Here is a 67,378-nt window from a genome sequence, read left to right as displayed (position 1 = left end):
CCCTCATATACCATCACATGGCTGATATCTACTTCCATAGGCTCTCTAATGAGAGCAACCCTTCAGAGCTTTTTTCTATTCTATGTACTTGTCGTCAACACATGAACTTACCTTAGTGATCCAAGTGTAAGACATCATATGCATAAACTTTACTTAAAATGAAAGAGTAAAAAGCCCAAATTGAAAAAACAAATTTAACAACTGAAAGTATAGGCATCAAAGGCCAGAATATAAACAGGAAAATCAATTATTTTAGGCAAAAAAACTTAAAATCTAATCAGTGCTGACATTTTTTTGTTAGGTATGTAAAAAACAAATTTATTGTTCATGGTCCAATCAGTGAAGTGGATTTTTCAATTACATATCCAACCTAATTTATTGTCCTAAAAGAAATAGAAAGCCTAACCCAAATTATCAAAACCTATTAATCCCAAACAATAGTTAAATATATATACAGGGTCAGATAACTATGAATACAGCTGGGCAAATGTTCAAAATATCACAATGTATCAGTGAACCCCTCTCAACGTAACTGTCAGTACATACTGAACTGAACAAACTGAAAGGAAAAATAAATAAAAAATAAAAAATAAAAATAAAACATTTCCCTTTGGAAACTCCCATTTTTCATATCGTTAAAATCATTAGCTCACATCCCTTCCCAGCGTAGGTATGTAAACTGCAACATGTTCTTTGGAGAAAGTTCATGCAAACCATTGGTCTTGAGGCCACTGTCTTATTTATTTTATTAGAACAAAAAAGGGCAAATTGTCACAAATGACTTCAAAATTCCTATCTGATTAATGAATCAGTCCATAAATCTGCTGAATCCCGTTAGTATTGACATCTATTACATGCTATAATCCTCAACAGTGATGCCCAGCCCAGATGAAAAATCCACTTCGACCTACTTAGCTCTCTGAACACTCTTAGCTTGTTAGCAATGTGAACTTGATGCGGATAATTTTCTTTAAACCTCGAGGATAAGGATGAACGCCTCTTTTGATTAAACACAAAGTGCCACGTAAAGGATAGATAAGATTAGCAATTTGCCTTCTAAAGTGATCAAAACATATACTAAAGTGAAATTTATGGTTTGTTCCTGTTGTAAGGCTTAATTGTACTTTATAGCTGTTGTTAATAGGATAATTTCAACTACTAGCCCTTTTTTCTTTCTTTTCTTATTGTTCTTAATCTAGGATATGCTGTCAGGGGCATACTTGTAATTTTATCTCTTTTATAAAGATTAATATAAATAGAAAATTGGCGGCAGCCAGTACTAAAGGGGTAAAAAATCCATCACATTGATGCCCAAAGATTACGGAATAAGGGGGCGAATTTCAAAAAATTTTCTCTCCCTTCAACTGAGAATCGAAATCCCCACTTAGAAAATCATATTTTCAAGGATCATTCTTGAACCATAAACTGAACCAGATCTGAATCAAAAGGAGTAGGGAGAGATAATACCTGATACAGAGAAGTAGTATCTCCCAATGGAGATGTTCACGCCCAAAGAGGGATCCAAAATCTGCTCCCACTGAAGATGACGCAGTGCAAGGTGGAACAGAATCAGCAGTGTTCTTCTAAAAGAACTTGATCCTTCTAAAAAATCACCTGGACGGCTTGTGAATACAACTCCCACCAATCTTTTCTCCAAAAGATTGGAATCAAGATCCAATCTTGATTTCTCCCAAGAACGGGAGATCGAAGAACTAATGTAGGCGGCGGCTGCAGGAAGGAGGCGGCAAGAGAGTATTTGCAGGGTGCAGAATTCTTTCTTCTTGTAATCTCAGCTCTGAAGACAAGACTATGTATTGCTTGCTTGTGATGTTTAAAAGCTGCCACCCCCTCTTCCTTTTATAGACTTAAAGGGATCAGCTCCTAATCCCATTAGGAGTTGCTAACCCAAATCATATCTAGATTAGAAGTCCCTTTAAGATAAGGGATAACCCTTATCTTATCTGCAGATTAGATCAGCCATCTCCTAATCTAATTAAGAAGTTTCTAGATCTAAATCTTATTTAGATCTTGGACTCTCTAAGTGGATAGGGTCTGGGCCCAATCCTATCAGCTGATCCATCCCAGAATTCGCCCCTTAAGTGACTAATCAAATTAGCCTAGTTCAAAATGGGCTTAAGGCCCATTTAAGGTTATGTATTCATTTAGCCTTCCAAACTGCTGCTCAATTGGGCTTCCTTGTATGGCATGGGACCCAAACATTGATCTACACAACAGCCACATGGGTTTAGCCCAGCCTTTGTTACAAAGCCTGGCCGAATACACTATTATGGACAGTGCATCCCCTGAAACCCATCTCATGAGTTCTATGGGCCCAACACTTACCCTAAGTGGTCCCTAGGCCAAGCCACCTTGTAACACCCAGGGACTGTGGGCAGATGCAAGATTAGCCCATCAGGTATTATCCTCAATGGTCTTACACTTAACCTCTCAGCCCATAATGATCATACACTGCCCGACAAGAGAGGACCTCTCCTTCGGCTGCAAGGAACAGTGTTGCACTCTCTGCTTATATGGATCCCAGGAATTAAAACATTTTGCAAATCATTTCGAAACCATAATTTATATACTTTTATATCTCATATAAAATATATTTTGCAAAACAAATCTCAACGATTGAAATCGGCTGCCGGCAGTCTTGGTTTCCATTAGTGAGAGCGCATCCCCGATCATTACATTTGTCCGACAAAGGGGCTGATCTTGTCACTATGATCACCCACTCAGATGAATTCTCAGACTGTCCCAACATACCCAGGTTTTGACCCCCGCTAAGGATCTCACTGATTGGTACATCAAAGATAGCCTTATCCGACACCTAGTGCAATATCACAATCGAGTCTAGGGGTCGGGTGTAACTTTCCAGTTTTGCCCATTAGTCTCCAAGGTCCAGGGCAATACTGGAAATCTGGTCCAGTTCAAAGATTCAATTAATCCTACACTTTATGTGCCTAGGGTCTCACCCCGGTAGCTGAGACAAGCCACCCCAACTGACTTGGTGGCGCCACAGTGTCAGCCTTGTCAGGATAGGTCTCCCCAGACCGACCCACTGGCTGTGAACATTCTAAACTAACACGAGTCTCATTAAGTGTCCAGTTTAAGGGTATTACACAGAAACATACCAATGGAACATGAATCAAATATGCACTTTTATTCATTTACAATAAACTCATAAAGTACATCATTTTTATTGAAGCTAAGGGCATACAAAACTGTCTAACAACTCCCACTTGCACTTAGGTCCAATCAGGTACTAGCCGAAGTCTCATGCTTTCCACGTGTTTCTCAAACACTTTCTGTGACAGTGGCTTAGTCCATGGGTCTGCCACATTCTCCGCTGCTGCTACCTCTGATCATCAACCTCCTGTTGCCACACAATAGTGGAAAGAGTGATGTGCTGAATTCCAAATTCAGGAATGAACACCTTCATTCATAAGGCAGCCTCACTTGCGGCAATGTGTTCGGCTTCGGTTGTGGAATTTTAATTTGCTACTTAGGACCCCTGTTTGTTGACACTCAGGAAACAGCAAACGATCCTATCGTGAAAACATATCCAGATGTAGACTTTCTATCATCTGGATCCGACTGGGAATCGACATCAGTATACCCTTGGATCTGTAGTGAATTACCATTGTATACTAGACAAAACTCTGTTGTCCTTCGAAAGTACTTACGTATGTTTTTCACAACAGTCCAGTGCTCCTGCCCTGGGTTGGCCTTAAATCTGCTTACTACACTCAGTGCCTGAGCAATGTCAGGACGAGTGCATAGCATGGCATACATGATGCTCCCTACGGTAGAGGCATAGGGAACGTCTTTCATGCCATCAATCTCCTCAGAAGTCTTGGGAGACGTATTCTTGGAGAGAGTGACTCCGTGCTTGAAAGGAACACTTCCTTTCTTGGAGTTTTCCATGTTGTATCTTTTGACTATTTTGTCAATGTAGGCAGATTGGGATAATCCTATTATCTGCTTCAATCTATCTCTATAGAGTCGAAGACCCAGTATATAGGAGGTTTCTCCAAGATCTTTCATGGAGAATTGCATGAAAGCCATACTTTCACCGTAGTCAGCATTCCTACATCATTCCCAATGAGTAGAATGGCGTCTACATACAGAACCAAGAAGGTAACCTTATCTCCATTGTACTTCCTGTAAACATAGGGTTCATCCAGATTTTGCTCAAAGTCAAACGATTTGACAGCAGAGTCAAAACGGATATTCCAACTTCTAGAAACTTGCTTAAGTCCATAAATGGATCTATTGAGTTTACATACCATGTTTTCCTGACCCGCAACTATGAAGCCTTGCGGCTGCTGCATATAGATATCTTCAGTAAGATCTCCATTCAGGAATGCAGTTTTGACATCCATTTGCCAAATCTCATAATGGATTTAAGCAGGATCCTAATGGATTTAAGCATGGCCACAGGCGAAAAGGTTTCCTCATAATCGATGCCCTCTTTCTGAGTGTACCCTTTCGCCACCAGACAAACTTTGAAGGTCTCAACCCTACCATCGGGGCCCTTCTTCCTCTTGTAAATCCATTTGCAACCGATTGCTTTTACCCCGAAGGGTGAATCTACTAGAGTCTAGACTCCATTGGTCTCCATTGAGTCCATCTCTGCTCTCATGGCCTCCACCCACTTCTGGGAATCTATGTCCAACATAGCTTCGGCGTAAGTCACGGGATCCTCCTCACTAGTCAAGGTTTCCACCAGGTAACTATTCTGGTCATAACCATAATGGACTGGTGGCCTGGATACCCGAGTGGGTCTTCTAGGTTGGTCACTACCTGGAACTTGTGGGACATCTCCCACTGCTCCTGAACTCTCCTCATCAAGAACAATTTCCTGACGATGGGTGTCCGGGATGTAATCGGTCTCCAAGAATTGGGCATTTCGACTGCAGAACACTTTCTACTCACTTGGGTCATAGAATAGGTAACCTACAGAGCCTTTTGGGTAGCCTACAAATAGGCAACGGTTGGTCTTGGATTCCAACTTGTCTGCACTCGTTCTCTTAACGTGTGCTGGACAACCCCAAATCTTCAAGTGTTTGACACTTGGTTTCTTTCCGGTCCAAAGTTCATATGGGGCATTCGGAACCGATTTGGTTGGAACCCGATTCAGCACGTAAATCGCAGCCTCTAATGCGTAACCCCAAAAGGATGTGGGCAACTCTGAGTGTATGAGAAGTGACCGGACCATATCCAATAAGGTCCTATTCCTCCTCTCTGAAACACCGTTAAGTTGTGGTGTAGCAGGAGGAGCTAATTGTGATACTATCCCATTATCCTTTAAGTAGTCCCTGAATTCGTCAGAGAGATACTCGCCACCTTGATCAAATCGAAGGGCTTTAATTTCTCCCCAACTGTTTCTCGACCTCTTGTCTAAACTCTTTGAACTTTTCAAAGGATTCAGACTTGTGTCTCATTAGGTACACGTAACCATATCGTGAGAAATCATCTGTGAAGGTGATGAAATACACGTGTTGATTTTGTGTCCTAACACTCAGGGGACCACATACATTAGTATGTATTAGGTCAAGTGTGCCTGTACATCTTTCAGGCTTACCGTTAAATGGTCGTTTCGTCATCTTGCCTTGTAGGCAAAGCTCACAGGTGGGAAGATCTTCTACAGTTAGAAAATCCAAAGGACCATCCTTTACCAACCTTGTGATTCGGTCAACACCGATGTGGCCAAGTTGGTAATGCCATAGACACGTGGGATTAACTGTATCACGGGCTCTCTTCTTGGGGATTTCTGTCGACGTAGTTTCGGTTATGTTAGTTTCTAGAGAAGGATGTAGAACATAGAGACCGTTCTCCAGTTCCCCGTATGCGATGAATCTGTTATTTCTTTTAATAGTAATCGTATTACTAAAGAAGACAGAATAACCATCTGCACACAGTTTTGAAACAGAAATCAAATTTCTTCTTAAAATTTGTACATAAAGACAATCTTTTAGTACAAATTTTCCTTTTCTAAAAATTAACTCCACGGTTCCTATGGTCGCGGCTGCAACAGTTGCAATAGTCCCCAAGTAGAGAGTGACTTCTCCTTCACTCAGCCTTCTGCTTACCTTGAACCCCTGTAGTGAGTTACATGCATGAGTTAAAGCCCCGGAGTCAATACACCAGGACGCAGAAGCTACCAATAAATTGGTTTCTATAACACAAGATTTGAAATTGCCTTTCTTGGATTCCAGGTAGGCAGGACAGTTCCTTTTCCAGTGGCCGGTCTTCTTGTAGAAGTGACAGGCATTCGATGCTTTGTCTTTCTTCTGCTTCTTACCCTTAGTGGCTTTCTTCTAAGGCTTCTTTGCCTTGTTCTTTCTCTTGCCCGTCTTGCCAGCTTCAACAAGCATAGCTACAGACTCATCCTTTCTAATCAGTTCTTCGGCTCTTTGCAACATATTGTTGATCTCTTGCAAGCTGACATTCAGCTTGTTCAAGTTATAGTTCATGATGAGCGGATTAAAGGAAGGAGGCAAAGAATTATGGATAGCATCTATCTGGGTTGCAAGGTCCTGCCCGGATCTAAGAGCCTCCAATTCGTTGATGTATCCCATCATTCGAAGACAATGGTCGTGAACTTATTGGCCCTTGGACATTTGAGTGGTCATGAACTGTTTCAAGACCTTTTGTCGAGTAGAACGATTCTGCTCTTCATACATCGTCCTGAGACTATCCAATATGTCCTTGGCAAGTTTGATCTGATTAAACTGCCTCTGTATTGGGTTGTCCAAGGAGGCAATGATGTAACACCGGGCAAGGGAGTTTTTTTCCTCCCATTCCTGATAGTCTCTCCTTCGGGCCTTAGAAGCCCTGTCACCCGGACACTCCGGGACAGGATTCTTTGCCACTTTGTCCAGCTTTTCAGAAGCTAGGACCAGCATTAGGTTCCTGTACCAGTCGGCATAGTTTGGGCCCTTAATCTTGTTGTCATCAAGAAGTTTTGCAAAAGATCCATTTGCCATTTTCTGATAAAAGAGCAAACAACAGTCCACAACCTAATTTGATTTATGTTCATTTCATAGATATAGATTTTAATCTACGATCCATTTCCATTTATACATCTCCGAGATTTCCCTCCTTTCTCAGTGACGGAGACTACGGGTTGTCTCTGGAAATGTGGGAAATCACATAGGGTGCATGGAGCCAACTGTTTTAGCTGCATAACCCCACCACCTTTCTGTGAATGATCATATCCACTCATCACATGAGTTTTCCCTTTGGCCTCTGTCAGACAAGGTTCAAAGCCGTTTTCAGGTAAACATTTCTATCCAGTGAGTGCTCACCCATCATGTTCGTAAACGCCAAAGTACCGTGAGAGAGTTCCCATTTTCTGGTGAAACCCCTCCCACATCGGTCTATGATGCCCCTATCATCTTATGAAACACTTAGACAAGCCCAACAGCAAATGGATAGCCCACTTTCTGGTGCGTTTCCTCATTACTGAATGACCCATCCTCATGCTAATGATGGAAGGCCTTTAGAGAGTTCATCATATGAATCTCCCTATCACTTGCACTCATATTAGCTGGAGGGAACAATTAATTACACCCTAGTTTGATTTAGGTCAAACCAAAGTAGTTCCCACTGACTTTCATAAAGTCAGATTTCGGTGGGCCTTAAATCGGCTAGGGTTCCGCACGTAACCTCTTGATGAGGTGTGGGGCCCACCACTGAGGGAGGTCATCCAATGACCAAAAGGGACATCATGGCAATGATGTGCATTCAGCCATGGTGTGCGCAAAAGCCACTGTCAAATGAGCATGGGCCAAGTACTTATGGACCATGTACGCAGCACATCACACATCCAAACATCTCATGCAGGGATAAATTGATCCAATCAATTAATTATCTGTAAGGCCCATTGGAAGCCCGTTAAAAAAATCCATAATATTAACAATTAATATTATCTAGGTATATGGGCTGAATTAGGGTTACCCAATTTGGCCCATATAGCTTTATCCTTTGAAGTGGGATTTTAGCAGTTTTAACTATTTAAAATTGGGCCTTTACAGGTTGGGTCGAATTAACCATTTAATTAAATATCAATCATCATGCCCATTAGTGGAAAAATTAGGGCTGACTTTCAGCCTTGATTAAACCCTAGATTTGGTCCAAACAGTTTGAACCAATCTTGGTTCGAATGGGTCTAGGGTTTGATCTTTAATTAAATCTTTAATTCAATAAAATAATCTAAAATTAAATAACTGATAAAAGAAAATCAAGAATCAGCTAATCAGGGCTGTTCGCAGACTCCATCCTGCAAAACAGAGGTTAGATCACAGATTGCAGTTTCACAAACTACAAATCACAGATAGCGAATGTCCCATCTGTGAAATCTCCTTCTCTGTGAAATCTCCCTTTCTGCGCCGCCATCTTCGATCCAAAATAAAATTAAATAGAAATCCTATTTCTATTAATAATTACATCAGATCGAATGCCTATACATTGCGTCTAAAAATAAAAATAAAAAATATTTACAGACCAGATGTAATAAATAAATTCAAGAAACTGCAAATCTTGCAGTTCTCCCTACGCAAACCAAGAATTCGATCTCCTCTTGTACGAACAGCCCATAAATCAAGAAAATCATATAGAACTATTCTAAATAATAATCAAATTTATATAAAATTAATTTCAAATTATTTGCCCAGCAATTTTGGGAACAAATTTTTCAAAACCCATATCTACGCAAATTAGGTAGAACGCCTTCTCCGTATTTGCGCAGGTTCAGATCTGAAATAGAATGGTTCAAGATTTGAACCTGGCTCTGATACCACTAAAGGGATAGGAAATCCATCACATGGACGCCCAAAGATTGCGGAATAAGGGGGCGAATTTCAAAAATTTTTCTCTCCCTTCAACTGGGAATCGAATTCTCCATTTAGAAAATCATATTTTCAATGATCATTCTTGAACCATAAACTGAACCAGATCCAAACCAAAAGGAGTAGGGAGAGATAATACCTGATACAGAGAAGTAGTATCTCCCAATGGAGGTGTTCACGCCCAAAAAAGGATCCAAAATCTGCTCCCACTGAAGATGGCGCAGTGCAGGGTGGAGCAGAATCAGCAGTGTTCTTCCAAAAGAACTTGATCATTCTCAAGAGTCACCTAGACGGCTTGTGAATACAACTCCCACCAATCTTTTCTCCAAAAGATTGGAATCAAGATCCAATCTTGATTTCTCCCAAGAACTGGAGATCGAACTGTTGTAGGCGGCGGCTGTACAAAGGAGGCGGCAAGAGAGTATTTGCAAGGCGCAGATTCTATCTTCTGTGATTTCAGCTCTAAAGACAAGACTATGTATTGCTTGTTTGTGATGTCTAAAGGCTGCCACCCCCTCTTCCTTTTATAGACTTAAAGGGATCAGCTCCTAATCCCATTAGGAGTTGCTAATCCAAATCATATCTAGATTAGAAGTCCCTTTAAGATAAGGGATAACCCTTATCTTATCTGCAGATTAGATCAGCCATCTCCTAATCTAATTAGGAAGTTTCTAGATCTAAATCTTATTTAGATCTTGGACTCTCTAAGTGGATAGGGTCTGGGCCCATTCCTATCAGCTGATCCATCTCAGAATTCGCCCCTTAAGTGACTAATCAAATTAGCCCAGTGCGAAATGGGCTTAATGCCCATTTAAGGTTATGTATTCATTTAGCCTTGCAAACTGCTGCCTAATTGGGCTTCTTTGTATGGCATGGGACCCAAACATTGATCTACACATCAGCCACATGGGTTCAGCCCAGCCTTTGTTACAAGGCCTGGCCGAATACACTGTTATGGACAGTGCATCCCCTGAAACCCATCTCATGAGTTCTATGGGCCCAACACTTACCCTAAGTGGTCCCTGGGCCAAGCCACCTTGTAACACACAGGGACTGTGGGCAGATGCAAGATTAGCCCATCAGGTATTATCCTCAATGGTCTTACACTTAACCTCTCAGCCCATAATGATCATACACTGCCCGACAAGAGAGGACCTCTCCCTCGGCTACAAGGAACAGTGTTGCACTCTCTGCTTATATGGATCTCGGGAATTAAAACCTTTTGCAAATCATTTCAAAACCATAATTTATATACTTTTATATCTTATATAAAATATATTTTGCAAAACAAATCTCAACGATTGAAACCTACCGGAAGTCTTGGTTTCCATTAGTGAGAGTGCATCCCTGACCATTACCTTTGTCCAACAAAGGGGCTGATCCTATCACTATGATCACCCACTCAGATGAATTCTCAGACTGTCCCAACATACCCAGGTTTTGACCCCCGCTAAGGATCTCACTAATTGGTACATCAAAGATAGCCCAATCCGACACCTAGTGCAGTATCATAATCGAGTCTAGGGGTCGGGTGTAACTTTTCAATTTTGCCCATCAGTCTCCAAGGTCCAGGGCAATACTAGAAATCTGGTCCAGTTCAAAGATTCAATTAATCCTACACTGTATGTGCCTAGGGTCTCACCCTGGTAGCTGAGACAAGCCACCCCAACCGACCCACTGGCTGTGAACATTCTAAACTAACACGAGTCTCATTAAGTGTCCAGTTTAAGGGTATTACACAGAAACATACCAAGGGAACATGAATCAAATATGCACTTTTATTCATTTACAATAAACTCATAAAGTACATTTTGATTGAAGCTAAGGGCATACAAAATTGTCTAACAAGTACTGATTTTTTCTCCTCTCTCTCTCTCTCTCTCTCTCTCTCTCTCTCTCTCTCTCTCTCTCTCTCTCTCTCTCTCTCTCTCTCTCTCTCACCACAAGTGACCACATGGTATCAGAGCAGGCTTTCTGGGTTGGAGGAGACCTATGATCCTAGCTTCAGCCTTTCTAAAAGTGATTGAAACTGGCTACCTTTACAGAAACCCTAGCGGCGGCTTGTCTCAGTTCTCTCTAGCAGTTGTACCTATAGAAACCCTTGCGGCGGCTTGTTTTTCAGTCCTCTTTGGCGGTTGTATCTACAAAAACCCTAGTAAGTTCTGGCGGCTACTTCTGCTGAAACCCTAGTGGTCCCTAGCAGCATTTTTCTGAGAAACCCTAGCAATTTCTGGCCGTAGGGTGGTGCTGGTGCAATGAAACCCTAATCGAAGAAGGGTGTTGATAGTGAAAAATCCTCGGTTATCCATTGCTGAACAAGTGTGTTTTTGTTTCAGTTTGTCTCAGTTCTCTTTATCCAATGGTGCGTAGGGCTCATGCCTTGATTATATGATTACTAGTTTGGACTTTGGATGGTTAGAGTGGGGGAACCACATTCAGACTGTCAGTAATGTCTGTATTTGTGGTGTTGAACCGATGACCGGACTGTTTACTATTTTGTTTGGACGTTGTATTGACTGAACCCTTATTCTTAGCAGTAGACCCTGTGTTCTCAGCAATTTTTAATAACTTGTTGCTCACATTCTAGGAGCAAACCCTGAGTTACCACATTCTAGTTGTGGCGGTTGTGCTGTTGGGTGGCATTTGGACTGGTTTTTTGTAGTATTCAATGGCAAGTCATGAATTAACCTATTCGGGGAATACACCAACCCGCAACACAAGTATGGTGGGTGAAAACATGGTTTTTCCCATGCCAATTACCCCCTTGAACGGTCTGAACTACCTGGAGTGGGCTAAAAGTGTAAAACTCTATGTAACGGCAAGGGGTAAGGCTAGTTACATCAATGGAATGGTGAAATAACCCAAGGGTGAGACGGCCGAACATGATAGGTGGGACCAAGAAAATAGTACGATGATGTCTTGGCTCCTCGCAGCCATGGAACTTGATGTGAAAAAGAATTTTATGTGGGCAGACACCGCCAGTGAGATCAGGGAACATGCCAGAATTACCTATTCTAAGCAAAGGCATTACGCCAAGGTTTACCAATTGCAAGTTGAGTCCTCAACATGTAAACAGGGAAACCATAGCTTGTCCTCATATTATTCAGCCCCTACCTCCATATGGAAGGAGTTGGACCATTATCAAGCCATAGAGTGGAAGCACGATGATGCTAAGGCCTATAAGAAGCTGGTCTCTCAACAACGAGTGTTTGCTTTCTTGTTAGGGTTGAACCCTGTATATGAACCATTGAGGGTGCAGATCTTAGGAAGCAAAGAATTGCCTACGGTACACGAAGTATACTCCCTTGTCCAATATGAAGAAAGCAGGTGGAGTGTGATGGTTACAACTGAGGGGGAGCAACAAGTTGCCTTGGCTGCAATTAATAACAGCTCAACAGGAAAGAAAGGTGATCCTAAGAAGGCAGATGATAAAGATAAACTATTTTGTACCCACTGTAGACGGTCACAACACACACGTGACACTTGTTGGGACATCCACGAGAAACCCAAGTGCGCAGCAAAGAATCAAGAATAGGGTAAAGGTCAGTTGAAAAGAACAAGCATAACACATGTGGCAACTCAAAACACTCAAGTTGCCGATAGTACCCAGGACCCCCCTAATAAGCTTGACCCAATGAGGATATAATGAATTCATTCAAAGAGCATCTGGAATCTTATGGTAGGGCATTGCGGCAAATGGACAGCTCAGTCACTAGTACTCCCTCTACTTCTTTTGCATCTACTTCAAGTAATGTGGCTTCTACATTCCATGTCACTCCTACAGATTCCCCTTGGATCATTGACTCAGGGGCCTCAAATCACATGACCAGTAAGCCTAACTTATTCCAGTCTTATAGTCTTTTGTCAGGAAGGGATTGAATGAGACTTGCAAATGGTTCTTTTTCTTCCATTGTAGGTCAATGATCAATATCCCTTCCCCATGGCCTCAACCTGAATTGTGTATTACATGTCCCTCAACTTCCCATAAACTTGCTTTCAATTAGTAGCATTACAAACTCCTTGAATTGTAGTGTGACCTTTTTTGCTGACTCATGTGTTCAAGATCTAACTTCTGGGAAGACGATTGGTAGAGGAAGCCTAGTGGATGGTGTCTACATTCTCGCCAACAAAGTCTGTCTCTCCGTGTCATCCTCAGAGTCGCATAGTTAGTCAAATAAGAGTCAAATTTTGTTGTGGCACAGTCGTTTAGGACATGTTTCTTTCGAAATAATAAAATGTTTGTTTCCACTTTTATTTAAGTCGTGTTCAGTGTCAGAGTTCATGTGTCAAACGTGTCAGTTGAGTAAACAATGTAGAACAACCTTTCATTCAAGTAATAAAAGATCAAATGTTCATTTTCATATTATGTATTCTGATGTATGGGAGCCTACAAATATAATCTCTGAGGGCGGATATAAGTACTTTATTACATTGATTGATGATTACTCTCGCTATACATGGGTAATCCCTATGCGTAGCAGAGATGAGGTTCCAAAGATAGTGAAAGACTTTCAGAAGATGGTGTTCACGCAGTTCCCTGTTGAAATATAGATCTTTCAATCCAATAATGCGAAGGAATACTTCCATGGGGAGTTCAATGTGTTCTTCGCTTCTCATGGGTCTATTCATAGAAGCTCATGCGCTAGAACACCACAACAAAATGGTGTTGTAGAAAGGAAAAACAGACACCTCCTTGAGGTAGCCCGCGGGATGATGTTACACATGAATGTCCCAAAAAGGTTTTGGATGGATGCTATAGGTGCAGCTGCGTATGTCATCAACCACATGCCCTCCAGAGTATTGAAATACATGGCCCCTCATCAGTTATTGTACCCTCAGTCTCCTTTATTTTCCATCCCCATGAGAGTCTTTGGTTGTCGGGCCTTTGTCCATTATTTGTCTCCCTCCAAAGGTAAGTTAAACCCTTGGTCCATTCCTTATGTCTTTCTGGGATACCCATCCTCTCAAAAAGGGTATCAGTGTTTTGACTCGGTTAGTCGTAAATTTTTTGTCTATGGATGTGTCCTTCTTTAAGTTCGGGCCATTCTTCCCTCCTCCTCAAGGGGAGAGCCGTAGTGTGGAAGAGGAGAAGCAAGTTCAAGTACCTCTTCCTTCTATTCCGGACCTTGCTCCCTTTCGTGTCTTCCAACATACTCGTCGGAGAGATCAGTAGTGTGACAGAAATGTAGAGCAGCCAAACACTGAGCAACTGACATCATCAAAATCCCAAGAGGTAAGTCCAACCCCTAACCCTACTCCCACTGTAGACGACCTAGACATCTCTATTGCCCAATGAAAGGAAGTCAGGTCCTACACTACCAAACACCCCATTACTCACTTTGTTTCCTATGACCATATTTCTCCCTCGTACCGAGCCTTCCTATCGGTAGTTGACTGCATCTCTGTTCCCAAGAATGTTGCAGAAGCCTTAAAATACCCTGAATGGATAGATGCCATGAAGGAGGAGATTGATACCCTCCACAAAAATGAGACTTGGGAATTGGTGGATCCTCCAAAGGGGAAAGAACCCGTGGGGTGCAACCGTTCACAGTTAAACACAGGGAAGATGGAACAGTTGAAATGTACAAAGTAAGACTAGTAGGAAAAGGGTACACAGGTATATGGAGTTGATTATGATGAGACTTTTGCTCCGGTGGCTAAGATGAACTCGATTAGGGTTCTCCTGACCTTAACTGCTAACTTTGACTGGGATTTGCATCAACTAGACATAAAGAATGTCTTCCTGAATGGTGACTTAGAAGAAGAGGTATACATGGTTCAACCTCCTGGATTTTGTGCTAAGGGAAGTGAAAACAAGGTGTGCAAGCTACAGAAGTCTCTCTACATGGGTAATCCCTATGCGTAGCAGAGATGAGGTCCCAAAGATAGTGAAAGACTTTCAGAAGATGGTGTTCACGCAATTCCATGTTGAAATATAGATCTTTCAATCCGATAATGCGAAGGAATACTTCCATGGGGAGCTCAATGAGTTCTTCGCCTCCCATGGGTCTATTCATAGAAGCTCATGCGCTAGAACACCACAACAAAATGGTGTTGCAGAAAGGAAAAACAGACACCTCCTTGAGGTAGCCCGTGGGATGATGTTACACATGAATGTCCCAAAAAGGTTTTGGGTGGATGCTATAGTTGCAGCTATGTATGTCATCAACCACATGCCCTCCAGAGTATTGAAATACGTGGCCCCTCATCAGTTATTGTACCCTCAGTCTCCTTTATTTTCCATCCCCATGAAAGTTTTTGGTTATCGGGCCTTTGTCCATTATTTGTCTCCCTCCAGAGGTAAGTTAAACCATTGGTCCATTCCTTGTGTCTTTCTGGGATACCCATCCTCTCAAAAAGGGTATCGGTGTTTTGACCCAGTTAGTCGTAAATTTTTTGTCTATGGATGTGTCCTTCTTTAAGTCCAAGCCATTCTTCCCTCCTCCTCCTCAGGGGGAGAGCCGTAGTGTGGAAGAGGAGAAGCAGGTTCAAGTACCTCTTCCTTTTATTCCAGACCTCGCTCCCTTCCGTGTCTTCCAACGTACTCGTCGGAGAGATCAGCAGTGTGATACAAATGTAGAGCAGCCAAACACTGAGCAACTGACATCATCAAAATCCCAAGAGGTAAGTCCAACCCCTAACCTTACTCCCATTGTAGATGACCTAGACATCCCTATTGCCCAATGAAAGGGAGTCAGGTCCTACACTACCAGACACCCCATTACTCACTTTGTTTCCTATGACCACATTTCACCCTTGTACCGAGCCTTCCTATCGGCAGTTGACTACATCCATGTTCCCAAGAATATTGCAAAAGCCTTAAAATACCCAGAATGGATAGATGCCATGAAGGAGGAGATTGATACCCTCCACAAAAATGAGACTTGGGAATTGATGGATCCTCCAAAGGGGAAAGAACCCGTGGAGTGCAAATGGGTGTTCACAGTTAAGCACAAGGAAGATGGAACAGTTGAAATGTACAAAGTAAGACTAGTAGGCAAAGGGTACACACAGGTATATGGAGTTGATTATGATGAGACTTTTGCTTCGGTGGCTAAGATGAACTCGATTAGTGTTCTCCTGTCCTTAGTTGCTAACTTTGACTGGGATTTGCATCAACTAGACATAAAGAATGCATTCCTGAATGGTGACTTAAAAGAAGAGGTATACATGGTTCAACCTCCTAGATTTTGTGCTAAGGGAAGTGAAAACAAGGTGTGCAAGCTACAGAAGTCTCTCTACGGCTTGAAACAGTCTCCCAGAGCCTGGTTCAGTAAGTTTCACATGGCAGTTCAAGAGATGGGGTTCCAACAGTGCTAGTATGATCATACACTCTTTGTGAAGAGATATCAGGAGCAGGTTTCTGTATTGATAGTGTATGTAGACGATATCATCATTACAGGGAGTTGGAGCTCAGAGATACAGAATTTGAAACAATTCCTTGCATCCAAATTTGAAGTGAAAGATCTAGGACTCCTAAAGTATTTCCTTGGGATCGAAGTTACCCGTTCAAAAAGGGGTATCTTTGTCTCTCAAAGGAAATACACCCTTCATCTATTACGGGATACAGGTAAATTAGGTGCAAGGCCGGCAGATACTCCTATGGATGTGGACCACAAGCTAGGTGATTGTATTGGTGAACCTCTGAAAGATGTGAAGCAGTTCCAAAAGTTAGTGGGAAAGTTGATTTATCTATCCATGGTTCGTCTAGATATTGCCTATTCAGTTGGGGTTCTGAGCCAGTTTACGCACTCTCCTAAGAAGCCACACATGGAGGTAACAGAGAGGGTCCTTAGATACTTGAAGAAACATCTAGGAATAGGCTTACTGTTCAGTAAACACAGTCACCTAAAGGTGGAAGTCTTTACAGATGCTGATTGGGCAGGAGCTGTGGATGATAGAAAGTCCACTAGTAGGTATTGCACATATGTGGGAGGGAATCTGGTGACCTGGAAGAGCAAGAAATAAAATGTGGTAGCAAGATCAAGTGTAGAAGCTGAGTATAGAGCTATGACACATGGGGTAGCTGAAGTCCTTTGACTAAAGAACCTTCTAGGTGAGCTTGGAGTTGTTGTTCATAGTCCTATGACCCTTTACTGTGACAACAAGGCTGCAATAAACATCGTCAGCAACCCAGTCCTACATGAGAGGACCAAGCATATTGAGGTGGATAAGCACTTCATAAGGGAGAAACTGGAAAAAAGGGAAATTTGCATCCCTTATGTCAACTCCAAGGAACAACTTGCTAATATCCTTACAAAAGGACTTCCATGTTCGCGGCACAATGAGTTATGTGACATGCTGGGCATGATAGACATCTTCAGCCCAACTTGAGGGGGAGTATTGTAAGGCTTAATTGTTCATTATAGCTGATGGTAGTAGGACAATTTCAACTACTAGCCCTTTTTCCTTTCTTTTCTTATTGTTCTTATTCTAGGATATGTCGCCAAGGGCATACTTATAATTTCATCTCTTTTATAAAGATTAATACAAATAGAAAACTGGCAACAACCAATACTGATTTTTTCTCCTCTCATTCGTACCTCTCTCTCTCTCTCTCTCTCTCTCTTTCTCTCACCACAAGTGACCACAGTTCCTCATAAATTTTTATCGGATTTTTGAATGTATTGTTTCAAACCCTGTCTATACTACAATATCCCTTGTATTGTGAAAGATTCCCCCATTTGTCATTATTCTCAAATCTCAACTATAAAAATTTTGAGGGGAAAAAATTTATAAAACCCCCTATCTTAAAACACATACAGATTAAAAAAAGTAAGTGTTTCTTATGGAAGTTGGAGATATAACCATTCCATGATTCCAAAGTCCAAACTAGTATTTGATAAACGGCAATGCTCATCTGGCATGTGCCATCCATATTCATATGTTGGACAGCAGACAATAAAAAGCTAGTAAACCTTCTGTTAACAATGCCCTATTTCCTCACATTAATGGCGCAATTTCCATATTTGAAGTCTATCACCGTCCAGTCGTCCCGATAGTAGTTGTGAAGATTTTGATCGATGGAAAGGTAAAATGACTTTGGTACTTGAATTCAGGAGCGGCAATCCCTATAAGCTTACGCCTATAGTCTCCTGTTGAAGATTGGGATTACTGCATACTCAATTCACTTTTTTTGGTATTGCACTCAATTAACTTTGTTCAAGGGTTTTTAGGAGCTAAAGTTTCCCTTTTTTAAGGTCCCTACTTTTACCATATAACCTTGTTTGTAAAGAAATAAAATCCAATTGCAATAAAGCAGTTAATAGAAAAAAAAAAAAAAAAAAAAAAGGAAGGTTATGGAGAGAAGTACCGGCTCATTTTGGAAAGATTACAAATACAAATATGTACAGATACAAAATACAACGGTTTTGCACTCTACATATTTGTATCTGTACTCCTTCCAGAATGAGCCATGAGGAAAATGGAAACAAGAATAACATATTTCCTTGTTGTTTATGGCTTGATGACCCTTGACCAAATGAGAAATGGTGAACAATGTGATAGTCATTCACATGTTATTCATTCGATGGATATGGATCTGCTCAAACAAGGTTTTTAACTGCATAAAATTTTGGCATCCACAAACACATCCTTGTGTGATTTTTATCATCTCTTGTTAACCAATCGATGGTGGCTCAGTTGGTAACTGGTTCAGGGGTCAAATTCCATTGTCACAGCAGGGTTCAGGGGTTATGGGGGAAAAAAAAAACACTTGACTTACTGTTCTTTAAATAATGTTCTAACTTCTAAATAAAACTATATACACTTGAGCTTATTTTATGAATTGCGCCCAAAATGCATCAGAATATGAAAATTTCCCCCCGATATTTTAGATTGAAAACATGGTTATTTTGATTTGTTCTCCTAAAGCAAAGTCGGCTTTGTGAAATTTCATGGAACTTCAACAAAATTATGGATGTGTATAAACAAATGGGGCGATAAATCAACAAGGTTTTAAGGATAACGAGTGAAGCTAAAAGAAACTAAGGACAACTTTACTTTCTTTACCTTCACTAATTTACAATCGAATGGCTCCACTATGCATGGTAGGGCAACTTAAAACCTTACATAACTGCACAAGTTAATTCAGACAAAAATGATCCCATTCTCCTTGATAGTATCAAGGATAATTCCAAGCTTACCTTCTATTCTCTCATTTTTCTTGGGTTCATAAGACATTGCAAACACATCAGCCTCCATGGACCGCTCAGCAATTAACCTCCCAACAGTTCTACAGGCACTGTGATCAGTAAGAGACGGTAAAGTATTCCTCAGATCTTTGGCATTTGTGCTAGCAACAGAAATCACTTTGCTTGTTCCTCGGTGGACCACCTTTGCATGGATGAATCTTTTTGAGAAGAAAACATTCAGTAAGAATGGCCTCATATACATATCTGTCCTTTGTTTCCATGATTTCCTGTTGGGTTTCTTTGCAGCTTCACTTCTAGACCTCCGGGTCCAAGCTGCTTCAATAACCCCTCCCTACAAACAATTGTGTCCCAAGAATTAGATATTGCTATGTACTTTCCTAAATCAATCATCGAAACCAAAATTTGCACCAATCCAGACAAAGCATTGAAAAACTACTATGTCCTATAATAGAGATGCAGCCTAGTAAGCATGCCTAGACATTACACAACCATATTAAATCTTTCATATTTATGCATGTGCAGGAAAATGCCAGTCCATGCACCGATTTATGCTCATGGTGTTGTTCATTCTTTTGGATGTTATAATAGAAAATTTTCTAAAGCAGGCTTGGATGTTGACTTGTCAACAATAGATTGATACATGTGCATGGAACTAGAACATCCCATGGAGTAAAGCCTTTTTTTGGTTGACCATTGAGCTTCTTTTATCATGGCCATCATCCAAAAGATTCGTTAAGTAGCTAATTAGGATAATCAAATTGAGGTCAAGTTAAAATTTGGCATAAAGTTCTAGTGCAAAGAACCCATGTGCCCCAAGGATGCAAACATTATGGTTTGTAATAGATGCACCAAAGGTTTCCTCTAATATCTAATACTATTAGTCTATACCAAGTAATTCTGAAAATGGTTCAATAAATTTGAGGGTACAGGATTCCCAATGCAATGTTAAATTACAATGCTGACATTTTAAGAAATGATAAAATATGGTTACAACTCAAAGCAGTGCACAGCTTATGAATGAAGAATTCAATACATGTTTGATTTTAGTGGTAGGTTGAGGTCTTTGGATGCTACCATTACAAAAGTTGGTAACTTTCTTCAAAGTGTAGCTTTCAAGGCACCAAGGTGAAGTTAGGTAACAGAGGGATGGCTTGTTGCCAAGGTGCTAGGCAATGCACGGAATAAGTATAAACCTCATATCAAAACATAGAAAATCAACATATTCATTAGGAAAAAATGAAGAAAGAAAATAAAACATAGAAAACATAGTGGCTGACACCTTGTTTTTGTCCTAGGTAGAAGAAAAGGAGAAACAAAGATTGTACTCAAAAAAGGAAATGAAAGAAAAATATAAGAAGGGGTGGAGCCCCTATTTTTGTCCTATAAGAAAACAAGACATATTTTGCTTGCTCTTGTGTGTTGATTGGGAAAAATCTTCAAGTTCTTCCTTACTTATTGGTTCAGGTTTTGAAGTCTTTGAGGGTTAAAGACAATGTCCATTGGCTCATGCTCGATGAAACCCAAACAAATAAGAAAATAATAAAAAAGAAACAATATAAGTTATAAAAATATTATATATATATATATATATAATAATATATGTATATCCACAAATTGAATAATTTGTGGAAAAATGACCATTGAAATATTATAATATAATAACACAAAAAATACAAAAATATTATATGGCACCTTGTGCAAAAATATAGAAGCACTTGGGAAAGGTGACCCTCCATGGGTGCCTTGTCACTAAATGTCACTAGGTATTGCCTTGACAACTATGCCTTGAAGCTGGTCCAAAGAATTAGCATCCAGAAATGGTCCTCATGTACATAGGGCCATACTTGTATATTTTTTCTCAGTTAATATAAATTTATACTTTAGTTTTTCTCAAAAAAAAAAAAACAAAAGAATTAGCATCCAGAAATAGTGAACGATAAAACCTAATAATCTACAGGTGGTTTCATGGAAATCTGGTAAGATGATCAGAGGATTTGCCACCATTAACACACATGCCAAAAGCTTCCGTACAAGAAAAATGACAGTTTGTTGTAACAATGTCTTCTTACATGTTCTCCCATCATTAATTTTCATTGATAATATTCAGAATGGTGGGTGGAAGCAAATGCCAGGATTAACATACATGACTCAACAGAGATAACAAGTCCAACTGGATGGGCATTCACCTTATAAATTTTCTACTAGAGAATATTGATCCAATGCAATAAGCAAATTGTATCCTCAGAGAATCCTGAGGATGCTAAAACCAAAATTAATAAAACCGCACTCAACAGCCCACACTTGAGAATCATCCATTTCTGCTACCAGCATTAAACTGCACAGCAGTTCTTTGATTCTTGATCAATAATAAACGGGTATCTCTCTTCTTTTTAAAGTCTAATCTAACATTTCCATTAAATGTTTAGATATAATTAACAAAAGCAGCTGTATCACTTCATAAGTTTCTGTACTACCTCTGAACAATAATAATAATAACAATATGCCCATGTTTAATCACACCACCTTTCGTGAACTTCATTCTTGAATAGTTTCATTTTATGAGCCGTTTTTGTGAAAAGGACAGTTTGGAACTACAAAAGATATGTAGGGTTTCTTTGCACACTATTGGATTTATAAACTCAGTAATTAATTAGAATTTTCCCTTGGAAAAGATGATACTGAATAGGATTTGGAACTTCAACTGAAAGTCTGTTTACCATACGACCTAATCGACCAACCAAAATTTTGCACACCAGAATGCACATATTAAGTGTAGCTAAATGCACATTGATTGATAAAACCAAATTCAAAGAACTGGAAGCAAAAGAAGAGAAACGTAGATTAGGGTTCTGGAAATGGGATTTCTTACCTTGTTGGGCATAACAGGAAATGGAGTCCTGATCGAATTGATGGAAATTTTCATCTGGGGAAAAGAAGAAACCCAGGAAAGCGCCGTGAACTTCTCACCTCGACTTCTGCACAGGTCGGAAGAGAGAAGCAACGACGATGGAGCTGGACATATGCACGCCATGTTCTTCGATTGCTTCTGAAGAAATTGAGAGGTAGGGTTTCAGAATGCTGAAATTATCAGTCAGATTTTTTCAGGATAACAAAGCGTTATGGTTTTTTCAGTAGGGAAAAGACGAGGACTCGTTTAGCAAAGTAGCGTCGGGCTCAGAATCAGAAGCCAAAAGACAAGGACTCGTTTAGCAGGAAAAAGTCGGTAAAAATAGATATTTAAAAGGTTCCACCGAGATTTGAACTCGGGTTACTGGATTCAGAGTCCAATGTCCTAACCACTAGACCATGGAACCATTATGACTTAAGTTAAATCAAATAATTATAACTCTTTATAAACACTGTTTCCTTCCCCCTAACCCATCTGCTCCTTACGCATGTACCATGTTGCGAGGTCAATGTGAGAGACTTTGCCCAATTGTCTAAATTTGATTTTGATCCAATTAATGGCGATCCAAGTTCAAACCATGTATAATTGAATCAAATGTGGATCCATCCCTACACCCTATCCGATTGCGATCCAAGTTTGATTCAAATCCAATAAACAAATCCGATGGATACGATCTGCCAAATTCAAATGTAAAAGAGCCAATTTTGGATCTACCTATATTCAATTTGATGCGATCTATTTATAGCCCTATTTCTAGATTAAAAAAGGTCAATAATACAACTAAAATTGAAAAATAAAAATTTTCAATAGAATTAAAAAAAACACAAATGATTTGGATTACAATTAAACAAATAAAATTGAAAATCAAATTTTATAATAATATTACAAATTTTATACAATTAGTGGGCCTTCACATTGCATCTCCTTGATTATCGTTTGCATCTTTTACGATTCCATTGGGTGAGGTATTATGTCATTCTCAATCTTATAATATATCCTCACCCAACCAATCTCTGAAACATGTACATAGTTCCAAAATTAGGGGGTGTTTTGAGAATTTAAGATCTCCAATGTCTAATGTTTAAATACAAAAAATATCCCAAAACTAACTGTTTTTTATTGTTGTTGGGGGGCACTTAAGTCATTTATGCCCCCTAAAAGCTAAAATAGCCATTGGAAAGGGACTAGACCTAGCACGACACTGTAGCCCCTGGGCCATGATTGTGAGTAGGGGTGGATTTGAGCCAAGCTGAATAGTACGAGGCTCGAGCTAAGCTCACCAAGTGAGTACAAGGCTTGAGTTCAAGCTCGGTTCGAGCTAGACCCTTGAGCTTGAGCTTGACTTGAGAAAAAATGTTATATAAAAATAAAAAATTATATATAAAAAAATATTTGATATTTAAAAAATTAAGAATTATAATAATTAGTTATTATTATATATAAAAATAAAAATATTATATATATATTATTATTATTATTATTATTATTATTATTATTATTATTAAGCTCAAACTCGACTCAATTATTGAACAAGCCTGTAAATTGGGCTCAAACTCGACTCAAAGCTCAGTTGAAACAGAGCCGAGCCAAGCTGAGTGAGAGGGTGGGCAGTCCAGTCCGTTTCACACCTATATATAAGATGAAGAGAGACTGGACTCTATATTGCCAAATAATACTCTTTTATTATTTATTTAGGCTCAGTTTGGAAGAGTACAAATACAAATATGTACAGTACAAAAACATGCAAAATAATACAAAATACAAGGTTTTGCACTCTATATATTTGTATTGTACTCCTTCCAAATGGAACCTTATTTGTTCTATAATGCGGCTTTGACAAGGAAAGGTGTTATAAGCCAGGCGTATAGTTAGGGGGTTGATTAGGGAACAAAGGATGGTGAATAAACATCTCAACGAAGGTTATCAACGATAGCGAAGATGCCCTTTGGAGGAATTTGCAAATACAAATTAGCTTTTGAGGTTGCCTATACAAATCAAGTATGAAGCATCATCATATGATACTTTGAACCATTAGATTCTTATTATGATCCATTAGCTTTTGTTGATAAAAATGGAGGAACTTGCATATGACTTTTGGGTTTTGGCATTCGCTATGAAACTTTTAGATCTGGGATTCTTGCAATGACAATATTGGAGAGGCTTTGCTGTTGGAATTTGAAGGAGAAAAGAAGGGGGTTAAAAGTGGAGACTGGAAATAAGCCCTTTGGAGGCAAATTTTGCATTTTGAATTTTCCCTTTCCTCTTTCATCCATTCATTCATTGAATTGTGCCTCACATGCCAGGCAACAAGTAATGTCCAGTGTAAATCAGAAGATTCAGAACTCAGAAGCCAGTAATTTCATTAATGAATACGGTAGGATGACAAAGTGTACATGAGATTGCAGCCATCCAAATCCACTCCATACAAATATATTTTCTCGCAATGAAACTCCTGTCAACCTAAAGAACTGTCAATACAATTTTCAGATATGCAGGGCAAAGGAAAAATAGTCACTTACAGATTGAGAGATCATCTGTGTTTTCTTTTTTTGCAATGAGTGAAGAGGAATAGGGAGCAATGTTCCATATTTCCACCTGTAAACGTACAGGCAAGTGGTAGGCTGGTAGTCTTACAGCAGCTGGAAGACAGATGGAGTGAACTGAGGAAGAGAGAAATAATAAAGTGTTTCCCATAACTGCCACACTAAGCTGGCACTCCGCAGGAGAAATTTGACATAAGCCGAACCTCAAAAAACCACAAAGATGTCGACCAGAGCAAACAAAAAGGCCTCTAGTGAAATTAATTACAATCTGCTCAGATAAAGAATCTCACACGAACGGATTAGTGAATTCATTAATTACAGCATTAAAGGGAAGATGCAGCCAAAGATCAAGAAATGTCAAGTCTGCCCTCCAATGGCACTGGATGGGAAGAATATGGCAGCAGCTACAGTACTACTATCCCCGCTTAAGAACTTCAATAGATGGAAATGATCTCCAACCTTTCTTAACTTTAAAAGACCTTCTACACCATGTTCTATCTCCAAACCTGAAAAGCCACATCATTGTCTTGTTAGAGACTAATGTATATATTAATAGAGTACCATCTCAATAAATGAGCACAGAATCTAGTCACACTTTTTAAAGGACCATAGGTGGTCAAATTAAATGCGCACTTAGGTCATTTCCATTTTCAATGTGGTGTGATAATTCCCCCCCCCCCCCCAATACACTATCTTTAGATGGTGTATTGTGATGTCATGTAAGACCCACTTGAGGAAATATGAAAGTAGACCACAATGAAGAACGTAGATTTGACCATTTTCTTGATGAGATCACAATGAAAACAGCCTCTGCCACTGGGCCTGGTTTCCTTGGAAATGACTCTAGGGAAAACAACCCCATCCCTTGAATTGGGGTTTGATGAATTTTGGTTCTAAACCCCATTTCTAAATTAAAGATTAGTTATGCAAGGACCTTTTCAAGTGTATTTTCCGTCAGCACATGATCTGAGGAATGATTATGAATGGTTAATTGATTTTGAAGCTGATCCTTCTTATGGGCTCATTTTGAAGTTGAACTGGGTTGTATCACCTTTCGCCTTTAGTGCACAAGTGGTGCACTTAAATACCTTTGACACCAATATAGGTTCCTTTTTTGATTTTTGAATCTTCTGACTGTGAGATTATCCTTACTGAGATCCAACAAATCCTTACTCTTCTCATCAATCCTTTCCAATTCTAACATTGTTTTCTTCTTAAAAGTCGGTCTACTTCCAAAGCTTCACCCTTACTATTAATGACTCTTGCAAGTCCATCAGATTTCTGTCCATCGCTAATGTCTTCGGACCTTGAAATATTTTCTTCAGGACCAACATCAGTATCCCTTAGAGGCATTGGGTATACCCCTTCCAACTTTAAATCCCAGAGGTTTCACTTCTATATTTACAACCTTTTTCCAAATCAACATGATTTAGTCCCCCCATGAATTGGAGTATGATCAGAATTCTTAGAATATTGCCTTTTGGGTATGTGAGGGAAATGAAATCTGCACTCATTATCTCATAATCCTCCAAGAAACACAACCTTCCAATCCAATCACACTAGTTACTGGATCCTATATAATGAACCTGCCAAACAAAGGGTGAATTGAGGCAAGAGGATTCAAAAGGCACCTTAGTCTGACCCTGTTGTGCATCCTGCTCCCCAGCCATTAGTGTTCAATCCATATTTGCTCTTGAATCTTGGTAACTGAATGCCAAAGATTCCACTCCTCAATAGAAAATCTCCACAACCATTTTCTCATAAGGTGTTTAGCAATCACCTTTCCAAGACCTAGCTTCCCATCCTCGATTTTAGTGCACACCTTTCTCCCAACTTAGAAAATAATCTTTTTGGTACTACTAGGTCCTTATAAGAAATCCCTCATGATTTTTCAATTCTTTTTACCATCTTTATACCCATCTTCGAAATATTAGGGGCATGCACCAAATAATAGACGTGACTAGGTTTCAAAGGAAAACCTCCTAAATGGTACTATTACAATAACATATAAAGGAAATTTCAGATTCTGACAAAAAATGATCAGGTTATTTTATCCTCTCTCCCACCGATTCATGAAATATATCTTGAACACCACAATTAGCCACCTTAGTCTAACCTTCGACATGTGGGTGATGCATACTTCCCAAGTTTCTTTGACACACTGTACCAAAGAGTATGAAAAAGAAAAAGGAAAAAAAAAACTTAAAACCATAATCTAAAGAAGATGGTGCTGGGAGCCCTGTAATTGGATAATTTTGCAGAAATGAACAAAATTAATTTGTTAATAACAGGAAACTTATTGAAGGTATACAAGATGTATGGTCTTGACTGACAAATGGAAATAAGAATAACCACAATGAAACATGCACAAATAATAGTATAACCATAGCCTGAAAGTTACAAAATTACTAAGGTTCAAAATAATTGCAGAATATGGTTAGTGCCACCTGTAAATTCAAGCAGAGGTTCTATATACTAAATACTAAGCACTAGGCCTTTGCTTCTCAACGGCAGAAAGGATTATGAATGTCAATAGCTCACTTGAATATGGCTCCATTCAACAACCATGTGAGAACAAGTTTAGTCCTAATTTATCCACAGTTAAAATATTAAAAAAAAAAAGACAAAACACTAATCCAAATTTCAGATGTAAAATTGCAGCCACTCAAGTAGCAACTCCATTTTATTCAAAAACACTAGCACAAAAGAAGCATAGAGCACAAAAATAGAACTTCAGAAAACAAGTCTCAAAAGATGTCAACAAAGAATTACCTCAAATCACAATTTCTCATTGGATTTTTTGCCTGTTAGAATACGAGATATCTGAAGTCCCCTACTGAATGCTTCATTGAAGAGGATTCTTGTCTGCATAGACTGGAATCCAGGCATCCATGAAAGAAAAGCCACAGGGGCCATAACAATTACTCCAAAAAGTATGTCGTACATACGAGCAATAGACACCACAATCTCCCACACTACAGTAGACTTTAGAAAGGGCCTGAAAACCTGGGCTATGGATATTAGTCCCCAACCTGTAGGGATAAATCCCAACAAGGATGTGAGAATATCAATGAACTTGAAATGGGTGAATTTCAGCAAGAGAATGATGACAAGTACTGTAGCCACAATAACAAGGAGCTGAACCAGCCGATAATAGATATGTTCTTTTGCTGCATATCTGTCTCGAGCATATGCAATTATCACGTAAATTCCAATGAGCACAACTATACCAATCCATGAAAACAAGTAAACACCAATCCCTGTATGCCCATTGGCAATGCCTAGATTGTATACAACCCCATACTGAAAAAAGAAAAAGCGAAGATCTAAGATTATTTCTAATAGTTTCCCCCAAAGACCTGTGGTTCTTAAATGATCCTGCTCTTCATACCACCATGTTTCCCAGCTCTGATCAGCTTTAGTGCCCACCCCACTACGATACCATATCCAATTCATAAAGTCATCAAAGTCGTATACAGTCTTTAACCAATCAAATCCAGAAGGATTAAACACAAAGGGAGCCATGATCCATGATACTACCAAAAACCAACTTGATATTGTCATGGCTATGTAAACAAAAGTGTCCTTGGCAAGAGAGCTGTATGAGGCATAAATTGTCAGAACCACTCCAAGTTCAATTGCCTTGACAAAATGGCTACGGGCATAAAGTCGATAGTTCTCAGAAAAGCTCTTGTGCTGCACAACAAAACCACGCCCAGTGGCCCGATATTTTGCACCACCATGAAGAATTGTCCGGCCAAAGAAATGTGTACGGGTCCCCATTGAGAATGTGTAAAATACAGATGCAAGCTGGAGTTGCATTGTCAAGAAATCCCAGATTGCATTAAGGAACCCATGTTCAAGAGAATTTTCCACAATCATGGGGAGAGCAGTAAAAAGACCTACCTGGATAATGAATTGCTGATTCAGGATTGTACCAAGTGCTTTATTGTTATTTGAACTTTGAATCATGGACTTCTCTATTCCACTGAGAGCCAGATAAAGGCGGCCCCAAACAAATGCAAAAACAGTCAGGACCACCATCATTGTATTAAAATAGAAGCCCACAGTAGTATAGAAGAATGAGAGCATTCGGAAGAAGTCCAGTCTATGACCCAACCGGTACACATCCCTGCTCAAAACCTGTTCCCCATTGCCACTAGCAACCTTGGCCTCAAACATTGATACTTGATTCAACCCAACATCCCTTCCCTTACCTACCTGGATGTATTCATGGTGTGTAACATTACCACCCCGTAGTGTGCAATTGAAGCCTGCAAATATGTCTTCACTGATGTTTATCACTCTGGAGGCCTTACTGATGCCACCCCGAGTCAAGAACCAGAATCTATCAAACACATCAGGGTGGCCATAGTGCATTCGGACCTTGAGAGGGTTTGCCAGAACACGCTGTCCCAATGTAACAAAGCTTGTCTCTTGAGCAGACATGAACCAAGCAAGTGAGGAGACAGAACCAGTGAAGATGTGTTCACGGACTCCCAAGAGAGTTGGCTTCCGAAGACCATAGTAGCTTCTGTATTCCTCCAATAGATTCCGCATCTTGAGGGCCTCCTCAAAATAGTTGTCTTGGTTCATGTCAATTGTTTGAACTGCATCACCACGAGTGAATATAATAGCATGGTTTTGATTCTCTGGTTTACCCTCTCCAAGCTTCAAGGGACCAGGCAACATGATCCGGTATATTTCCACCTCCTTTTGTAAAACCTGGTCATATTTCACAAGAACTGAATAATAATCCTTTTCATCCCTCCCTGTCTGAACCTCATCAACATAGGCAACTCGAAGGGCTTCATTGTTCTTCATCAAATACAGAATCTCCTCAGCACGTGGATCTTTCTTTGCCTTTTGAGTCCCATAAATTTGGCAGGCAACTACATATGTGTATTTCATCAATGCAGTCCCATATTCATGACCTTTGAATAACAGATTTTCACCACTACTTGCACGGCTCAAATTTCGTGAGGATGGAGCTGAGCCCAGATCATCCACATTGTCATCTCGTTTCATTGGACCAACAGAAGAAAGTTCTTGCGATCCTTCCCGAATGTCCATCTCAGATGCAGAATCAAGAAATGCCAGCATCTTGAGAGCCTTGTAGTAATACATCATTCCCCTTACAGTGCGAGATAGCGTTTGACCTCTGTATGATGCCCAAAGACGGAGGTCTCTCAACCTATCTGTCCAGATCTCTTTCTCATCCTTCACCCCCTCTCTGCGCATTCGTTCTATGAAGTTAGCCCATTCATCATCATAAATCTTCTGCAAATAAAACAGAGTAGAAATTCCATCTTCATTCTCAGTCCTTAGTTGTTCTTTGCTGTATAGGACTTCCTCATTGTAATAAGGAGTTAGAACACTGAATGCCATCATTTTCTCAACTTGAGGAGCATGGGGCATGTTCATAAACAGGGAATTGCTAAAAAAGGCTATGCGTCGTCTCGCCTCAAGATTCTTTGGGATGTTATGCATCGAGTCCCTAGATGTAAGAATAGTCTTCAAACGTCGCACCTGCCGATAGAAAGAGGCATCTTCAGGCAACTCAACAGCATTCTCAAAAAGCAACCCTGTGTGCCTCTCAGGCATCAAGCCATCCTGTCTCAGCAGGTCTATGGTCCTCTTCTCCTTTGGGAAATCTTTAATATATATCTCATAGAGGGCCTGCAATACATTCACTATTTGGGCTACATCTTTCTTAGGCTTGGCTAGGAGATCCAGAAGAGATATCAATTTAGTATGTATCTGTGGCAATACAGTTGTCTTGTAGGTCTTTGTGAACTTCTCCAACTGAAGTGCCTGATCAATCTCAAGGAAAATGCTTCTAAGAATGGAATGCTCTTCAGTGTTATCCTTGACAATGTCTAGGAGCAAGTATTTGGTGCTATCATAAGCTTCCACTACCGCACATCTCCTGTACTCATTCTTGCAAATTTTGTACCAAACCCATTTATTGGGTGCATCCACCAACTCTTTTGCCTGGCTGAGAGCAAGAAGCAGCTCATTGCACAGGAGCAAACATGGCCAGCGTATGACCCTAATATTCCAAGTGTTTGGTGTCAGTTCCAAGAGCTCCAACTCCTGGTCACTTATAATGTCTTCTTCTCTGAAAGTTTCAATTATTTCATTCCATAACAAGGCAAATCTGTACCCCTCAACCTGGTTTGATTCAATCTTCTTGTAGGGCCGGCCCAGCCCATAGCGCAACTTCAATCGATGAATGGCATCAATCAACTTGCTCTTTAGCGTCCCTCTTGCATTCAGCAGCTGCTCCTGTGGCATGAGATTAAATTGCATTGCACCTGCAAAGAACTGGAACCTCAGCCTCAGCTGCTGGATATTCCGAATCTCACCCAGGTGTGAGAACAATCCAACCACTACACCAACAAAGGAGGAAAAGATTGAATACCAAATCTGCAAATCCATCAGGTAAATCAAAACCACTGGAAGCCACAACAACCCCACTGCAAGCCTGTTTGTATCATCAAAAAATTTATGCCAGGTGTAATGCACATTCCTGAGATTCAAAACAGCCTTAGTCGGAGCAACCATGGGCTTGATCTGGAGAAAGTAACTGAAAGTAAACTTCGAAGCAAGAACTACAACCCAGAACAAGGAATACTTTATGTTGTCCACTAGACCTTCCCTAAGGCCACGACCTACAAAGTCCTTGCTCTGAAACCACCAAGTCAAGATATAGAAGATCCTCCAATTTGTGCCCTCAAGGAAATTCCGAACCCATGGGAGAATAAAAAGAGCCAATGACAGCAACTCTGAGATTATAAAAACAAATGAAGCCTCAAGGAAAGTCACCATCCTGCGGTTTGCCTCGGCACACCACCTATGATCAGAATTCCTCTGCGACCAAATCCTTCCATAGAGAATACCAAATACAACAGCCCATACCGTGGCAACAATGCTCTTTAGAACCATCCTCACCCCAAGCCACAACGTCTCTCTTGAGACCAGACTGTACTGGGTACAAGCATCAAGCAGCGACTGAAGGAAACGTAGACCCGCCCAAGTGATGAAGACAGTAAGCACCCGAACCTGAACATCACGGCTCTCCAACGCAGTCCAGGGGTATTCCTTCCCCTCCCATGCGACAATAATGGCAGCCTGAAGGAACAATATGTGCATGATCCACAGTCGATCAAAGCTTCGAAAAATATTCCAGAATGATCTCTGCTCTACAAAACCTGTCTTGCCCACCCCCTTGCTTTTACCCTTAACTACAAAGAAGCTGCTGCCTTCATCAATAGGCCACTTGAGTTTCTGAAAGCAGCGCCGGCTCCAGAAGTACTCATTGATATCATCGTAATTTCTCCAAGCGGAATGAGGGGCAGTGCCGTTACGGCTGCTATCAACCTCAGCCTTAAGTGTGTGGTAAAGAGGAGTAACAACACGGTTCAAGAATGCGTTCTCACCAGAAATCGAAGGCAGCACAGCTCGGCCCGTGCTCTCGTCGATGTAGTCTTCGAGGATCTTATTAAGCTCCCCAGCCATGTGGTGGAAAATATAGCAAATGCATTCGGGGACAAAGCGAAGATTGGCGGCTTCACCCCAGATAAGGACGTAAAGGGATGTGTAGAGGAGCTCACGTCGTTGATCGAAAGGGGATTCACGGCGTTCAGAGATCCATATATTAGATTTGCAGCCGAGGTAAGAGCACCAACGCGTGTAATTCCTGAGGAGCTTGCGACGGAAGCGACGGAGGACGGCGTGGTCGAGGGAGTCGATGTTGTCGGGAGGGGGTTGAAGGCGCATCTGGGCGTTGGCTAGGTGAAGCACAATGTGCTCTCTCTGGTTGCGGACGTTGTCGCGCTGGAAGCCGAAGAAGATCCCAAGCCAATCGAGGAGGTCCATGCCGTCGCGCCATTGGACGTATGGGGGTTTACGGAGGTCGCCGACGGCACGCAGTGCGGCAGCGGCGGCGCGGACTTCGGGGTAGCGGAGAGAGGGGTGATCAGCAAGGAGGTTGTGGACGGGGATGATGTTGAAAGGTTCTTCATAGTCGTTGGCTTGTGGCGGGGTGGAACCGTAGCCGGAGCCAGGGTCCGGACCACCACCGCGAGAGGCGGCCGCAGCTGGGCGCTGTCTGAGGCTCATAGCATCGTCTTACGTTTGTGTCTCTTTCTTCTGCTAATTCCTTGCCTTTCTGTCACAGATACAGAGAAGCGGGGAGATGATGAGTACTGTTCTGTATAGAGGGAAAAATTAAATTAAAAACCTGGTCCCACACTCCCGCTTGGACTTTTGCATTAATTTGGACAATCAACTGTGGCTTCAGTAAAAAAAAATTAATGAAAGCTCACCTGAAACTGTGAAAACTCTTCCGGAGATTAATATATTATACTTCAAGGCTGTCTGACTTCAGAACCCAACAACACTAATCCGCTGCAATAAATTAAAAACCAAATAATTAATCTTCATAAATCCAATTGCAGATGCAATGTAAATCAGAATCAAGTGAAAGAGATATTCATGGGGGCCTGGACTGGGAAGTCGAAACCCTAACCTCGAATAACGGCCGCTGCAGTCTGAATCTGGAAGCCTAGACCCACGGTTCAGCCTTTACTCAGCTTCTATTCATTCCTCCGACGATGTTTGTTCTGTTGCCCGCAGAAGCATGAAAGCATCAAGCCATCAATTTCATTTCTGCGTAGTGGAAGCAATCCAAGCTCTAAAGCTGATTCAGTATATTCTGTTTGGCAATCGAGTAAGGAACTCGAATGATATGAGCCGTCGATCATTGGGATCAATTTGAGCCGTTTTGTCCACTCTCATCGTGCCCCACCTCATTGGGATCAATTTGAGCCGTTTTGTCCACTCTCATCGTGCCCCACCTGGATAAAGGGTAGACTGGGTAGTTCAGTAGTTCACCACCTTCACCTTCTTTTTTCAGTTATCACTTTTAAAGAATTTTGTTGCTAAGAGAAGGCGTGCAAGAAAAGCATATACAGCACCAAAGGCTAGATTGTGGGATTGTAGTTGAGAAAAATCTAACGGTTGGTAGATCTTCATCAAGTAGCAATGTTTGCGCAACGCACCGTAGGAACGTCACTCTGCAGGTGGGAACAAAAAGGACATGAAAAGAGAATTTTCATGGTATTCAATACACTGACTGTGACTGTACGTACTTGCTCACCTGCCTCATTCCATTGCTCCAGTAGTAGACGAGACGGCGTGATATAAATGAGCCATGCAGAACCCACTCGGTCAGATCGACGGTGGAGATCTACAGGGATCTCGAGTTAATGATTGGCGCTAGGGGGGACTGGGGAGGGAGCTAATAAATGCCAGATTGCCTACCATTAAATGTGGGAAAGGATGAAAATGGGATTCCAATCTGACGTGAGAAAAGTGATCATCATGGGAGGACCATAATTGAACTAAACTCCAAAAACGGCCAGACGGATTTATCCTTGGAACATGCTTATGGCAAATTGGCAATTACCAAAAAAAGATATAAAAATAAGACGCAGAATAATGCGGTCAATCCGGGGTGGTCACAAACAATCTTTGACCAAGGGAGGCATTTAATGATTAAAAAAAAAAAGAAGGAAAATGATTCAGATTGTGATTCAACCAATAATTTATTGGGCCTGGGCCGGGCCTTGGCCAATGGACAGGGTTGCTTGGACTGTTAGTGAATTATATACCAGGGGTTTGTCTGACTAAAGCCCATTGGCACAGCTGTAACATCTGGACACCGGGGCACTCATTATATGATGACTGATGGAGTACAGTACATTATTAATATCCAAGTAACCGTAGATTTAAACCGTTTTTTCTTTTGTTTTATGTGTAAAACATTATTTTAAATATTTGCGTCTTTTGATAAAGAATTATAATTTTGTTTGATGCTAGGGGCGGGGGCAGGGGCGGAGTTTTAGGGATACCAGGGGACCTCTCTCTCTCCCCCTTGTCCATGATTGGTCCCATCCATGTTTATTTGTTTGTCGCCCTTTCTTCCCCATGTTTCACTTTTGCTATGACACTTTCTTATGAGAGGATTAAAATAGAAATATGGCATTAGAGGTAGGGGTGTTCATAAAAAGTCTAACCGAATTCAGAAAATCTAATCACAAAATGTAGTTAATCAATCAATCGGTTAGGTATTTTTGAAAAATCAAAGGACTGGTTTGATTTTTGGTTAATCTACAAAAAAAAATGACAGTTAATCGAATCAACTGGTAATATATATATCACATATTTTGTATATATTATATAAATATATACATATATTATGTTTATAATAATATATTTATAAATACATTATATATTATAAAATATTTATAATATATTATATATCATTTATTATTTATAATATAATATTATACATATATTTATATAATATATATTATAAATATAAAAAACCGAAAAATTGAAGAATCGAACTAGTCAAAAACTAAAACCAATAGACTGCTTAATTGGTGGTACCGATTCGGTTTCAATTTGGAAAAATGGAAAAACCGGTGGTACTGATTCTGTTTGCAAAAATTGCCCATGGTTCGGTTACACCCTAATTAGAGGCTCTACTAATAAGTCACTTCATTTTAATTCAAGGTGGCGTCATGGCAACAAATCAAGGGCTTTGATTTAATTGTCTCAGCCTTAGGATAGGATGGAAAAAACTTCGGTTGTTAGGGGCCAACGCCTCTACTGTTGAGAACTTTTTTGGAAATGCCACATTACGATAAAATAGTAGTTGCTCCCTGTTTCTTTTTAACTATAATCATAGATATGGGCGTGAATTGGTGAGCATGTCTAACCTAAAACACTCTCAATAGCATAGGTTGTTGGGGGCCCAACAGCCAAGGTTAACTAGGCTAGGATATTGTAAAAGCAAAAATCTTAGGGCATCTGCATAAGATTGTTGCAATTCACAAAGGGCATTGCATCCAAACCACCAAACAAGGTCAAATCATGTGCCCAAAGTCTAAGTCAGGTGTAAGCTTGTGTTCACACCGTTCTAACAATCTCTTGCAACCTTGCATTTGGAACATCTCTTCATGAAATAAGGCACGTAAACATGGAGATATTCTCAATGCAAGGTTGTAAAGGTTGTTCAAATGGGCTTTGCACTGACCGAAGCTAGGAATGGCAACGGGGTGGGGCAGGGACAGGGAGCCTCTCTCCATCCCTGTCCCCACAGAAATTCCCGTCCCCATTGTTAGACAGTCTTGTATGCCCTTAGCTTCAATCGGATTTGATGTACTTTTGTTATTTAGTGGAAATAAATTAAAGTGCATGTTTGATTCATGTTGTTTGGTGTAATTCTGTATAAGACCCTAAAACTGGACACTTATAGAAACTTGTGTTAGTTTTAAATATTCACAGCCATTGGATAAGTCTGGGGAGATTTATCCTACCAAGGCTGATACTAATGTGCCACCAAGTGTTGGGATGGCTTGTTTCGGCCATCAGGGTAAGACCCAAGGCACATGTAGTATGGGATTGCTTGAACCCTTGAATTGGACCAGATTTCCAGTATTGCCCTAGACCTTGGAGACAGATGGGCAAAACTGAAAAGTTACACCTGACCCCTAGACTCGATTATGACACATCACTAAGTGTCGGATCGGGTTGTCTTTGATGTGTCAATCAGTGAGATCCTTAGTGGGGGTCAAAACCTGGACATGTTGGGGCAGTTTGAGAATTCATCTGAGTGAGTGGTCATAGTGACATGATCAGTCCCTTTGTCGGATAATGGTAATGATCGGGAATGCACTCTCTCTGATGGAAACCAAACTGCCGGCAGTTGATTTCAATCGTTGGAATTTTGTTTTGCAAAAAATAATATATATATGTATATGTACGGTTTCAAAAGATCTGCAAAAGGTTTTAATTCCTGGAATCCATGTGAGTAGAGAGTGTGGCACTGTTCCTTGCAGCCGAGAGAGAGGTCTTCTCTTGTCGAGCAGTGCTTGATCATTTAGGGCTGAGAGGTTAAGTGTAAGACCATTTAGGATAATACATGATGGGCTAATCTTGCACCTGCCCACAGTCCTTAGGTTTTTATAAGATGGCTTGGCCCAAGGACCACTTAATGTAAGTGTTGGGCCCATAGGGTCCATGTGATGGGCTCAAGGGGGTCACTGAGTCTTTTAGTGAATTCGGCTGAGCCTTGTAATAAAGGTTGGGCCGAATCCATGTGGCTGGTGTGTAGATCAATGCTTGGGTCCCACGCCATACAAAGAAGCCCAACTAGGCAACAGGTTGGAAACTGGTTAAACACTAAACACTTAATGGGCCAAAAGCCCATTTCGAACTGGGCTGATATGATCACCAGTTCATGGGGCGAATCTGAGATTAGTGTTAGTAAAAGAATTGGGTCTTTGACCTTATCCACTCTAAGAGATCAAATTCAAATTAGATTTGAATCCGGTAACCTCCTGATAAGATCAGGAGTTAACTAACTTAATCTGCATATAGGATTAAGATTAACCCCTATCCAAATACTGATTTGGATTGGAATAACTCCCAAAATATGGGGAGGTTTCTTAATCAAGAAGAGAGAGGAGAAAACCCTAGCAGAAATATCAGATTTCGAACTAGGGGGGTTTGAGGAAGCAAGAAACACATCCTGCAATCTGAGATTTGATCTCTCACAGACTCCAGAGAGAAGAGACAGTTCTGCTCTCTTCGTCCCTGGACTTCTCCTCCTTCAGCCGCCGCCACTCCCTATTGGAAGATTGGATCTTTGCAGCAACATGAAGTCAAGAAATCAATTCTTGACAATAGTCTTACAAGAAAGACAAAAGGATTCGGTGTTCAAGGTTTCCAGAGGGTTCTTGTGAAGAATCCAGTGTGTAGGACGCACCCTGCTGGTTCCGTTCCATCCACAGCTGTGTCATCTTTAGCAGGAGCAGATCTTGGTTACTTCTTTGGGCGTGAACACCAATTTTGGGAGATATTATTTCTCCGGATCAGGTATAATCCTTCCTGTTTCCTTTTGGTTCAGATCTTGTTTGTTTATGGTTCAAGTAGGATCATTGAATAATGTATTCTAAATTTAGGGAATATGATTCCCAGTTGGAAGAAAGTAGGAATTATTTTTTGAAATTCGCCCTCCATTCCACACCCTTCTTGGCATCCATTAGATGGATCCTACCATTCTTTCACCCGTCCCCGCTAATGGGGACAAGCTTATCCCCATCTCCATCCCCACGGGGATCGCTATCCCTGCAGAGATCCCCATTCCCCGTGATTCTTTATAATGCTAACCATTTTGTTTTTATTTTTTATTTTATTTTAAAAAAATAAAAATAAAATAGTTAACATTTACAATCGTATTAGAAAATATTCAACCATATTTTTAAAAATATTAATATATAGATGTATGTTTACATATTTACATATATAACATATGTATACATATATACATATATATTAGTGGGGATCCCACAAAGCAGGGATCGGGGTCCCCACGGGGTGGGGAGTGCTTTCCCCGTCCCTGCCCTATCCCCATTAACAGGGATGAAAATTTCCCCATCCCCATCCCCGCAGGGGGAAAATCATCCCCATCCTTGCCCCATTCGAGGCAGATCCTCACAGGGATCGGGGAAATGGGAAAAATTGTCATTCCTAACTAAAGCTGAACTCCTAAGTCAGACCTACTCCCAATAGAGTGTTCCCCCTAAATGATAGGGTACAACATAAATGATAATATACAACCACAGGAGATAGTCCCCATATACAACTGCAATGTGTTGTGGGTTTGGTGTGGGGACTAGATTTGAGTCCAGACTAATTTGTTGTTTCTAAGACCCTCCCACCGCTAAGCCATCAAGATCAATTTAGTGGCACCATTACAAAAACATTCTAAATGGATAGAGCTCATACAAGCAAACTCAAATTATTAGGCTCAGTTTAGGAGTTGACTTGCTAATGGGTCAGGCTCGGGCGGGGCTTTCACTCTGTATTAATGGATTTTTTAAGACCCAAGCCCGAGCCCGGCTTGAGCCCGAAGTATATAGCTCATGTCACTACTGAAGCGGCTGAAGAGAGAGAGAGAGATTATAAAGAAAAAAATAAAAAATGTATATATATATATATATTAAATTATTAATGTATATATTATAATAAATATTATATATTTTATATTATATAAATGGGTCAGGCCAAGATTTTTTTACAAATCCCAAGCCCAGCTCGATACAAAAATCGAGCTTGGTGTTTTAGGCCCAAGGTCAGGCCCGCAGGCCTAATTACATGTCCAAGCCTGACCAAGGTGCGGGTCGGGCTTTCGGGTTACCCGACCCATGAACAAAACCATTTAGGAGTACAAATACTAATATGTAGAACATAAAACCTTGCATTTTATATTATTTTGTACGTATTTACACTATAGTATTTGTACTCTTTCCAAACCAAGCCTTAGAAATAGAAATTCTGAACATGAAAACATGTTTGAAAGCCCTTCAATCTTCTACATGATACCTTCTTTTGCAATTTGCACCACTCAACTTTGGTGATGCAATTAATTGGATTGATAACAACATTAGTAGGAGTTGGTTCAGGATATACATCTATTCCACGTTGGAGAAATCTTTTCCCAAGCATAAAAGACAAACATGTAGCTATGTAGAGGTTTTGCCCATATACAAGACATTGATTTTTTGTCCATTGAAGTTGAGAAAAGATTAAAAGATGAAAAAGACTTTTGAGTAATTAAGAAAAGATTTGTTGGTAGTTGGTAGGTTAGGTTAGTTGAGACTTGGGAGAACCACTAATACAAGATAAAGACATGATTGACATAGACATAAAATTAAACATTAGGCCAATCAAGTGGAAGTGGATGATCCCCAATTGGATAGTTTGGGTTCACCATGGGATTACTCCACATGTCATAAATAGGTGGGTCCACATGGTAAAGTTGTGTACTTGATCCGTTTAATAACCCTTGGGAGAATGACGGTTCAATTTAGGGTCAGAATTTTTAGACCCAAAGTACAATTGGGGTAGGTGCTAACTCGGAATTGATGTCAATTCACAGGAAGGCATTGGTGTATAGAGTGGGGGTTTTGACATTTTGAATGTTTATAGGTCTGCTGTGGAATTCAAAAATCTGTATTGGGTTTGTTTGTATTTTTCCGATAACTCTTTACAAGCTGCAGTCTATAGGACTTTATAAATGAACCAATAATCTTACATGTGGCATATAATGTGGGTGTCCAATCTCAACATGTATTGGGAATATATCTCTTACTTGTCATTGGGGCATGTTCTCAGTGTAGATATGATGTGGGGCACATGCGTCAATGCGAACTCACCCAAAACACTTAGAAGGTGCAAATCTAATTTGAAAAAAGTTCCAAACCATCAAGCCTTGGTTCAACCTAGACTTACCCAAAGTTGCATCTCATAAAAAAGGTCCCACTCCCTTGATTTCTATAGGCTTAGTTTGGAAGGAGTATAAATACAAATATGTATAGTGCAAATACATATAAAATAATATAAAATACAAGGTTTTGTACTCTACAAATTTATATTTTTAGAACAAAAAATGAGCTAAATAAAAATTTTAGCCACGAAAAAGCAAAAAAAAAAAATCTAGTTACATATCTAAGGGTCTGTTTGATTTGCATGAATAGGGTCTGAAATTGGAATTAGAATAGTTGAACCATTTGGTTGGATGGAACAAGATCCAATTCCCATCCCAGATGGAATGGCATTCCCTATTGGAGTGAATGACCATTCCCTCCCCCCTCCCTTGGGAATGAGAATCCATTCTAGCTGATTATGATTCTTGTTTAAACTAAACAAGTAGGGGAATAGACCATTTCAAGGAATTTTAATTCCGATTCTGATTGTGAATCGAGCAGGTCCTGTAGTATAAAAACAAACACTTTTTTGGTAGAATAAAAATAAAGCTTTATGTGGACAAATTTTAAACAAAAATTATTGATGTGGGAAATATAGATAGAGATTTTTTTTCTTTCTTTTTTTGGTGGTGGGGGATTCACGAATCTTTGAAATTTCTAACCAAAACTTTGACCCCCTCCATTTCCCACTAGCGAAAAGACCCAACCAAGCAGGCACAAGTGGCCACATATGAAGTATATCTCTACATTTCCAGAACTACAAAGAATGTTTCCTTCCTTATGACATTCTCAAAGGAAAGTTGCATGAGGGAAACCAGTAGGGTGTAAGCATTTGATGCACTAATGGTGCAAAGGAATCCAATTACTATTAGGATGGCTGATAAGGTGAGGAGGACTACAGAGTTGATGAACAATATTGTTAGCTTTTGAGAGTTAATGAAGGGCAGAGTTGCACTGAAAGCCAATTCAAACCAAAAAATGAGGGCATAAGTAGAGACTATAAGGTAAAGAAGGCCATAAGAATACATCATGTTGTCACTAGCTAGAAGTAGGCCAAGTAACAAGTACACAACGGTGAGGAGGCAGAGTTGGTGGTGGTGGTGGAAGGGGCACAAAAAGATTGAGAAAGGAGAGGGAGGAGGAATGGGAAATATGCAGTTTGAACAAGGGTTATCATCCATTTATTGTTTCCACCTTGATCATAGTAGTATTCCCCGTAGCTGAAAGACCCACAACAACTAAGCATAGTTTTCAAAATCGGACCGGACCAGACGGTCAGACCAGAAAAACCGGGAACCAAGCAGGTGACCGGTTCTGGTTTTTCTCAAAGCTCGATTTTCCATAAAAAACCGTTGACTTTGGTCAGCAAACCGCTGATCCGGGTGGTTAACCGTTCGAATAGTTTTGACCACTTTTCATTTTTTTTGTCAAACAGGCCGACCGTTCGACCTGGTAATCAGACCCCTAAAGTTCGGCCTCCGAGTCGGTTTTAAAAACCATGCAACTAAGAGAATGCTGAATGCCACCAGGAGCCACCATTGCCAACGTTTTACCCCACAGAATGGTAGTTAATAAATGATTGTTGCATCTTTTGCCAAGTTTGGTTCTCGGCCTTCTTTTGGAAACAATGCACCACAAGAAAAGAAACAAAATAGTCTTTCTAACTTCACGGGTTAAGAAATTCATTGACATAAAACATTGATCAACTAATCAAGGGTGTGGTACTCTTCGCTAATTCCAAATGTAAAACAAACATCATTTTAGAGTACTAATATGCTTGATTAACAATTGACTTTCTAGTTGAAAGAATGCCTTTGGTTCTTTCAAAAAAAAAGTGAAGTGCCCAAAATCACTTTGGCTCAGTTTGGAAAGAATACAAATGCAAATATGTACAACATAAATATATACAAAATAATACAAAATATAAGGTTTTGCACTCCACATATTTGCATTTATACTCCTTCCAAACTCAGCCATTCTAACAAAAGAATGGTGGAAAAATCGGTATTCATACAAAAGTCCTCAATTTGTTTGTGGAAAAAGGATTAAGCCAACAAAAAATAGTAGCTTCTACCAAGAAAATAAATAAATAGACTAATTGTTTGTAGGGCCTTGATGGGAGCTTGGCTAAGCCAAGCTTTTCCTACTTGACCTTAAGTTAGGTTCAAGTTGTTCTTAAGCTAAACATGAGTCTCGGGTGATGAATTCAAGCTTAGCCCACTGAAGTTTTCCTTCTAGGCCCAGATGCAGTCCATTCAATATCCAATTTTAGTCTAAGGTCTATATAAAAGCCCAAGATTATGAAACCCACGAAATCAATAATGAAGTTTATAGACATTAACATAGACCATGCAAATACACTGCAAATTAAAACCATTTTGTCCATTATGATTAAAAAGAAGGAAAACGACTATGTATGCGTAAGACTATATATTGATTTTTGCTCAATTAAAGGAGTTGATGTTGAACAGAAGTCTAATGAAAACTAACCAACCCAGTAAACTGAAAAACAAACAGCTAATTATAGAAATTGAATATGTATTCATTAAGGAAAGAACAGATTTAGATATCATGGGTTTGAAGCATTGAGTTATTGGCATGTCAAATTGTAGTATTGAAACCCCGCCCATCTCTTGGCTCACCCAAACATGCCTAAAGTCCATCGATTATATGGGGTGGAGACCAGAGAGAGAGCTCTCTAGCTATTTTGCAAGAGTCAAATTAAAACTATTTGAGAAAGTCCAATAAAATTTACACTGCTTCAGCTTCGTCTTTAGCCTGTAAGTCAGTCCCATTCAATTTTTGTGGAAATCCCAACTTGAGCCCACCTTGTACACCTAAATGGCAACCAAAAATCAGTCAAGGAATCTGCTCCATCCAAATGGTGTATCAAAATTCCATCTAATAGAATTGCATTTGAATGATGTACCAAGGTTTCATCTAATTTACCCCATCGGCATGATGTAATAAATCAATCAAAACATTTAGGTCATCAAAGTGGTCTTTATGATCATTGAATTAATCTCAACTAAAAAATCTATGCCATATCTTTATATTAGTTGAAACCTTTACACATCACTTGGATTTTCAAGTATGTTTCATTTCAATGATATAGGTCTTTGGCTAAAATGTTCTGATTGCAAATACTTTTTTTTTCTCTTTTGGACAATATGTATGGAATAGGGTAATATCATTCTACAAATAAAAAAAATTATGGCATTTTGGAATTTTAAAAACAATACTAGTTTAGGGAGTTAAATGACCAACCATTTTTTTCTACATGGGGCTATGGGTAGCCCATCCCCAAACCCATACCACCCCAACCCTAATGTAGGCAGGATTCGACCCCAAGCCTCCATTACAAGTAGCAGAAGGCCTTACTTTGACACCTTGTAAGTGACAAACCCCAAAATTATGAGGGCTATGTGGAGTTTAATATACAGTTGCAAAATGGTATCTATTTGTCCAAATTCAAATTTGGTTTGTTTATAAATGGATCAAATATGAATCTATTCACACTCCAATCTTATATTAGTATATTCAAAACTGAATTAGACTGTATGGTTGGACCAAAAAACCTAGGAATCAGCAATTCAATTTCACCCTAAAATGACTTTTTGGCAAAAAATCATTGATTTGGTCAACGACTTGTTGACTTGAGCCAGTTAAACTATTGAACTGTTGACCTAGACAACAGCTTTGGCCTGTCTGGTCCAATTTTAAACTAATAATTTTATTAATAAGTTACAGTTTTTAAATTTATAATTTATTTTGTCCGTGATACATAATTATTTTAAATTATTTTATTAGTGATTTATAATATTTTGATAATTCTAATGTTAATGTTAGGGAAAATTCTTGATAGGTACCCTGTACTTTAGGCCGAGTGCCAATTTAATATTCGTACTTTAAAACGTGACAATCTACCATCCAAACCAAATTTTCATTTTACCACAATTTAGTACCAAGTATTAATTCACCGTCAGTTAGAAGACAAAAATAACCACCTACTTCCCCTACATGTATATGCTCCGACTTGTGGCAGTGGTGGTCTGGGCGACCTCCGACTGTATGTGCTCCGTACATGTATGAGTACATACAGTTTCTGAGGATGATATTCATGGACGATAATCCGAATAGAACTTTTATATGGTCCAACGATTAAAACTTTAACACAAAACCACCACACCAATGTGAAACAATGAATGTCGTAGGAACATATGGAAACTGAAATAGAAATTCATACTTTTCCTATTATTTAAAGGTCAATCAGGTTGATCAAACAGAATCACCTATTCAGAAAACTAGGAGATGGACATCAAAAAACAGAGGAGAAAAAAGACTTCAATAAAAATTTTGCACCATAGGCAACATTAAACAATCATCGAACGATCAAAAAAAGAGAGAAAGAGAGAGAGATTAAACACACTAGAATTGGTGATCGTCGTAAACAAAAACAATCGACTCTGAGAACATTTTGCAGAATAATCAAACTAAGGCTCCTCCGATCATATTAAGAGAAAGGAAACACCTATAAAGAAAGTAACTGGGTTCTCAATACCCCAAATTCTCAATCCTCCATTGCCGGGTCTTTTAGGTAGATTTGGTTACTGGGTTTTGTTTTATTTTTTTAGATTATTCTTTGAAACGAAGAAAAAGAAACAAAAAGGAGAGAGCTTTTTGCCGTTGGTTGTTTGAGCTCCTATGTTTTATCTTTGTAGGAGTGGTTTGATCTTTGATGGAGGTTAATGGTATGGCGGGAGGAATGATCTCCGGTCTGTCTCCTGGGATGCTTGGGCTAGAGATGCCTCTACACCAAGCGCAATAGCAACACCATCCTCACCAACACCAACATCACCAGCAGCACCCCCAAATGGTGTCATTTGCAAGTCAAGACGCCAATCATCACTTGCAGTCTGCAACATGGATGCCCTCCTTATGCCACCAAAGCGAAGTCGCAGCAACTGGCAATGAGCGATGAGGAGGAGCAGGGATTCGCGAGGGAAGACGGTGGAGTAGACGGGAGAAAGAGGATATCTCCGTTGCAGAGAATGTGCGCCTACCACAACAGACGGGAGAAAGAGGATGTCCGGAAGCTTCTCAATTCTAAGCATCTCTTCTTCAGGGAGATGTGCGCCTACCACAATAGATGTGGTGGTGGTGGTCTGGGAGGTGGAGCTGGCGGTGGCCACCATCCATCGGAGGTGTCGGCGGAATCAACAAATCATCAGCAACAACAACATTGCTTCCATTCGTCCGAGGGTCCTTTTGTTATTAGCAACCCGAAAGGATTAAGCAGGGGGGACCGAGGGATTAAAGATGAGGACTGGAAGAGGTCATGAAGAGGAGGAGGATTGCGATGACGAAGGCGACGACGATGACAATGAGGAATCTATGGAAAATGGTGGAAGGGGCCATAGTAGTAAGCATGGAGGAGCAGAAGGAGGGAGTGGATGTGAGGAAGAGGAAGACAACGAGAAGTTGGGTTCGAGAAAAAGGAAGAGGAGAGGAATGTTGTTGATGCCGCCATTGATACAACAGTTGAACAGTGAGATGAGAGGAAGAGGAAGACAACGTGCTTCAGGATGGGTAAAATGGTCTGTATATTTTTGTAAGGATAGTTTTGGTATTTTAAAAATATTGAACCCACATCTGATACCACGTGATTCTTCGAACCCTAGATTATCGCGTTCGGATACTAAATTGTCACTCGTACCGGGGAATTTGGATGGTGCCAAAAGACATGATATGATCGGCTGCAAAGACTTTTCCTAAATCCTAATGTTAATCCATATTACAATCCAAATTCGATTTGGAATCAGGTTTGAATCCGATTGATAAGGTTGGTTTCGAATCCGAAGACAAACGAATCAAATTTGGATGAACTGTATCCGATCCGATCCGACCCGTTTCCAACTCTAGTTTACCCTAGAAGAAGAAAGAAAATCGAGGGCGACACGGGAACATGTCACCGAAACGAAAACAAGCAAAGAGCCTCACTGCCTCAGTTCTGTAACAGTATCGCGCTGGAAGTCGGCTGAAGAGTCGAAACATATAGATTGCAGAGTCTCTATTTGGATGGTAAGGAGTCTGCTTCACCCAAAAAAAGTACTCAATTCCAGTAATCTCAGTTGTTTTCTGCTTTGTTTTATTAAAACAATCTCTTTAGGGTATCGTTTTTTATTTGAACAGTTCACTCCAGTCTTACTGAATAATGACATGAACTCGTAAACCCTTCCCCACCCGATGCATCAAGGCCTGGCTGTGTTCGGTCGAAGGTTCTTCATTAAATCCATTGGTTTCATAACCAGCAGAACCTCCTTGTCGAGACCCACGAATCCCCTAAACCCTAGTACTAATGGCGTTGCGTGTTTTAGATTTCTATCGGTTGTGGCTATGCAGCGGCAACTGGCCGACCCAGATGACCCGTCCACCTTAATGAAAGAGGATGGGGTTGCAGTCTGCTCAGAGATGTGGATAGAGAGTTTCCGGGAACCTGGTAAGACTGTAACCAATCTCACGTCCTACCTTCGGCGGTTTGAATTGTGGGTTTTGGCTTACCAGAAAGTCTGTGCTGATGATATGGGTTCCTACATGCCCCGAAGTGCAATACAGAAATCCGCATTGGAAGACCTGTTAGCACTTAGGAATGCCGTTCTAGATGCCAGGTTTAAATGGGGAGCCAGGTTGGATTTCTTCATTCGATCTCCAAAGGATAAAACTGATCTTGAATCTCTATCAAAGCGGAAAATCAGGGCCATTCTAACTACCACTCAGCCAACCCCTTTTCAAGATAAAATTGTGCAAGAAGTTCTGTTGATGATATTGGAGCCCATTTATGAGTCTCGATTCTCGCAAAAGTCATTTGCATTCAGGCCAGGCAGGAATGCCCACACTGTTTTACGTGTTATCAGGCGAAGTTTTGCAGGTTATCTCTGGTACATCAAAGGAGACTTGAGCACACTATTGGATGGTCTAAAAGTGGGGATGGTAATTAGTGCTCTTATGAGAGATGTTAGAGACAAGAAGGTGATTGATTTAATTAAGTCAGCGCTTGTTACACCAGTGATAACAAGTCGAGTTGATGAAGGTGAAAAGAAGAAGAAGAAGAAGAGAAAGTATCAGAAGAAGAAGGTGTTGGCAGAAGATGAGCCAAAGCCTGATCCTTACTGGTTAGAGACCTTCTTTGGTTTTGCTCCAGAGGAGGCAGAGAAGTTGCCCTCTTGGGGACACTGTGGAATTCTTAGTCCCCTTTTGGCAAATGTCTGTTTGGATGAATTAGACCATTGGATGGAGGGTAAAATCAAGGAGTTCTATCGTCCATCAAAGAATGATGTGATATGGAATAGTCAAGATGGGGAAGTGGAACAAGGTAATACATCCTGGCCTGAGTTTGTCCCTACAAGTGGGCCTGATAAGACCAGGAAGGTGGATTACATCCGTTATGGGGGACACATTTTGATTGGGGTGCGAGGCCCAAGGGCAGATGCAGCGACTTTGAGGAAGCAATTGATTGAGTTTTGTGACCAGAAGTATCTCTTAAAGCTTGACAATGAGAGCCTACCTATTGAACACATAACTAAGGGTATTATGTTTCTTGACCATGTTTTGTGCAGGCGTGTTGTGTATCCAACACTTCGATACACTGCCACCGGTGGAAAGATAATCAGTGAGAAGGGTGTGGGGACCCTTCTCTCAGTAACAGCAAGCTTGAAGCAATGCATTAAACAATTTAGAAAGTTGGGATATCTCAAGGGGGATAGGGATCCTGACCCACAACCTTGTTTCAGAATGTTTCATGCCACACAAGCTCACACAAATGCACAGATGAACAAGCTCCTTTCAACAATGGTGGAATGGTATAGATATGCAGACAACCGTAAGAAGGTTGTGAACTTCTGTTCTTACATCATAAGGGGGTCATTGGCAAAGCTATATGCTGCAAAATATAAATTGCGCTCACGAGCAAAGGTGTACAAGATTGCATCACGAAATCTCAGCCGCCCATTGAAGGAGAAAAAGGGTCAGTCCCCAGAATACCATAATCTGCTAAGGATGGGTCTCGTGGACTCCATTGATGGCCTTCAGTACACTCGTATGTCTCTTGTGCCTGAGACCGACTACACCCCTTTTCCAAGTGGTTGGAGGCCCGAGCATGAGAAAGTTTTGCTTGAGTATATAAGACTTGAGGAACCAGTGACTCTGGAGGAGCTAAGGGGTTGCCTTAGAGATCAGGGTCTTATTTCACCGCAGGATTACATATCGATGCTTGTATGGAACTACAAAAGGAACGCTATCATGGTAGAGCCACTTCCTGTGGCTGAAAGTGGTGACAACAATATTCAGAGATCTGAAGAGGCATTGTTGGCCTCGAATGAGAGCTCAAGTGGCAGGACAAGAGAAGAGGACAGTGAAGAAAGATATCAGGCTGCTCATATGTAGGAAGTCAGATTTGTATTTTGTGCTTGAAACGATCAGCAATTTTTTGTAGATGGATCTGCACTGGTCAACAAAAGAATGAGGCACATAGTTTCTGCAATGAAAGTATTGCATCACTCTTGAATCTATCCAACAGGTATAAAGCGATGGCTTGTAAAATTTTAAGATATATCATTCAAGTTTTAGAATCATGATGGGCTCCATTATATTTGTTTCAAATGTTAGTTGTTTATAAGCTTCTTACCATGTATTTCTAATGAAGTTTTCACTTGTTCTATTTAGTGCTTCTTTTTTTGAGAAGTTTAGTGAGAACCTTTGTTCTTGTGAATTTAGGGAGCTCTTCTATTCTTTCAAAATTTTCTTTTGTTGGGTTTCTACCTGCATATATTCAGGTTTACCTTTATCTTGCAATGCTTTCTTGCAAGTTGCAATTTATGCTTTGAGAACTTGGTAAATTAATTCTTTCTAGCCCAACAATATTTTCCTAGTTTAGCAATTCAAGTATTTTACATGTATATTAGGTGAATTGAGTGTTCTTGGAATTTAAGCTGAGTTTATCCGCTTTCTCAAATCTAGAAGTCTACTCTTATCAGATCCATAAATTGTTATTAGTATTCATGCCTTTATGGTGCCCAGAAAGTTTGTGGATGTTGGAACCTTTGGTTCCTCTATTCACTTGCAGTAATGTATGGTTCCTGTATTTACTTGTAGCAATATATTTGTTTGGTAGCCTTCAAAAAAAATGTTTGGTCTGAACCTATAAAAGAGGGAGGAGAAATAAAAGAAAGGGGACTTTGATAGAAGAATCATGCCTTACTGACCAGGGCCTGTATATGTTTGTGTTATCAATATAATGAAATGCATTCTCACTCATTTAGTTTTGACTGGTTCCAATGGATTTTGTTTTGACATGTAGATCTTTGTCTAACCATACTTCTAACAATGCCATTCAATATATTTTTGTTCTCATCAGTGCTTCAATAGCAGAGAATCATTGTACAAAATTGATGTAGCACAATCTAGTCACTCCTAGCTGGCGCTCGCGTGACTCTTGAGATGTACATGAAACGAGAGGAAAGAGGAAGAACTGTCGGGTGATTTCCCGGCAGGAACACTCCGATGCTTAAGTTAGTATCGCGTGCAAGAAGTTGAAAGAGAATGAACACTAAGAGTGCAGGTTGCGCTAGTCATTCAAGATACCATGTTCCTTGAGGATAAGCTCCTTATAACTGAATTCTGTTGCTCCAGGCCCCCTGACTTTTGACAGGGCAGGTATAACCGCCAATGTCAGCCTACCACAGCCGTTACAGGTAGGGCTGAGGTGGCATGCGCGGAGCCGTCGTGCAGGGTACGTGTCTGTCACGTGTGGGGCTCCTTTCTAAAGGTGGCAGGCGCGGCGGGGGGACATGCCTGCTGTTCGCAGGTTTGTCGGGTACGGCGGTCGGGCAGGAAACCCTCCTATGGTATACCGAGCTGTTCTTCTGCGAATTGCCTTGAGCTGGGCTGCCCTTTGAGTGACGGGCTGTTTGCAGCCGGTTATGCCGAGCTAGCCGTGCCGAGGTCTTTGTGCCTCGGGGCGTCCGAAGAAGAATCGGTGCGTTCTTGCTTGGGAGTGGCCCAAAGTCCATTGGGAGGAGCTCGGGTCTCAAAAGGGGTCAGGGTGCCTCGAACTCGGGACCCCCCGAAGTGCCTTAGCCCCAGGGAGGAGGTGCGGGCGAGGCGGCTTTCGGCGAGTAGTTTACCTGCCGAGTTGTCGTGCTGAACTCGGTGGGACTTCCCCACCGAGTTGTGCTCACGTCCGTTGTGCTGTTATGTTGAGTCACTGTTTGAGCAAGGTCATGCCCACGTGTACCTGAGCTACGAGGTCGGGCCAAATCACCCTCCATCAATTGCCCCCCACTCCCTGCACTGGCGGCGGTGACCCAGCGCGGGGAGGTCATGATGCGCTGGGCGGATTTGGCGTCAGTGTTTGTGCTGCGTTGTTGTGCGTTCTGTCCAGCTATATCGGTCTAGCGCCTGGCTCAACCAAAAAGAGATTCGAGTCGCATCCGGATTACACGCGGACTTCACGCAACTTGGACTTCGTGGACGTCATGCGGCTATAAATAGGGGGTCCCTTGGCCATTTTCTTCGCCACAAAGCTTTCATCGTTAGCGTTTGAGCTCGCGCCAGGGGTTTCTTAGCCTAGGTCCTCCAGTTTGTTTTGTTCTTCCAGTCCGGTTGCGTTTCTTTGGTGAGTCCTCCCGAGCTTCCTTTTCCCTTCTAGTTCGTTTCTTTTTGTTAGTTCGGTATGTCGTCTAGTGTAGATAGTCTCATCGACGAGCCTGAGGTAGGTACCTCGGCTCGGGATGTTCCCTCTGCTACCCAACCGTCTGAAGCACGGGTGGCTTCGGGTCATCTGGCGTCCACCTCCCACCGAGGTCGGGAACCAGATTAGTTCGGGCCTTCCATAATGACCTCGGAGAGGCTTCAGGACCTCATACAGAGGTTCCGCCTCCCTAGCGAGTACTCATATAGTCTTCCCACTGGCAACTTCCCATGGGAGCATGGTCCCAACGAGATCGTGATCTTCAGGGAGCAACTGGTAGCCGGGCTCAGACTTCCACTTCACCCTTTGATTGTTGAGGTGTTGGTACACTTTAACATTACCCCGGACCAACTCCACCCGAACTCCATACGGAATGTGGTGGGGTCCATTTCTCTTTGTTTTGACCGTTCCCTTTCCATAGATTTAGATGTTCTTAGCACGATTTTGGCTATAAAGAAGAGCGCTTCGGGTGCTCACCCTGGGCATAGGCGGTCTTACTACCTGTCCCCCCCGCTCGGGTTTTAAACTCATGCACAAGCTCCCGAGCAAAGTCCCAGCTTGGAAGCGGGACTACTTCGTAGTCCGGAGCAGCATGGGGTGGCCCTTTCCCACCGATTGGAGGATAGCCGTTCAAGACCCTGGTGTCATCCTAGACGGGAAGACCAAGAAGGAGCTCCAGTCACTGGCTCAGCTCGGGTTGCATTATAAGGACTTCACTTCTGAGGAGAAGCTAGTCCGAGCGGGCTTGAGTCCGGGTAGGTTTTCCCCACTTCGACTTTTCCGCTTATACATTTGCTTCAGGTTACTGATGTCGTATTTTACCGCAGGTCCCATGGAGGCAGAAAAGATAGAGAACCAGAAGCTTTTCCACCAGATAAAGAGGAAGAGGCGCATGGCAAAGAAGGCGCGCGTTGGGTCCCCGCAAGCTTCAGTCGAGCCTCGACTTCTGCAGACTTCTGCCTCGGGGCCCGAGGTGATGGTGGAACCTGCCGTTAAGCCCACCGAGCCCGTTGCCAAGCCCACCCGACTTGCCAGAGAAAGCGTTGCCGAGACTAATGCCGCTGTTGCCGGGGCTCATCCTGTCGATGCCGCTGGGGCTCATCCTGCCGATGCTGCCGGGGCTCATCCTGCCGATGCTATCGCCGAGACCTCCGAGTGTTCCACTCACGATGTGGAGATGACGGCTTCTAGCTCGGAGGGTCAAGGGAGCCAAACCGTCCTGAACCCCGAATGCAGCCTGAAGAAGAGTAAGCTGGCTGCATACTCGGGGGAGGTCAGCGAGTGGGCCGAACTCACTCTTGGTCAGCTCGGCGCCCGAGCTGCCACTCATACTATGGTGGTGAGTCCCCCTTCTTTTTTTTTCTTTTTCTTTCCTCTCTTCTCTCCCTTTTTTTTTTGCTCTCCCTCTTACCCGGTTCTCTTTTTTGCTGGTGAACTCCGCCATTCGCGCCTTGACCCTCCAATCAGATCGACATCTGAGGTGGGCTCTGGAGGCTGAGGAATCATCTCGCGCAGCCCATACTTAGTTGAGGGCAGCTCGTTGTCAGGTTCACCGCTTGGAGAGCGATGCCTCGGCTCAAAAGAGTTTCATCGAGGTGTTAATGCCAGAGAAGGGAGAGCTGGCTCAAGATAAAGATAAGTTGAGGGCTGAAGTGAACGGTCTCAAGGTCAGTCAGGAGGCCTTAGGGCTCGAGGTGAGCAGCCTCAAGGTTGAGCAGGATGCTCTGAGGCTCGAGGTACAAGGCCTCAAGGAAGTGAAGGGGAAACTGGAGCACGAAGTGGGGTACCTCCAGGAGGACATAAGGGAGAAGACTGCAATCTTCGAAGGTGCTCTTGAGGAGGCCAAGACCCAGGCCGTCATTGACTATGTCAACTCTTCGAGATTCGACGATTTGATGACGGAGGCCTACCGTAAGGGTTTCAAGCTCAGTCGGTGGCTGATCAGGCACCTCTACCCCGATCTGGACATGAGCACCATTACTACGCGAATTATTGACGACATCGTGCGTCAGTCAAAAGACGACCCCGATTCTGAGGATGAAGGTCCCGAAGATGGAGCAGAGGATGTCGGTCCAGACACTGTCTCCGAGGGGGTCCCTGATAGAGGCGACGAGCCCCTGAAGTAGTTTGCTCTTTATATTTGCAACTTAATCCTTTCCCTTTCTGAACTGTGAATGTACTATCCTGAGCCTTTGAGCTCGGGTAAAAATTCTTGTACTTGAACTCTCTTTTTAATGAAGTATAGTTTCTTTTGAGTATCTCTGAGTGCAAAAATACTTCTAAGTGTGAGTGGACTCCAAGCTGGTCAATTTAATGTATAGGTTACCCAAGCTGTCAAGCTACCGAGTTGGCGGTAAGGGTAACTGAGTGAAGTTGTGTTACTTCGGGTTGCATGGGTTACTCCGGACTATCGGGTTACCGAGCTGAGTAAGAACAAGGGTATAGACACCGTAGGGTTCATACCCGAGCTGTCTTTCCCTTAAGGGTTAGAGATAACTAGGTTTTTGTCAGTTTGCCATGCCGAAGTGGCAGTTGGGGCTTTCTTGTTAGGCTTAAGAAGGGACCCGTAGTCTGCTCTTGGATTTCACCCAGGCCAAGGTGGCAACTGGGGTCTTCTTGTGGCCCTTAGGCTTAGGGAGGGACCCGTAGTCTGCTCTTGGATTTCACCCAGGCTGAGGTGGCAACTGGGGTCTTCTTGTGGCTCTTAGGCTTAGGGAGGGACCCGTAGTCCGCTCCTGGATTTCACCCAGGCCGAGGTGGCAACTGGGTCTTACGTGCCGAGGTCATGTTAGCTCGGTATTCTGGTCCTTAGGCTTGAGGAGTGGCTCGTGGCCTATTCGATTCTTACAGATAATATTGTCTTAGGTTGACAATATTCCATGCTCGAGGTATTTGTTCCCTTCGAGGGTCTCGAGCTCGTATGTTCCTTCCCCGAGCACTCGTTTCACTCGGTAAGGACCTTCCTAGTTGGACCTGAGCTTGCCAGCGCCGGGCTCAGGTACCATAACTTTACGAAGGACCAGGTCGCCAACGCGGAGGTTCTGCTTTTTGACATGACGTTATAGTACCGAGCTACTCTCTGCTGGTAGGCTGCGGTCCTAACGTACGCGAGGTCCCTTACTTCGTCGAGAAGATCGAGGTTGGTACATAACTCATTTTTGTTTGTCTGATCACTGTATGCTCCTAGTCGCAGCGTAGGTACTGCGATTTCTGCGGGGATCACTGCTTCGGTGCTGTAGGTGAGATTGAAGGGTGTTCCTCCCGTGGCGGTCTTCTTCGTGGTCCGGTAGGCCCATAGAACACTGGGTAGTTCATCTACCCACAATCCTTTTGCTCGGTCCAACCGTGCCTTTAATCCGCGGAGGATGGCTCTGTTTGTTACTTTTGCCTGACCGTTTGCCTGAGGGTGTGCGACTGAAGTAAAGTTTTGTTGGATTCCAATGTCTTGGCACCAGTCTTGGAATTTGATGTCTTCGAACTATTTGCCGTTGTCGGAAATCAATACCCGAGGTAACCCGAAGTGGCACACAATGTTCTTCCAAAAGAAGTTTTGAACATTTCGGGCTGTGATCGTCACGAGGGGTTCGGCTTCTACCCACTTGGTAAAATAGTCCACTGCTACCACTAAGAACTTCCTTCCACCTGTTGTTGGTGGGAATGGCCCAGGTAGATCGATGCCCCACTGTGCAAAGGGCCACGGACTGGTGAGATACTTGAGGTCGGCAGCGAGTTAGTGGTGAATGTTGGCATGTCTCTAGCATTTGTCACATTTTCTAACGAGTTCAATGGCATTTGCCTTCATTGTTGGCCAATAATACCCTTGTCGAAGCGCTTTTTGGGCAAGGGCTCTGCCCCTCAAGTGCCCGTCGCACAACCCCTCATGAGTGTCGCGGAGTACGAGTTCGGCTTCGGTAGGGCGCAAGCAACGCAGATAGGGGAGAGTGTAGGATCTCCTGTACAGCCACTCGTCTATCATGACGTATTTGGTTGCCTGGCGCTGCTTGAACGACGGGAGCGACCTCCTCTGCCCCCCTGAGAATGCTAGGCCGAGATAGGTCCTCTATGTACACGGTTCTCATGGTGATGTCGCTAGTGCTGGTTAACTTGGACAGGACGTCGGCCTCAGCCTCAGCGTTCTCCGACCTAGGGATCTGTTTGATGAAGTGTGACTTGAAGTCGAGCAGGGCCTCTCTAACTTTGGTCAAGTAGGCAATCATGATTGGCTCGCGAGCTTCATACTCGCCGGTGACTTGGTTAACCACAAGCTGGGAGTCGCTGCAGATTACAATGTGTTTTGCTTTTACTTCTCTGGCTATGGCTAGTCCAGCTATCAACGCCTCGTACTCTGCTTCATTGATAGGCGTTGTGAACTCGAAGCGTAGCACGTATTCCAGTTTTGTACCGCTCCTGCCGTGTAGAACTATTCCGGCACCGCTGCCCTGTTGGTTCGAGGAGCCATCTACGTGAAGGATCCAGGGCTCCTCATCCCAGCTCGCGGTTGGCTGAGCTAGGAGAGATGCCACATTGGCTGCTACCTCACGGGGTTCGAACTCGACCGACCTGGGAGCGTCGGGCTCACCTGAGCTGGGAGCCTTGTGCTCAACCGGCCTGGGGACTTCGGAGCTGAATGTGCATTCGGCTATGAAATCTGCTAAGGCTTGGGCCTTAATGGCAGTTCGCGGCTTGTACTGGAGGTCGTACTCGCTGAGCTCAACGGCCCACTTCGTCAACCGACTAGAGACCTCGGGCTTAAGCAATACTTGCCTTAGGGGTCTGTCAGTGAGGACGATAACAGTATGAGCTTGGAAGTACGGGCGAAGTTTCCGGGCTGCGATTATTAGTGCGTATGCCTGCTTTTCCATCTTCGGGTATCTCATTTCTGCTCCCTGCAATACTTTACTAACATAATAGATGAGTTGTTGGACCCAATCCACTTCCTTTATTAGTACCGAACTGACCACTTCGTCGCTCGCCGGGAGGTACAGTTCTAAAACATCGCCCTCCTTGGGCCGGGTTAAGGTCGGCACACTAGCGAGGTATTTCTTGAGCTCGTCAAGCGCGAGTTGATGGTCTTGGGTCCACTCGATCCCTTTGCTCTTGATCGCCTTAAAGAACGGCAGACAGCGGTCCACCGACTTAGACATGATGCGGCTCAAGGCAGCTATGTGGCCATTCAACCTCTGAACCTCCTTCAACTTACGGGGTGGTCCCATGTCTAAGATGGCCTTAACCTTATCTGGGTTGGCTTCAATGCCACGTCGGTTAACGATGTATCCTAGGAATTTACCCGAGGTCACACTGAACAAACACTTGTTTGGGTTCAATCTCATATTAAACTTACACAAAATTTCAAAAACAGAATGCAAGTCTTGTATTAATTCATGTGAGAATTGAGTTTTGACGACCATGTCGTCTACATAGCATTTTACTTTTCTGCCGATTAACGTCGCAAACAATTTATTTACGAGCCTTTGAAAGGTCGCTCCTGCGTTTTTCAAACCGAAGGGCATAACCTTGTAACAGTACAGACTGAATTCCGTGATGAAGGCAGTCTTTTCTTCGTCCGCCGGGTCCATCTTGATTTGGTTATAGCCCGAATAGGCGTCCAAGAAACTTAGCAACTCATGCCCTGAGGTCGCGTCAACCAAGCGGTCGATTCTGGGGAGCGGGAAGCAGTCTTTCGGGCAAGCCCGGTTCAGGTCGGTGTAGTCGACGCACATGCGCCACTTGCCGTTGGCCTTCTTTACGAAGACGGGGTTGGCTACCCAGCTCGGGTAGTGGACTTCTCTTATGAAGTCCGCTGCGAGGAGCTTCTCGACTTCCTCGTCGACCGCTTTCCACCATTCCGGGGATAGGTTGCGTTTCTTATGTTTAACGGGCCTAACTACAGGATCAGTGTTCAGCTTGTGAGTTATGAGTTCGGGGTCTATACCGGGCATCTCTACCGCGGACCATGCAAAAATATCTAAATTTCGAAGTAAAAAGCTTACCAGTTCGGGTCGTAGGGGCTCTTGGGCGGAAGCGTTCGAGCTGGGTCTGCTGTTGAGGTCGGGACTGCGACTGTTTCTTCTGTGGGCGCGGCTCGCTCTTCGCCTTGCTCCGTGGGTCGTTCCAGTTCGAGGTCATTGGCCACCTTGGTTTTCCCCTTCAGGGCAGCAGCGTAGCACTTGCGGGACTCGAGTTGGTTGCCCTACGCTACTCTCACACCGAAGTCTGTTGGGAACTTCATAACCAAGTGGTAAGTGGAGACCACCGCCCGTAAGACATGGGTGATCGATCGACCTATTATGGCATTGTATGGGGAGGGGATCGCTGCCACCAAGAAGTTGTGTTCGAATCTGACCACACAAGGCCATGTGCCGATCTCTACAGGTACTATTACTTTCCCAAGGGGGCGGACTTCCTCTCCTCTGAAGCCCACTAAAGGGGTGTCCGTAGGCCTTAGGTCGCTTCTCTGCAACTGAAGCTGGTCGAACGCAGCTTTGAAAAGGATGTCGGCTAGCTGCCTGAGTCCACGAGTACGCGCCTGACCTCGAAGTCGTTGATTCTTAGCTTTATTACGAGTGCATCATCATGGGGGTAGTGGACCCCTCGCGCATCGTCTTTTGTGAAGAAAATTGGGTCTCCCGTCTTCGACCGCTTTGGGGGGTTCTCCTCCTCGGGTGGCCTCACGAATTGACGTCCGAGCTGCTACTAAAGTGCAACCCGCAATGATCAAACCTCCCACTATCATGTGGATGGTCCCCCGAACTGGCCTCTCCTCTGGAGGCTGCCTCTGCGGTTGTTCAGTCGGCCTGCTGCTGGGCTCGGGAGCATCTTTACTGTGCTCCCCTTGCCGACCTGTTCTATTACTATTGTTATTATTATTATTATTTTGTACGAAGTTTCTCAAATATCCACGACGGATGAGCTCCTTTATCTTATCGCGGAGGTTTTTACAACTCTCGGTACTGTGACCGTGGTCTTTGTGAAAACTGCAATACAGACTCTTATTTCTTTCATTGGGATTCCCCCTCAGACGGGGTGGCCACTTCACGTACGGGGCGTCCTTGATCGCCATCAGGATTTCGGCTCGCTTCGCGTTCAGTGGGGTGTAATCAGCTCGGTCCGGTTGAGGAGCTCGGAACAATTGACCCGGCTTTGCCCCCTGAACTGTTTCCTTTTTTCTTTGGGTGTCCCCTTGACTGGAAGGCTCTCCTACTCTCTTTCTTTTTTCGGGTGCGCCCGTGCCCTTCTAGTTGATCTCCTCTTCGGTGGCTATGAACTTATCCGCGAGCTTTAGAAACTTGGTTATGGTCGCGGGTTGGTTGACGACCATGTGCCACTTGAACTCTTTGTCTGCCACGCCCTTCTTGGCTGCTGCAAGGCGTACGGCGGGGTCCAGGCGCGGTATCTGCATACAAGCGTCGTTGAACCGCTTGATATAGCTCCGGATGGACTCTCCCTCTCTTTGTGCTATGTTGAAGATGCTTTCTTTAGTTCGCGGGCACCGTTTGCTGGTGACAAAGTGGGATGTGAAGGCTTGTGCGAACTGCGCCCAACTTCTTATCGACCCGGGTGCCAAGTTTCGGTACTACGTGCGAGTTGCTCCCTGAAAGTAGTGAAGGCCACGCACATGCACGACTCATTGGCTCGCGCCAGGTGCATCTGTAACTGAAAGGCATCTACATGATCATTCGGGTCGAACGACCCGTCATACTTGTCAAGAGGGGGGAGCTTGAAATCCTTGGGCATCGGGATTGCCAGGAGTTCGGAAGACAGGGGGGACGGAACCGAGAGGAGGGGAGCTTTGGCTTCGGCCGAGCTCACCTCTTCTTTGCCCATGAGCTCGGGCAAATTGCAGGTGACAGATCGGCGAGCTCGGCGGCGGCGCCTCTGCTTCTTGATGGGCTCGGCGTTATTGCTGCTCACCTCTGCGCTGTCCGGAATGGTTTGCACAGGGAGTAGCCCGGTCTGTTGGTGATGGATGTGGACAGAGGGGTCCTGCTTGGAGTCTGTTGCCAGGATCTCGAACTGGTTTTCGAGTATCGGGGTTCCAAACTTCGACTGTCGAGGTGACGTAGACCTTCCGAGACGGGGCCCTCTCGACCTGTCCGCCTGCGGCGAGATCAGGGTAGCTGGTCTCTCCCGTCTGTAGTGGGGGGAGGCCTGGTTTTTTGGGAGATTTTAGGGGGCCTCACCTCGGCCAGAGTGCTCGCTCTGGCGGTGAGATTTGGCTTGCTGCAAAGCTGGGTGCTGAGGCGGGAGCTGAGGCTCCTGAAGCTGAGGTTGGGGCAGTTGGGGGAATCGCTACTGATACTGATACTGGGAGACCTGGTGTAGTACGTGCTGTTGATAGAGCTGAAGTTGTTGGAACTATTGCATTTGAGCCTGCATGGCCCTCATGCACTGCATCAGGTCCTTCAGCTGGTTTGGGCTAGCCACTGGGGGCACGACCGAAGGTTCGGTGAACGCCGTTCCGACTGTAGCAGGGAGTGGGGCGATGACAGGTGCCATTGTGAGAGGCACGTTCAAGCTAGGGATTCTGTCCGCTGAGAGCGGGACGGTGAACTGTCCGATACAGACAGTGGGAAGTTGGGGTTGTTCCCTGGAGTTATCCATTTCCGTGCTTCGTCCGACGTTACTAGAGGAAGCCATGAGCGTTGGATTGTTTCAAGGAAGAGGAAAGAACTGAAAGAGTCTAGAGATAAAGGCCTTTTGAAGCGTTTCCCACAGACGACGCCAAATGATGTAGCACAATCCGGTCACTCCTAGCTGGCGCTTGCGTGGCTCCTGAGATGTACCTGAAATGAGAGGAAAGAGGAAGAACTCCCGGGTGATTTCCCGGCAGGAATGCTCTGATGCTTAAGTTAGTATCACATGCAAGAAGCTGAAAGAGAATGAACACTAAGAGTGCAGGTTGCACTAGTCATTCAAGATACCTTGTTCCTTGAGGATAAGCTCCTTATAACTGAATTCCGTTGCTCCAGGCCCTCTGACTTCTGACAGGGCAGGTATAACCGCCACTGTTAGCCTGCCACAACCGTTACAGGCAGGGCTGAGGTGGCACGCGCGGGGCTGTAGTGCAGGGTACGTGTCTGTTAGGTGTGGGACGCCTTTCTAAAGGTGGCAGGCGCGGCGGTGGGACATGCCTGCTGTTCGCAGGTTTGTCGGGTACGGCGGTCGGGCAGGAAGCCCTCCTATGGTATACCGAGCTGTTCTCCTGCGAATTGCCTTGAGCTGGGCTGTTTTTTGTGTGACGGGCTGCCCGCAGCCGGTTATGCTGAGCTAGCCGTCCCGAGGTCTTTGTGCCTCGGGGCGTCCGAAGAAGAATTGGTGCATTCTTGCTTGGGAGTGGCCCGAGGTCCATTGGGAGGAGCTCGGGTCTCAAAAGGGGTCAGGGTGCCCCGAACTCGGGACCCCCCGAAGTGCCTTAACTCCGGGGAGGAGGTGCGGGCGAGGCAGCTTTCGGCGAGTAGTTTACCTGCCAAGTTGCCGTGCTGAACTCGGTGGGACTTCCCCACCGAGTTGTGCTCACGTCCGTTGTGCTGTTATGCTGAGTCACTATTTGAGCAAGGTCACGCCCAAAATCACCCTCCATCAAAAACTATGGTTAAAAGCTTGTGCTATTGATACATAAAACAGGCTCTTTGGATGGCAATGCATCCCTTCTACTAGGGAGATGTGATTTTTGCCAACTAGATTGAATTCCTAATTCAAATGGCTGCAAAGGTCCACAACTTCTTTTGCAGATTCTCTGTCTAGAGAATTGGCTAACATGCAAGATTTATTATTGGGGTCCTACTGAGGGCAGTGAGGGGGTGTTAGATTGGTATCCTGTAAATTAAGGGTTATCTTTTGACTGTAGGTATCTGCAAAGGTCGACATTCTTTACTAGACTCTTTGGCCAGAGAAGTGGCTAACAGGGGAGATTTGTATTGCAGTCTTGACCAGGGGGTAGGCTAATATCATATAAATTATGGTTATCTTTTGACTGTAGGGATCTGCTGGCTTGTCTAACCATGCAATGACTATTATCAAAGTTCAATGAGTTTGCACATTTCTTCAGCCTTGCGTTGTGGTCTTTCCAATTTATTACTTTTACTGAGTATATATCATCATCATCATCATCATCATTTTCTAGAGTCATGTTAACAAGAGTATGCATGACACCAATTTAGAAGCAATAAATACACCTTACTAATTTATTTATACATTTTCCAAAGCATAAAAGTCAACCAAAAAGCTTGTCCTGGACTACCCTTATTTTTTTTTACTGTTAACTGTTCATCACAAAGGAGAATTTATTGTTAATTCAGGAGTAGTAGGAATAAAGTTTTTAGCTGATTTTCATGCTTCAAAGGTGGACAATTAACGGGTTTTAGGGTGTATATGCGCTTTTGTTAACACAAACCATTTTTAGAATCTTTACTTGTTTTTTCTTAGATGATGGAGTGGCTTCCAGTTAAATTTGATTTTTGAGGGTTCCATTACATTTTTTATGCATTTAAAAGAATTACATGATTGATGCAGTATAAATAGGTATTACCTGCTTAAAACAGTAAATAGATATCATCGGTTATATAGCTGGCATAGATACACAAGTTTGGTTAGTGCGGACTAAAAATCTTTCTTTTTTAAAATTTTTAAAGTAAAGCAGAAAGCTTGTCCACTACCCCTTGAGAGGAAAACTTTTTTAAATTTGAGTGTGATTCAATAAATTTTAGCAGTGGTACTAAGCTTCAATTTAAAAAGCCACTCATATTACATAAAATAAATGCTAGAGAAAAATCAACAAGTTAAGAATATCTTAAAGGAAAACAATAATGTGGCTAGTCTAGCACAGAACATATCAGTGGGCACCGCCAATGTCTTTCAAACAAATTCATGAATTTATTAGAGAATCTTACTCATCAGTAGTACTTCTTACCATAGCCGTTCTATTATTTTTGTTACATCTAACTCAACAGATGTAGATTAGACAATTTAAATCCTTTTTATTTGATGAATCCCAATAATAAAGTTACTGAAATGATCTTATACAAAGAATGCAACTTTTCTATGATATCAGAGCTTACTTGGTTCTTACTTTCATTGGAATCCAAAACAATAATGGTTCTCAACTGACAACCATTAGTCCTTTTTCTCATTTGCCATGGGTTGGCAATGTTTCCAACAAATTATTTCCTTTGGAAGGTCCAGTTTGTACCCCTTCCCTGTGGGTTGTTTCTGATGGAATATGGTAAAGAAATCTCCCTTCTCCCAAGTTTGTAGGATGGTGTGGATTACTGTGATACCTTCAGTCAGTCATTAAGCCAACAGCCATCTGGTTAATTCCATCTAGCTCTGTTTTTTATGACTGTTCTTTGTTCTAACTGGATGCCAATATCACCTTTTATATGTTTCATTGGAGGAAGTTTATGTGAGCAATCCCCTAGTTTTTGGCTTTTTGCACCCTTAGTATCTTCGTCATGGGTGTTTGCTTAGGTTGTGATAAGGTCTTATCTGGTTTCTAGTGGTTTTCTTGGCTTGAAAACGGATGAGGTTACACTTTAGTTCACGATATATATGTGGTGAGTAGTGACCAAAATTGTCATTAAACCAGATTATATATGATCTTTCTACCATATTTATTGCTCATACTTAGTTACTATGATTATTCCCTTTGCTGCTGGCATCACTTTTTTCTGTAAGTAAGTGTTGCCAATTTAAATGTTGCCCTATCAATAAACATTGGGCTTTTGTCAAGGGCATATTCTACCATCACAAATCTCTTTTCACATTGTATTCTTTTTTGTTAATTTAGTGTTTTTTTTTTCTTTTAAGCCATTTTCTTACACTGAGTCACTGATTGAGATGGGTCATGGCTGTCTTGACTCTTGATGACAGGGAAATCTACTAATAGTTTTGCTATCTTACTGGATTGGACCACAAAGCAGCAGCAGACTGTTGTTTGGTCATGTAAAGAGGATAATTGTTGTTCCTTGGCTGATGCAACAGCTGAACTCACTTGATTTAGGCTTTGGTTTATGGGCTGGGATTTTCTTTGTGTCGGCTTCCTATCCTTTGTGTGATAATGACGGTCCCACTTGATGGAAATCTGATCTTCCATTTTTGGTCAAAGCATGCTGAGATAGAATTTCACAAAGTCACTGACATGATGGCAAAGGACTGAAAGGAATGATTGAGTCATTGAATGCTTGGTTCATCTCTTCGAGAATCCAGTTGATGATATGCTTACTAAGGGTTTTCCTTATTTCCTTTTTAATTAGTCCAAGCTCAATGTCATTTATGGAATTATTTGCTACTTGGTGATGTTGAGGATTTAGTTGGTCTCTCCACATCATCATCCAAAACTGTTGAGGCATCTACTTCAATAATACAATTTTTCTTGTACTCATTTTGACTGGTTATACATCAGAGTATGAAATACAGCTCTCAACAGTGAGAGTTACATTCAAATCTTGTCACTAATAATAGGTACTGTAAGAGGAGTCTATTCATAACACCCATTTCATTAGACTTTGAAGCTGTACCACAAGGTGTAGCTTAAATATGGTTCTGTAACTAACCACAAAAATATTATTATTTTTAGTTGCAGTGCATATTGCAGTGAGCAGGGTGGGTTATTTTTGATTGATGCCTCCTGTAGAAGATGGATGGGATCGTATGATCATCCACCAAATTGAGATTTGACCTTTCATGTTCACTAGGTCAGATCATCGATTTGTACTCTATGATTGATTGTGTTTCTGCTACATGAATGACCACTTTAAGTAGCCACCATTGTAGCTAAGGGGCTATGCATTGGGAAATATTTTAAAGTATTGATGCATTGGTGTATCCATGCAGATCTGGGTGCTTTGGTACGGATATGTATCAATGTTTTAATGCTTACCTGCTACGCAGTATGCAGAACCTAAGTGTAAAAGTGTTACAAAGTGAAAACACTTACATAGATTAATGCATTTAATTGGACAACACTTCCTGGATAAATATGTTCTCAACAAAAGAACAAGGCCATAGTGTTAAGTTTGCAGTTTGGAATAAACCTTCATTGTTTTCTTTGATTGAACTGCTAGTGCTATTGTATGTCAAATACCATGTTAATAATTAATCGTTGATTCGTTGTCACTGGTTTGCTGTATAAAACACTCAGGGATTGAGATATACATCTTTTTATGGGTAAGAGCACTTCCACCCCCTGTTAAATAAGGACACGCCAGCTATGGAAATCTAAAGGAAGATACGTGATGTTTTGAATTTTGACAAAGGAATGGCATGTCCATTATTAATTGGGGGTTTCAAGGAAGTGCTGCATATGATTGTTTTTTCCAATTTCAATTTGGTTAAGGGTGATCCGAATTAGATCTGTTTATAATTAGATTAAAAATGGATCACCCCTATCCAGTCCGATATTATCTGATTCCATTTTATTTGATTCAAATATTTCTGCTCATATATACTTAAAATTTCTATTGACCACCTGGGAAGCAGATAGAATGGTCCAATAGCCTGATTTTCCATTTCCAATATTGCCTTCGTTATTTTTCAGTTTCACTCCAATAGCCCAATTTTTATTTCCAATATTGCCTTTGTTAGCTGTAAAATATAGGTTGTCTTGGAAAACCCTATTTCATTCGACTCTCTGATTTGTTGAGGATTTGCATTTGACCACATGCATCTTCCTTGTCACTTGTTTTGGTAATCGGCACTGGAAAGAACCAGTCCGGTGGCACCCAGTTGCAAAGAGGTTGTCCGGCAAGATCACCAGTAAGCCTTGTTCAATGACTCAATGACTGATTGAACAATCTGTATTTTTTTTCCTTTGATCAATTTCAAAAGGTAGTCCAATGATTAGTTGTATTTGTCCTTATTTTGAATGCCATGTTCAACGATTAGTTGTTTTATCATTGGAAGGTGATCAATTTGGATGCCATGTTCAATGAGTTGTATTTGTCCTTATTGAGTTTGGCTCATCCATGTAATAATATTCTTATACGTCCTATTTTAACATAATAGATATGGCCTGCTTTATTTCTTATATTGTTGTTGAATTGTTTTATCATTTTGGAAGATGATCATAGAATCTAATCATGAGTAGTTTGTAGACAAACACTTCTAATGAATCTACTCTGCTCTCCTTATTAATTCATGAAAACAATACTGCTATGTAATATTCCTGTTTTTCTCAAGAACAGTTTGCCAAACACGTTCACAATTTCTTAAGAACAAGAAAAATAAAGAAATACTCCTTTTTGGAAATCTTCTTGTAAACAAAAATACATAGAAATGATGCCAAAGAGGGCCTTTAGGCTTCTTACATATTTGTTTTGTGTCTCTATTTAGTGGGGAAACACTATTTTTTTATCTTTGCCTCCCTCTGTTGTGCACAAGTCAACATCATGCACTCCTGTTGTGTACAATTGTTCTTAAGTGCTGTTTTCCTTTTTCTCATCCATTTACAGTGAAGTGAAGTATTGTGTTGGGTGGTTGAAGGTGACAAGGGCAGGAAAGTGGCCTACATTCTTTTGTACGATTTTATTCTTAGCATCACTATGGATATGTTCACAGTTCATTGATGAATGATGATAAGTTACAAGCATAGATTGTGTAATAGGAATGACAACTCTTTCTTTTTATTGTTACTAATAATGTAACTAAGAGTTTTTTGGGGTTCTATAAGAAGTATTTAAATTCTTAAACCAGTTAAATTCATTGATGATAAGTTACAAGCATAGATTGTGTAACCAGACTGACAACTTTTTCTTTTAATTGTTACTAATAATGTGACTAGGAGTTTTTTTTTTGGGTTGCTATAAGAAGTAATTTAATTTTTAAATCAGTTATGTTTTATATTAGGTCAATATATTTACTGTTTAAATCTATGATGACTACACTAATTTGCCAACAGCCTTGCCGATGCTTTTGCAAGGAATGGACTAACAGAAATGGAATTGTATATGGGGCACTATTCCTGGGCATGCATCTATTGTTCATTTTTGTATCTTGTCCCAGTGTATTTCAATGTTTGACTACTTGTCTTCTAGTCTTATTCTTCTATTTGGAATGAGTACAGCGGTAAATTTCTCAATGGGACATATCCAAGGTAGAATGGAAAATGTGTTACATTTATCAGTGAAGTTGGCTTTAATAAAGTATTAACTAATTCTGCACCTGGTGATAAATTGAATGAGGTATTCTTCTTTAAGTTTTTATGGTGTTTAAGAATCTTTCTTGCTTGCTATGTAGGTACCGGAGTATTAATTGTGGATTCACTTGTCCTTGCTTATTGTGGGTATAGTTGATATGTGGATGTGGATACTGTATAAAAGTGTTGTATTGTGTTGGGTGTTTCTAATTTTAATGTAACTTTAAAATAAGATGCAAGGACCATCTTTATCATTACCTTTTCTTGGGTAACATAGCTTATAAGTTGACATGATCCTTTTTGACCTTCATATTTTTATTACAAAGAACTTATTGTTGTCGATGAACATTGTTGCAAGGCTTCCATCGATGCAGCTATAAATTTAAAAAAAATTCCTGGTGGTTTTGCACAAATTATTTCATTAGATGATGTTGAAACTGTGAAGTGGTCATCAAGGTTTTTCACCCATTCAACCATTTATTCCCAATCATAAAGTTGTCTATTTAATCATTATTCAAGTGTCATTGGAAGATTATGTTTATTAGTAGCTGATGTGGTTGATGATCCTAGGACTGGTTTGTATGTTACCCTGGCACCATGGCAACAAAAGCTGCATGATGATGTTATTCAAGAATGGGGTTTTTCAATTTCTAATGCTATTTTGATAGTGTTCACAGTCATGGTGTTTGAGAAAAACTATGAATGTGATCTTGACTGCTTCACTTACGAGGGTCTAATTCATGGATTTTGCTTTCCAAAGTTATACAAAGAGATAAAGTACAAGATCTCCTGATTGATATGCTTGATGTAGGTTTGAACTTTTATGGTTTTAATAGTCATTGACAAGAGAAAATGAGGAACCAAGATATAAAATCTACATCATATTTTGTGGCATGATACATATCAATATTTTTGAGATTGGAAACTTTTAGTGCATCTTAAAATTAACATTTATTATTTAGGAATATAAATTTAATGATTTTTTATTATTGATGTCATTTTTTTTTTCAATTATGTTGTGGAAACTTACATTTAGATATTTACTATTAAAAACTTCAAGTTGGTCACTATAACATATAACCACAGTCTAGGCAGCAAAATTTTTATCACTCTAGACTATAGACATGCTAAATCTATTTATGAATTAATATTTAGTTTAATTAGACTTTAAGCATGCTTTTTATACCGTTCTTAATCAACAGCCAATCACACCATGACAATTTATAACTTGTTATATGCACAAATAGAATTTACCATTTTGAATGTTATCCAACTGAGATAAATTTAGATTTTGAGCTATCTCCTTTGGTGTTAGAGGATGCCTAACACTAAAGGATAACACTTTTCACTTTCAGCATGCTAATACTTATTTTCTCTTTGAGCTTGTGATCTTTTATACCTCAAAGAGGATGGGGAGAAAAAACTTAAGAGAATATAAAAAATGTTTCATGCCATCAAATAACTTTATTTTCAAACTCTTTTTAGAATACTACCAATTTGATATATATATTTTTTGATGAATGATAATAAATTTATTAATTCAGAAGCAGATTTAGAGTGAGTTCATACAACATCCCAGGGAGAGGCGCGAGCTGCAGCCCCTCCTTGAATCTTACAAGTAAACTAGGAAAGAAAAGCAAGAATCACAACTGAGTCCAAAACAATTCTTCCCTATTTACCCATTGCTTATCTAA

General features: G+C 41.7%; 2 protein-coding genes, 2 non-coding genes and 1 pseudogene across 6 annotated transcripts; 1 reads left to right on the top strand and 4 right to left on the bottom strand.

The window, feature by feature from the left end:
* Positions 1-18,761: 18,761 nt before the first annotated feature.
* Positions 18,762-22,225, bottom strand: LOC148880697 (Ribosomal L18p/L5e family protein). The gene is made up of 2 exons (XM_088962667.1): positions 21,882-22,225; positions 18,762-19,343 (listed from the first exon to the last, which is right to left on the bottom strand). The coding sequence occupies exons 1-2, from the start codon at positions 22,041-22,043 to the stop codon at positions 18,948-18,950; spliced, it is 558 nt and encodes a 185-aa protein (XP_088818793.1). The 5' UTR covers positions 22,044-22,225; the 3' UTR covers positions 18,762-18,947.
* Positions 22,226-22,254: 29 nt separating this feature from the next.
* Positions 22,255-22,326, bottom strand: TRNAQ-CUG (transfer RNA glutamine (anticodon CUG)). Its single transcript has one exon. It is a non-coding gene; the product is annotated as a tRNA-Gln (tRNA).
* Positions 22,327-24,255: 1,929 nt separating this feature from the next.
* LOC148880694 (callose synthase 12 pseudogene) lies at positions 24,256-33,153 on the bottom strand (annotated as a pseudogene). Its single transcript, XR_016104632.1, has 4 exons — positions 32,997-33,153; positions 32,794-32,875; positions 27,236-32,636; positions 24,256-24,969 (listed from the first exon to the last, which is right to left on the bottom strand). The product of XR_016104632.1 is annotated as a callose synthase 12 pseudogene (transcript).
* On the bottom strand, positions 29,525-29,604 carry LOC148880695 (small nucleolar RNA J33). The gene has a single exon (XR_016106432.1). It is a non-coding gene; the product is annotated as a small nucleolar RNA J33 (small nucleolar RNA).
* A 12,602-nt stretch (positions 33,154-45,755) lies between the features above and the next one.
* On the top strand, positions 45,756-65,980 carry LOC148880693 (nuclear intron maturase 2, mitochondrial-like). Of its 2 annotated transcripts, none has more exons than XM_088962666.1 (3): positions 45,756-45,888; positions 46,000-48,382; positions 65,786-65,980. In XM_088962666.1, the coding sequence occupies exon 2, from the start codon at positions 46,054-46,056 to the stop codon at positions 48,247-48,249; it is 2,196 nt and encodes a 731-aa protein (XP_088818792.1). In that variant the 5' UTR covers positions 45,756-45,888; positions 46,000-46,053; the 3' UTR covers positions 48,250-48,382; positions 65,786-65,980. The 2 variants fall into 2 exon arrangements, with proteins under 2 accessions (XP_088818792.1, XP_088818791.1); XM_088962665.1 differs by lacking the exon at positions 65,786-65,980 and adding an exon at positions 62,423-62,995.
* Positions 65,981-67,378: the final 1,398 nt, after the last annotated feature.

The sequence above is a fragment of the Nelumbo lutea genome, chromosome 1 (genome assembly GCF_056320005.1).
Source record: "Nelumbo lutea isolate HS-2025 chromosome 1, American lotus-T2T, whole genome shotgun sequence".
NCBI classification, from domain to species: domain Eukaryota; kingdom Viridiplantae; phylum Streptophyta; class Magnoliopsida; order Proteales; family Nelumbonaceae; genus Nelumbo; species Nelumbo lutea.
Note: the sequence above shows the minus strand (reverse complement) of the source record. Positions and strands in the feature narration are given on the sequence as shown.

What these genes read in the sequence shown, in the direction of transcription:
- LOC148880697 (XM_088962667.1), bottom strand. Translation starts at nt 22,043, where the DNA reads ATGGCGTGCATATGTCCAGCTCCATCGTCGTTGCTTCTCTCTTCCGAC. An exon ending in TTCCTGTTATGCCCAACAAG is followed by an intron (nt 19,344 to 21,881) that starts GTAAGAAATCCC and finishes AATTGTTTGTAG; the next exon opens with GGAGGGGTTATTGAAGCAGC.
- LOC148880693 (XM_088962666.1), top strand. Translation starts at nt 46,054, where the DNA reads ATGCATCAAGGCCTGGCTGTGTTCGGTCGAAGGTTCTTCATTAAATCC.